At 28.2% G+C, this 72,089-nt stretch overlaps 4 protein-coding genes and 1 pseudogene across 9 annotated transcripts in view; 3 read left to right on the top strand and 2 right to left on the bottom strand.

The window, feature by feature from the left end:
- Positions 1-1,545, bottom strand: part of LOC132934825 (disks large homolog 5-like) — a 13,815-nt gene extending 12,270 nt beyond the window's left edge. For 3 of the 4 annotated variants that reach the window (XM_061001204.1, XM_061001206.1, XM_061001207.1), the window contains exons 1-4: positions 1,464-1,545; positions 621-775; positions 422-554; positions 217-352 (exon numbers count right to left, since the gene is read on the bottom strand). In XM_061001204.1, the coding sequence (XP_060857187.1) occupies positions 217-352; positions 422-554; positions 621-660 (309 nt within the window). In that variant the 5' untranslated portion in view covers positions 661-775; positions 1,464-1,545. Of the gene's footprint in view, positions 1-216; positions 353-421; positions 555-620; positions 776-1,262; positions 1,405-1,463 lie in introns of those variants that run through there. The other variant, XM_061001205.1, reaches the window with a different exon arrangement.
- Positions 1,546-17,403: 15,858 nt separating this feature from the next.
- On the top strand, positions 17,404-30,851 carry LOC132934851 (glutamine synthetase 2 cytoplasmic-like). Of its 3 annotated transcripts, XM_061001233.1 has the most exons (9): positions 17,404-17,533; positions 18,671-18,782; positions 21,908-22,101; positions 23,391-23,552; positions 26,213-26,358; positions 27,120-27,248; positions 28,364-28,563; positions 28,640-28,779; positions 29,804-30,851. In XM_061001233.1, exons 3-9 carry the CDS (start codon positions 21,915-21,917, stop codon positions 29,950-29,952), a joined length of 1,113 nt encoding a protein of 370 aa, XP_060857216.1. In that variant the 5' UTR covers positions 17,404-17,533; positions 18,671-18,782; positions 21,908-21,914; the 3' UTR covers positions 29,953-30,851. The 3 variants fall into 3 exon arrangements, with proteins under 3 accessions (XP_060857216.1, XP_060857218.1, XP_060857217.1); XM_061001235.1 differs by lacking the exon at positions 18,671-18,782 and having other exon boundaries at positions 17,406-17,533; XM_061001234.1 differs by lacking the exons at positions 17,404-17,533; positions 18,671-18,782 and adding an exon at positions 21,061-21,139.
- A 1,626-nt stretch (positions 30,852-32,477) lies between these two features.
- Positions 32,478-39,894, top strand: LOC132938747 (ankyrin repeat domain-containing protein 11-like; annotated as a pseudogene).
- Positions 39,895-44,788: 4,894 nt separating this feature from the next.
- Positions 44,789-48,526, top strand: LOC132935062 (ubiquitin-conjugating enzyme E2 W-like). The gene is made up of 6 exons (XM_061001512.1): positions 44,789-45,242; positions 45,333-45,424; positions 46,439-46,541; positions 46,604-46,759; positions 48,240-48,318; positions 48,401-48,526. Exons 1-6 carry the CDS (start codon positions 45,222-45,224, stop codon positions 48,412-48,414), a joined length of 465 nt encoding a protein of 154 aa, XP_060857495.1. The 5' UTR covers positions 44,789-45,221; the 3' UTR covers positions 48,415-48,526.
- A 7,441-nt stretch (positions 48,527-55,967) lies between these two features.
- Positions 55,968-66,196, bottom strand: LOC132935702 (uncharacterized). Its single transcript, XM_061002317.1, has 10 exons — positions 66,083-66,196; positions 58,615-58,780; positions 58,279-58,526; positions 58,071-58,182; positions 57,654-57,879; positions 57,379-57,588; positions 56,961-57,089; positions 56,460-56,792; positions 56,302-56,397; positions 55,968-56,194 (listed from the first exon to the last, which is right to left on the bottom strand). Exons 3-10 carry the CDS (start codon positions 58,461-58,463, stop codon positions 55,998-56,000), a joined length of 1,488 nt encoding a protein of 495 aa, XP_060858300.1. The 5' UTR covers positions 58,464-58,526; positions 58,615-58,780; positions 66,083-66,196; the 3' UTR covers positions 55,968-55,997.
- Between the last annotated feature and the right edge of the window lie 5,893 nt (positions 66,197-72,089).

The raw sequence follows: 72,089 nt of genomic DNA, 5'->3' as shown, positions 1-72,089 counted from the left end.
TGAAATTCATAACAAGATGCTGAACAAACAGTTTATAGGCAGTAATCTACTAAAATGTCATTAATACCATAAATAATGGTCCTACTATTATATAACTACTTTATTAATACCTATACAGATTACTAAGACATTTTGAAATTGGATAAAATAAAAATACTCTGTAAAATAAATTTTGTTCCGTATTCTAATGTTTAAAAATCAATAAGAAATATGTACCTGTTCAGATCTATTCCAAATTTGTTTCGTGGCAGCTAGTTTAGCACCGAATGAAAATGGTTCTTGATTTTGACTACAGTTATATTCTAATTCTTTTCTTGTCTGGTCGTATCTTTGCACTGTTTCTCCGTATTGTCTGTGTAATGAAACAAAATATGTGATACTTAAATTGTTACCAGTAATCAACATTAAAATAATTATATACCTTCTCAACATCATCAACTCCTGCATCGCTATATCACATTTTTGCTTTAATCGATCATAATCACGTTCACGGTTACTATTAGCAACTCGATTCCGATCATAACTTCGATCTGAATAACTTCGCGTAAGCATATCTATCATAGAACAAAAAATAAAATTATAATAGGTATACTCACATGCCCGTAATTATTTTTACAAACCAGTATTTTTAGAATTTTTAATAGTACTGGTTGAAGACATCTTAATAGTACAGAATCGTCAGCATCGTTTTTATGTTTTTAGCTTTGACAATTTCATGTTAATTGTGGTATGATTTGATAGTGTTTGTAACGGGTTGTGCTGAATTTATCCTTGACTAATAGATGAAGTAAAATAACATAATCAATTAATGTAAGAATTTTTTTATATTCAAAGATTTGAGCAATTATTAAAATGGAAAATAAATTTAAATGTGTAGAAACAATAAAACGGGTTGAAAAAAATATAATATACCTACTATATTATGTAGGTACCTAACAAAAAATAAAATATTGCAAACTGTAAAGGTAAATATTATAGATAGTAAATACTAATGAAAATTCGATGTCGAAATTGTATAATTTTATCAACAATGAAATTGATAATTATAAATCGTCGCATCTCCGATGTAACGATTTTAAGGCCTAGAAAAATTCGTAAGAACGACGGAGATATGACGTTTGCTAATTAGGGAATTAGGCTGACCAAATGTTTGAAACGTTATTTTCCTCTCCTGTAAAAATTACCATTTTGGACTTACAACGATTTAAGCCGATATATTATATAAAAATGATTTAGATTTATCTCGACCTATTTATTTCGACCTATTTGGTCGAACTATTTTAAATGAAATATTGAGACGGCCAATCAAACACACATAAATAACGAAAACGCGATCAGTACCACCTTAATCATTTAAACCTTCGGAATACAGACTTTCGGTGGCATTTAAAGTGTTACAAAAACTTTATAAACGAAGTACAAACATTATTAAACGCATACAAATATAATAAAACATAAAATACCTGATTGCCAGACGCTAGACGCCAGACGCCAAACAATATTACGGTGATAACAATAATATTACTATCATACCGCAACAGTATACACGACCACAATTATTATTGTAATTATTAATGTAATATTTGAACAAGATAACATTGTATCAAACGTTTTTGTAATATATATCCTTTTGAACGCATACCATTGGAATAAATGTTTATTTGATCTTAACAAAATATATCGGAACAGACATGGTTTGGCAAATCGTTAATTGGAACAAATGTTGGAACCTAACCTAACCTACAATTAACAATTTTAGAATAAACCATTTGTTCCAAAAATAATATGTTCCAGTAAATATTTTGCCCCTATATTGTTCCCATTTCCCGAGCACTGGCCTTAGATCATATACTATGAATGGAGCCACAGCGTATTAAATCAATACAAAAAACGTTGCCGGTTTAGCGACGAGTCACCGAATTAGGGGGTCAATATGCGCATGCGCAACGTGACTTCTCGCATATTTATCCACAGATACCCATTGTACCTATGGATAATTATGCGAGGAGTCGCATTGCCCTTGCGAACATTGATCGCCTAATTCGGTGATTCGTCGCTATATCGGAAACAAAATCATACGCTGCAGCACTATCCATAGTATATGATCAAAGGCATTGGCGCGCGTGTAATCTCGGGTCCGCAAGGTTTGCGTTTGCTACCCGCGCCGATTAAATTTGTAAGGGCCGATCAGAACAGATTTGGGTTTAGTCCTTTGACCTTTAGTCTTTTAAACTGCAGATTTTATTCCTCTATTACCTACTATAAAATATGAATAATTGTTATAAATATACTTACACATTTTTATAAAAATATACACTGCGACGTAGAATATTATAGGTACAGTCATAGCCAGTGCCGCAACTAGGATACTTGAAGGCCTGGACCCAATCAATTTATGCGGCCCTGAGCTGAAAGACCTAAGGTTTATGTACGTAATATTGTTTCATGGGCAAAAAAAAAAACAGCGACTATTTTATAACTTGATACACGCAAAAAAAAATTAGAATAATAATTATTACTATTAAATATTGTCAATATCAAACCAATTAAAAAGAGTACTTCTTGGAAATTTTTCGACAGTTTTATACTGATTATTTGTAAAAATAATGGCAGTAACACATTTGGCACATAAGATATTTTATATTGGAATTTGGGAGACTGAAATTTGTTTTTATATTGGACTAAATGAAATGTGGATATGATACTGGAGACATTAATTAATAATAAAATTATCGATTGTACAAAATTGAGACCATAAGTTGTTCAAGAATGATATGGATTTTAGAACTTAGGTATTTTGACTTCACTAATAATTTAGTTCCTCAGAATTATATGCCAGTCAAATTTCCTTTAAACAAAAAAATTAATTAAATTAAATTAATTACAATTTTTTATACATCAGAAAATACAAAATTCAAAATATATTTGAAATACATATTTAAAATTGATTTAATTGATATACTATACCCGTCCCTGGATAATATAATAATGGACTGTCATCTTCGATGTGATGGTGGTGGGCAGTGGTGCCCAAGATATATTTTTCATGTGTAGCAAGAAATAATTTTATCCACTCACAAACTCAAAATTATATTATTTTATACATTTTACCATATTATTTTAATTAATAATATTAGTAAATATTAAGGTATCAACCAATATAATTTGTGATGAATAATGAACATATTTTAAGTTAATTATTTTATGTTATTATACCCACCCATCCCTTATTTTCAGGGTGTAGCGACCGTTACACCCAGTAATAGGGTTGGGTGCTACTGGTGCTGGGAAGAGGTGATAGGATGTTTCGTAAACGTCTTATCGATCCTTCCATCAAATCGCTCAGCGTGTATTGACAACTACTTAATTGTTACCAGCGTGTATCTTGAATGTTGGTTTAAGTCGTTTAACTACGGAGTATGGCTTACCTAAAATAATTGTAAATTTCAAATACTTTTTTACTCTACCAAAAGCATATTATACAAAATGGAAAAAAGTAATTAGGAATGCTAATTATAATGAAACATTAGTAAAATTTGTATGTGTAGTAAATTTCTTATCTGAAGATATAATAACCAAATATTTGGGTCCACAGGATGTTGCTAATATATATCACTCCGATATATGAATTTAAATATTTTTAATGTACCTAATATGTTTAACTTATTCATATAGGATTGCAATAAATAATAATACAGCAGGCTTACTTTTTTTTTTAACCTATGTAGGTAGGTTATGTTTATACCGACAGTTTTAAAGTCGTTCGACTCAGACTTAATTTTACTTTTTAGGAAAGTCAAAACAATGTTTCCCTTGCCTATTTACGTTTTTTTTAATGTATAAAGAACCTATTTTATTTTTAAATCCTGTCCTTATATTTTTTTTCCTGAAAAACGATGTGAATAGAATAATAACAGCAGATACAACTATAGGGTCATAGGAAACTAATGCTACATATTAACATGTTTTAATATTTATTTTACCTTCAAAACCTAAAATATATCGAATGATAATGATGCGATAATAATAATTTTTAACTTAACTACTAACTTACTAAATTTATTTTTTAATTAACGTGAAATTAACGAATTCATTTTTCATTAATTTTTTATTTCTAAGTCAATTTATTTTGTTTTTAATTTTTTTACATTTCATTATTTGAGTCTATTTTGTTGCCATGTCAAATAGTCAATAATATGATATAGTTTACCTATATATGCTATAATATTGTTGTTATCGACGATCGACGATGCACGTCGTCGTCATTTCAGGAAAAAATTAATACCAACACTAAAATCTAAAAATAAAAACCAATTACCTATTGTTTTTTTTCCATTTTACGGTTTTGTGCGATGTCGATGTGGTACTGTAATTTTAACAGTATTCAGTTGTGAACTTTTGGTTTCACATTACAGTGTATTCACGCTGATAGTTTAAACATTAAAATTAAAAATACCTACTCATCGTATTATGATTTACACAAATAATATTTGTTTGAAAGACAACTAAATATAATACTAATTTATTATTTTTAGGTATTTATTATTATTTATTAGTTATTACTTATTAGATAGGTAACTTCTGTACTTAAAAACACAATATATACTATATGTGTATGCATATTAACTTAACAACTGAGTTAAAAAAAAAATAATAATTAACTCGCCCAGTCTTGTGTATTTATAATTCATTTTAATATTTTAAATGTTTAATGTTTTGTTTATAAACAATTTAAATATTTTAATTCTAACTAATCTTTCATCTAAATACTTACCTATGGTTTATGGAGTTCAATGAATAGTTTTTGACATAAACTTCTCCAGCGGCAGAATAGTACAGAATGAACGAAAATTTTATAATATTATTTAACGAAAATGTTTAACATGGTCATTTACGATAGTGCTCTAAAAATAGAATCCATTTCACCGTAATATTGTCGTTTACGCGAAATTCAACGATTATAACGTAATCGGTTTTTTCTCCGTTGTCCGATCGGTCGGTCGAGATAATGACAATATTAATATGTATTTATGTAATTATGTCCGCACGCAACTGACTGTGTACGGTCAAATGTCTATTTTGATTGATATACGGCACCCATAATTTCGTTATGAAATCTTTTTTCGTTGTTGGTAAAGTATAGTGTATACTCAATAGTCATATTATGACGTATGTTTGTGTATACACGGATGTTTGATAATAAAAAATGCATCAATAATATCACAATTTTTTTTTTTTTGGTCCTGGGGAGTGGATGGGGGTGAACATGAATCCCCCTGTATATACGCCACTGCATACATGTACATATTAACATATTAACTTTGTGTATTTTAATATTTTTAAACTGATATCGTCACAATGTGTGAGGGCCCTTTGTATTACATTTTCAAGCTTTTTGACCCAACGAATAACATTTTATTCAGTGGTGGATCTAAGATTTGTTTACTGTGGATGCTAAGGTTAAGGTCTCATATTGTGAGTCTCATATTATTCCCATCGTGATGGAAAGGTTTTTCTTTAGTCCTCAAAATAAATGTGCTTAATAATATTCTCCCAAAGGTAGCAGCTCGATTTTTTTTTGGTACCAATTTTGTTTAGAAATGTCCTACTGTAAAATACATGTTGTGTAGAGTATTTGCTTTCCAAGGAAATAATATGCTAGTAGCACCCCCTCTGGGTCTTCGCCTAAATTTATTGATATTTAGAAAAAAACAACAAAAAATGCGGGTCAGTTGATCACGGTAATGAATGGTATTAAATTTGAATTAATTGATATAATATTTTTATGTATATCATTGTGTACGAAAAAAAATTCTGAGCGGAGACGTTTTGTCAGCCAAGTATATTTTATATCATATTTATAGTATTAACCTATGGTAGCCGGTAAATTAAACTAATATTATATTTGTATAACTTTGGAAGTTTTATGTACCCACGAATAATATTCATAAAAAATAACACAATACAAAAATCGTTCTTCTTCGTTTAAATAATTAATTTCATCCTAACTTGAACTTCAAATAACTATAAAAAAAACTACTACTTACGTGGAATCTTGTTTTAAATTTTAATACATAAAACAATAAAAAAAAAAATTTAACTTATAAGAATTGAAAATGTAAGGCATTTTTAACTGAAAAATATTTTGTAAAAATATGATAAATTTTGTCGAAGTTTTATCTTTAAATGCGTACCTATAAAAAAATATTGCGCATGTATTTTTAATATTTTAAAATAATATTGTAACAATGTGTGAGGAGCCTTGCACTACAATTTCAAGTCTTTTAAACCAACAAGGCAAATAACATTTTATTGATATTTATAGAAAAAAAACAATACAAATTTAAATTTTAAATTGTCCTTAATCAGCTCAAAAGAAGTCAAAATATTTTTTATATTTTGTCAAGTAGAGGAATTGAGAAAATAAATATATGATTTAAATCTCAAGTGTCTGCAGTTACTCGTTTTTGAATTACAACAAAATAAGAAAATCGCTACATGAAAAATCGAGTGAACAATATCCAATGTTGTAAAAAATGAAGTTAAAACACATAAAAATCTAATTCGACATTTTTGTTAACTAAAATGATTTTTTTTTTGATGAAGGTAGAGAAACTTATGTGAAATCATGTAAAATAATTTGGAAATGTTCGTGATTTTTTCGTATTTTGAACTTTAAATGCATATAAAAAAAAATTGTGACTGGATTTTTAATAATTTTCAAATATCATTGTAACAACATATTATATATTTGTTTTAGAGTTACACCAAAAACCAAAGTCGATTTTGTTAAAAACGGAATTAGCGTAAAACCTCTCGGTTTTCCTGAATTTTTTTTTTTGTTTTTCTTGGCACTTTTGTACATTAATGGGGATCGATGAAAAATCGAATTTTATATCCAATGTTGTAAAAATATGAACGTCAAACCGTCACAAAAATGTAACTTCCAATTCCCGTAGAATTTTTTTTTTTTGTTAAAAGTAGAAAAACGTATAAGGAATATTATATTAATATTTGAAATCTTAGATATAAAAATAAAATAATTAGCAAACTTTCATGATTTTTACGATTTTTTTCAACGCTCAAAGAAAAAATATTGTGAACTTATGCTCAATTTTTTTTTTTATTTTCTAGCAATACAAATTTACGATGGACTACGTTTTTGGTAACCAAGTTTTTTGTTCAAGGGAAATTTTTTTTAACCATATTAATTTGAATATTGTCAAACGGAAAGGATACTGGAGTCAAAAATCTAAGCTAGGTTGTTTTGTTGACAATTTAAGTTGGTACTATTTTTCATTAATTCAACGTTATAATTATGCGTACAAACAAAGATATTTTTCATCGTTTCTAAGTCGGTTAGATATAAAATATAATATTTTTTTTTCTTTATTTTAAAAAGGTAAACCGGTTGGACCACCCATGCGGGTCAAGCTGCGTACATCGATTCACAGGTGGCATATAATAATATGTAAATTCCACCGGTACATTTTTTGAGCATCGAAAATTAAATTCGAACAACCATAAAATACGGTTAGTTTATCCCTTACTGTGTGCCGTCAGACAATGAACGCATCTTCAATTCAAGCGCCACCAACTACCAGGATCTCATGAAGACATTACGATGGGCAGCTGCATGCATACGTAGCGGGCAAGACATAATTATTATTATGCTGTATAAAATATGTAATATCAAAATATATGTTATAATACCTATTATCATTATTTATTTATTACAATATGTCAATATATTATTATTATTGTAATACACTCATGAAAAACACGGATTTTTATATAAAAAAAAATACAAAAAAGGAAGATACCTATGTATTAAAAAATATGAAATCTACGGAATAGAAAAACAAATGAACGAACCAGAACGATCAGTCACTATAATAATATTGAGTATAGAGTAATAGATTATGTTAGTGTATAACAGATATAACGATAACCAAAATATAATTATAGTACAAATAAAAAATTAAAAAAAGTGGGTAAGTGGATGTCCCTCTGCTGTACAGTAGGTTACAAGTGGGTCACTGTATAAATGTATAACGGATTATATTAAATTTGAATTCAATGATATATTATCATTGTATAGGTACGAAAAGCGATTCTGAGGGGAGACGGTTTGTTAGTCTGAATTATTCTATATTGTAAAAAACACTAATTCGTCACAATTTTACATTCGTTTCTATGGTGATATAAAAAACGTTAGAATTCAAAAAGCCGTTTTTAGCAGTTTTTTCGTAATTTGTTGGTGGTTTTACCCATGGCTTTAAATAAATGTTGAGAAAATCGAAAAATGACCTTTTTAAAATACCATCTTGATCCAATTTGTTAAAAGATAAGATATACTATGTGTTGAAATCGAAGCACTCCTTCTGGTAGAAATTGTGTATACATTATAAAAAATTAAAATTAAAAAATAAAATAAACACCATTATAAGTAGTTTCCACGCCATTTAAACACCATTTAAGAATCTAAAAAATTTGCATTTACATATTTTCGTACTTACAACTTTGTTCATTCGGTGGAAGACTGAATTTGCGAAAACGGGAATCAAACAATTTATGATTTGGCGGAAAAGTGAACTGTGGGAAAAGGGAAAGATACTCTTTTAGTGGAAACGGGTAACTCCTCTTTAAAGTTAGAGGCCTCAAGTTAGGACTCCGAAAACTTTCGCATATTATATACAGCCTATGAAGGGGGGAGGTTTGATATACATTATATTCATATTCTTCTAGTAGAGACAAATTGTAGGTTGGGTTAGATTATTATTATTTCAAGTCTTCAGCTATATCATAGTTTCGGTCCCGCCGCTTTCCTGCGGGTGCCGCTCTCGATGCGGTTACCAACGAAAAGCATTACATTTTTATATTTTTAGTATCGGCAATCCGAATAATTTTTCTAAGACGTATTCTACATTAAAACTTTCCCCGAGACTAGGCCAATCCATGAGTGAAAACTAAACTAAAATTAGTTGATGACCTACTGGCTACTTTTTGAAATACATACGAAAAAGGATCTTCTATTTTATATTATAAAATATATAGATATAAATATATATAGTGGGTATATATACAATTATTACACAATACATGTAGTAAAAATGTAAAATAAATAATATTATTATTATTATTAAATGACAACTTGTATTTTGTTCAATTTCGCAACGTTGATTTTGAATCCTTTATCGGCGTTCACAACCCGAATGACGTTAAAACAAACCTGAATAAAATTTAAATTTAAAAAATAAAATAATTATAATTGGAGTTAAAATATTATGGTCTTTTATTTTCTACGCCTACAGTAGGCAAGGGACTAACCCCCTGTCATTCATTTTAGTTTATATTATTATTATACGGATAAATAATATTGTCTTGATGGTGCCGCCATTGTATTGGTAATTTACTAATTTGTATATTGTATCCGGCTACATTTTAGTATTTTACCGCTACCAATACCAAATACCAATATATGTAATCGCCTAAAATTACGCAGCCACTACCACCGGTCGAGTTATTATTTTAATTTTGACTATTAACGCTATCTGTTTTCAATAAATTAACTAAAATTTAGCGCAACGAATAATCACGACCAATGAGCAATTAAGTTTTTAATTAAATTAAATTAAATTAAGTCTTAACTACTACACACTCCATAGTTTATAACATTACAATATTGTAACATGTAATTGCCTATATTTACGTAGTAAGTATCAAGTATTCGCATAATCTATACCATGGTGAAAATTAATATTACAAAACAATATAATACGAATAAAGGAATTTAATGCATTTTATTTAATGATCAAAAGTTGAAATGTTTATAATTGTACCTATATAATAATATTTATGCCTACATAATATATTATTCGTCACACCTGCACCGAAAGTTTAGTTTTCGACGACGGTTGAAGCGTTGGAAAGCGACGTTTTTCCGTCCAGTGGGTGGTAAAGTGGGAATCCCTAATATTGCCGGGTGGTAAAGTGGAAATCCCCAAAAGTGCTGCATGCACATCTCACGCACGACGCGCGTATACCCTGCACAGTCACTGAAATCCGACTGAATCTATACCACGGTCGTCGGTTCCTTACAAATTATAAACTTTTGGTTACATCTCGTAATCATATTATAATCTCCATGGGTGACTCTTAAAATAAATAAAACCAAATCGTTTCTTTCATGAAATATATTGTTGTCGTATAATATTATAGTCTAGTTGTAGCATAGATGAAGGTTTCATTACCTTTGGCGTTATCGATGAATGCAGAGCCGTGACATAAAATAGTATGTGTGACTCATTAATGTCGTGCCTCACACGTCACCTGCGACTGAAATAGCTCACTTCCCGCCCTTGCCACACAACATACTATATATTGGCACAAATGATTTGTATTTTTCTTTGGTGCGTCAGTGCCAATTATATACAGCTGGCCGTTTACTTCGTTACTATACTCCGGAACCACGAGAGAATTATAACAGTCACCCGACGAAAACTCGTCCGATTCAGCGCTTTCCAATCGATTTCGGTTTGCATGCTCGAAACAGTAATGTTCTTTTGTGGGCCGGAATATAATTATACTTTAGTCCCGATAAATACCAGGATCCCCTGCTCGTCCGACTCTGCTCATTCCCCGGCATGCCGACTGCTGTTCGGTACCGGTCGAAATCGGTTTGCATGTTCGAAACAGTAATGTTCTTTTGTGGGCCGGAATATAATTATACTTTAGTCCCGTTACATACCAGGACCCCATGCTTCTCCGACTCCTCGTATTCCCCGGCATGCCAACTGTTGTTCGACACCGGTTTGCATGTTCGAACCTGTAATGTTGCTATATACCGGGGCCCTGTGTAGACGATATCGTGGTTCGTGAAAACCACATAGTCAGACGCGTCAGTCTCACGAAACGTAGTTAAAAATCGTAAATTAAAGATTATAAAAAAAACTAGTAGCAAATATCCACCAACATAATAATATTATCGACACACAAATACAATTTATATTATTGTTTATATTTAACATAAAATATTATAAAGTCTATACTACCGATAATGAGCTAAATTTAAATATATCTTAGAAAAAAATTAAGGATATACAACTATTAAAACTTTGAGGTTATGGCAAGAGATCAAAATGCTAATTTATATATAACGCCGATATTTTAAAATTATTTTAAATAATATTCACTATCGCACCGATAACAATAGTGTATAGACGCCGAAGAACTTTTGCATTATATAAACAAATATATTTTAATTATTAAATCATTTTTATAATAATTTTTTTTATACTATTTTATAGTTCTATAATTTGTTAATAGCCGTCGTGTTATTTAAACAAGTAAGTAAATATTATATATTTTATTATTTTATTATGTATCTTAAATGTAAATTTAATTGCAATTTTAACATATTTATAATGCAATTTTGACATATTTTTAACTCAGTAGTTAAATCCAGTCTTTAGTAAAAACTAATAACCCAGGAGTCTCTCCTATGTGGAATGTAAGTTACTTGGATATTTTAAATTGTAAAATTTTTAATATAATTGGTTATGACTTCAGACTTATTTATTATAATATATACTTTAATTATACATACCTATAATAGTACAATGTATTTTTCAGAATTATTACCAGAAATCGCCATGTGGGTGAGCTAGTATTATTACTAATCTTGTGTTCTGATTTCTGAATATCATTGTAAGTAGTATATAAAAGAATAGTAAGCTTAACATTTGGTTCATGGTTCAGAAAACTGAAAAAAAACTTTATTTTGCATAATATGTTGAGCTTTTTTAGATTTCAGTGCTATGTCTGGACTTATTGAGATATTTTCGAAATTTAACCCAATTTTTAATTAAAATTGGTCATATTTAATAAAATAAGGTTTTAATAATAATCGTGTTTTTGATTATTGTCTAACTGTAAAAGTAAATATAGTAAATATAGATTAAGTAAAATAGACCGAATACATAGACGCGCTGACGCATCATTTCTTATTATGTAGGTAGATATTTAGTTTTAATTTTAAAGTTTTCTTATATGCCGATTTTGGTAATTATCATCAAATGAATATTGAAAGCATTAGGTAAACTATATTAATACAATTGTATACTTGACTATACCTAGTGTACCTACTTGTACCTATTATACCTACTAGTTGTGTTTTCGGTTGAAAGTGTTGCGTTTATTCTTTGTCACGCCTTAAATTGTGTTTATCTTTATTTTTATATTCAAATTATTGCATATTTTTTTGTCTTTATTGTATATTTTTAGCACGTATTCAGCGGTATTAAAAATAATGTTATAGCACATATATTTGCAATTTTAATTGATATAAAATCCCAACCATGATAATCATTTATGACACCCCCTCCCCACCGCCATTGTGGTGGGAGGGAGTGTCAAATTTAAATAAGTTACTTTATTTTGTTTTAGTTACAATACATTTTAATAATGGTAATAACACATGAAAAAGTCTTGAAAAAGATACTTAAAAGTATTTACAGATACTTTTAAATACTTTTTTATTTGTATTTTACCTTTTTACCTTGGCCTAATGACCTCATAGATAAATTGAATAATTAGTAAACTGAATTAAATTTTTATTTGAGCACTATCTAGTTTTAAATATTAAAAAATATAATAAAATCAGCACGATACAAATGACGTCTGGTCGTATTGATACTTGATGCTTTGAAGATTTAACTAGTACACACTACGTAGTTTAAAATAGTCTAAATCATATACTAACACGGTTACAAAATATATACAATGTTATTCAACCATATTCTGCGATATTACAAGAACAGATTACCAGGAATAAACCGAATGGGGGTTGCGTATATCATGCTTAGATATAATTTATTAACTATCCACTATCGTTATGTTTTATATAATATACATAATTCGAGTAAAGGTATTTCCAATCTTATTAGAAAATCGACAGACTATATATTCAATTAAATGTATAACTTGTATAGGCCACTAAAAATATTACAATATACCAAACTACAACGATAAACGATCTACAATTTCAAATTTGTATTATTTTATTTAAATTTGGCGTCCCTGTAAATGAAGTAAGACAAAAAAAGTATTTGAAAATAGTATTTGATTTTAAATATAGATATTTTCAAAAAAGTACTCAAACACCTACTGTGCCCAAGTACATTTTCAAATATATATAGAATACGTATTTGAGTACTTAAAAAGTATTTTAATACTTTTACTCAAATACTTTACAGGGCTGGTGTGAGTACGCACTCCAGAAGTGAATACGGGAATGGTAGCGGTATAAATGGTTTAATTGATCTACAAAATACATACTTAACATAGGTATTATATTAGTATATATTTTGATGTGCGGTAGCAACGTTGTTATCGTATACCATACTTAGCCGATTTAACCGTACAAATACGGTAATAACCGTACAGGTGATTACACTTAGCAGTAACTGTTGAACTACCTGAGTCCAAATATCCTGTTGTCAAATCCTCGCTATACCCCTTTTCTATTACCTAGTCGAGCTAGTCTATACCGAACGCGCCGTGGTTCGTGGAGGTGCCTGGTGCAGCAATGTAGGCCATCGACTGCCATTCTGCCAGATGCATACTCAACAGTGTTGGCCACGGTACGATATTTGTAGGGAATTATGGAAATTTGATAATCCGTACGATTGGAGTTCGGACAACCTACAATAGATCAAACATTTTTTACGTAAATCCTGCATCTCTATTTGGTAGGACGAATATTATCATATTTATATAATATAGAGAAAGTTTTATAGCAAAAACGTTTTGCAGTACGAAAGACAACATTTGAAACGTTGAAAAGGTTGAAATTCGTAAGCACTTGGTGTGGTATTTAAGTTAGCCGTGGTATATATTTCAAAACATAATAGGTAACATACCTATCTAATCTATGCTATATTACCTATTATAAAGAGATAAAGTCTAATGTATAATATAAAATAATTTAATATTTTCGAATGTCTCACTACAGACTGATCAACGTAGAGCCTAAACGAGATGGCTTGAGGAGGCTTACAATTTTCATTGTACCTACCTCCGTATCATCATGTACGTGTGCACTAAGAAAGCGTCTTCCAAAATTCACATTTTATAAAGTGGTGCAGCTTCGCGAGTATTTTGATATTCAAGATTATCGATGAAAAGTTTTGAACACCATACAACGAATATTAAATAACGAATTTAATAAGGTTTGAGTCCTACAAAGTTGGTACATTTAACGGGCAACGAAGTGCACGAGATCAGCTAGCTTTAAATAAAATCAATACAGGTATTTTTGATTAATAAACTTAAGTCTAAATCATAGAATATCAATTAAATTTATGTATTGATTATAATAAAAACATAGAGGGCGGGTGAGACTTGCTTTAAAAAGCAAAAATCGGAAATAGCACAAAAAAACTCAACCATAGTTATTGAGACTGAACGGATAAAACGCTGGATCATGGAGTTTGAAAACATTTACTTTATTGTTTAGCAAACAGAAAGTCCTAATTTCTACGTTATCAAACGTTTCCAACGTTTACTGCTATAGAATTTCATCCAAGTATTCATTTCTGGCGTGCGTACTGACCCACACTTTTTTTTTGTCAATGTTTTTAATTTATTATTAAAAATAAAAACTAAAAATGTATTAATGTTTGTATTGTGGTTTCGCTTATCACGGTTTCTTATGTCACCACACTTTAATTATATGTAACTACTTTGGTAATTAGTAGGGCAGAGGAGTTGTAGTTCTAAAAAGTCACCAAATATGCATTTAAATATACAAAATATGCATTAAAAATATGCACTTAAGTATAAAAAATATGCATTTTAAAGTTAAATAAAAAATAAGAATTTTTCTGTTGGTACTTATTATTTTGATGAAAAAATGTTATCTACAACTTTATTTAACAACTTACAATTAATTATTTGATAATATAATTAATTAATAACCCGATAAATTGCGGCATTAGATCGGCAAATCTCGAGAAATATCGTCGATAATATCAACGTTATTTTGGACGTCGAAGAAAAAATATTGGTAAACCTATAAATTATTTGAAATATGCATCTTAAAGTATAAAATGGAAAAAATTTGCCCTAAAAACCAAAAAAAAGCAAAATATGCCCTAACAACCAAAAAAACGCAAAATATGCTTTTATATGCACAATAAAATTTCAAAACTAGCTTTGTGGTAGCATGAAACGCATTTGTTTCGCACTCTGCTATTTTTGTGACTGTGCAAAAAAAATATGCAAATGCTACAAGTCCTTTGCCCTAGTAATTAGTATGCCATTCGATTACACTTAAATACATGGTAAGTCCCATCCATGTACTTATATTTTACTATCAATGATGTAACTTATGTAATAACGTAAATGCCATTATTATAAATTCCTAACATTAGTAGTCGATATCGTCAATGTCTAGGCATTAACTGATAGCATAGGCAAGATTCTAAAATTTAAATATTTTGTTAACAAATTTACATCTATATGACTAGGAAATTACCTTAATGTCTAAAAGTGATATACAATATTGATGATTACGTTTAAAGAAATATTTAAATTGAGTCAGAAATAATACATATAAGATAAATTATACATCTTAATATAACAAAAAAAACCCGGTCAAGTGCTCGTGACTGGCGCACGAAGGGTTCCGTGCCATTATCTATAAACATGTTGGCAACGCTGTTTATATTATATATTCTGACGGATTTTTAGTATTTGTTGTTATGGCAGCAACAGAAGTACATCATCTGTGAAAATTTCAACTGTCTAACTTTCACGGTTCATGAGATACAGCCTGGTGACAGCGGGGCCTTAGTAATACGGTCCTGTTTTACTATGGTTTTACCCTACGGAACCCTAAAAAACAAATAAATTGGAATCATTAATTTTGACAATTTTATGTACCGTGACAATTTGAAGGTAGGTATGAATGTACGATAGGTACGGTGGGTAGATATTAGATATATATGTTATGCAATGTGTTAGTAGGCATATGTGTGTACAAATATAATAATTTAATAAATATAATTATTAATTAATTATTATAACAAATAAGACATCGCGATTTATATTGTATACTTACTATATAGATGACATAATATGTATCCGATAGACCTATATTTTACTTAAAATGTACCTAATGTACGACCATAGACGTATTAGATCCAGAAAGTACGTTATTGTAACTACCGTGATTATAAATAAATCGATAATTTGACTTTACAACGCAAGGTTGTTTCTAATTAAAATCTACGATTTTTCTAAACTTTTTCATACATAACTGTTTGCAACTTATAATAAGTACCTAAAATTAGAGTTCACCCAATAACCAGTTTACAATAGATTTTTTATTTTTTATTTTTTATTAGAATTGGTTTTTATCAGTTATGTCAGAAAAAGCCCGGAGTTATCGTCATTACCTATAAGAAATATTTCTAAATGCATCATTGCTTGAAAATAATGGACATTAGCGTATACCTATACTGTCTAATTTGATCGGAAATTTCGTTATTGACTAGTCATTAACATTAATTCCTTAATAATTAACGTCTTCTTATCTATGAGCATGGCAGTCGACAGCCTATATTATATAAAAATAATATGGCCACTGGCTAAACATTTACGTCAGCAATGGTTGGCAACGCGCGTCAAAAACGCGAGGATTTGACACAGCGTAAATGTCCACTGTCACCTATGAAGTATTCAATTCGATATTAAAAATAATAATAAAAAAAACTGGATAAGTGGATGTCACTCTGCTGAACAATAGACTACAAGTGGGTCAATGTATAATGGATTGTTAAAAACTTGAATGCATTGATATAATATCATTGTATAAGAAAAACGATTCTGGGTGGAAATGGTTTGTCAGACTGGATTTTTTATATTGCTATTATTTATTATAGCCTGTTAGTTGAATTAATATTAAAATATTATTATTTTTATTTGTTGCTATGGTGATAAACAATGCGTTAGAGATTAAATGTGGTTTTTCGTAATTTGTCGGTAGTTTTTCCCTTGGCATTAAATAACCATTGAGAAAATTGAAAAATTACCTGTTTAAAGTTTCATCTTAATCCAATTTGCTAAAAGATAAGGTACTGTATGTTAAAATAGAAGTATTCCTTCTGGTAGAAATTTTGTATACAGGATAAAAAAAAAAAAAAAAACATTATTGTAAAACCACTAATTTCCTCGCTTCGCTTAGAATCTAAAATATTGCTTTGTGTGGTGGCGATCACGAAAAATCAATTCTAACGTGACGCAACAAATACTAAGTGGGGATAAGACAATCAGTCATCTTTATAAACACAATGCACAGACAACAACTGCGCAGTGTTTTACCACAGTTATTGTGAATTAATCACAACGTTCACGTCCTCGCAATCAACATTTTATCAAGTCACGTTTACCTTCTTTTTCATTTATTTTCGTTTAAACTTAATCTCTATTCAGAAAGTAAACTTTATTATTGCGTTATTTTCAACACCAGGTATGATCTTATATTAGTATAATATGTAGTTTTCATCTTGTTTTGTAGAGACGGAAAATCTTAATGTTTCTTATTTCACAGCCTGACTATCCTTAAATAACACTATTGATCTTCATAAATACCAACAATTATATTATACGACATCGTATCCAGGTGTCAAAATATATTATAATTTATAATAATTAAATCTATCTAAAAAACCAAACTTAAAACACATTTAAAATATAATTTAATTACTAATTCATAATTTTAATGCGTCTTCTCAATTAGAGTTCACAATAAAAAAGTTTAGATATTTAGGATAAGCCAATTTTATATAAAAATAAATATTTATTGTAGCTTATTGAATGGGAAAAAGGTAGTTTAAAATTGATTTTTTTTCGAATATAAACAACTATTTATTAGTTACAGTTATACTGTATTATACATTTATTAATAGTCTGCATTCTTAAAATTGTTAGTTTTTATTTTATTTTGTTCATTGATAGTTCTATATTATACTATTAATTTAAATTTAAATTAATCAAAGGTATGGAAAACATAATCAGTCTATATTGTTATATTATTTGAATTTACACATAATGTTCTTTGAACTATCAATACAACTTATAATTGTAATGTAAATATGTAATTTTATTTGATTAGTCATTTTTTCTTTTGTTTCTGTATAATAAACTATACGAATGTTAGCTCACTACTCCATCACAAGGTTAGGCTTAAATGAGTAGATACCTATATTAGTATATTCTTTATCTATACATAATGCATTTATAAGAAAATTTATTAATATAAAAAAATAGCTAAGTATACATTGGGCTATATAAATAATCAAATAGAAACAATTAACATAATTAAAAATCAATTATACTATCGTAAACATATAAAAAGCGTTATCTCAGGGCTAATTATTGTTTCTTTCAAACTTTGACCTCTCAGTTGTTCAAATATAGATATAGCTAATTAAAACTTAGGACAGTTATCAATAAACAATAAACGTAGTTGATTAACTGATAAATACATTTGAGGTTACCTTTCCACACTACTAAATCCGTACTGATCCCATAACATACCAAATGTCGATTGAACGTTTAAAACAATAGTTATTCGTGTACAACGTAAAAGCATATTTAATCATAGTAGGGCATTGTAAATTAACATCGTAAGTCATACGCAAATCGACCCAATGAACCAAAAGATGTCTTCATTCCAGTGAGGTCTTCGTATATATTATTTCCATCTAAACCTGCATGTAAGTGAATATATATTATTTACTTTCAATTATTAACCAAAAATAAGCCTATGTTTTTATATCAATGTAATAATATTTAATAGTAGAATAACAATTACACTCATAGATAATATTTGTCACACCACCCACACTAAATGAACCCCATAAAACGGCCTCTTTCCACTTACATAATTTTTATTTTTCTATAACAAATAATAGCTAAGGCTTATGGAATCGAAAAATATTCGAACGATTTTTAAAAATCGATGATGATTTAGATATTAGGTGAACCAGTTGTTTGAAGTTGGCGTACGGCGCTTACTGGTATTAATAATATCAAAATCATAACCGCATGTAAGCATATTCGTTTATGATGGACACAACTAAGAAAAAATGTTATTTTTTTAGTAGTTACGTAGGTATTACGCTATGTCGCAATCCTCCGCAAGTAGATATTGCAGTCTAGGTTTTTGCATCTAGGTTTTATTTACCTTTGGTAAACACCGGGTAATTCAGCATTAGAGCCACAATATAATATATTATATTTGAAAGGTGTTGCGATTTATTCGGACCGCTTTACCTAAAGTTCTACGAAACTAATTTGCTTATTGTTTTTTTATTTTTATACTCATTTGTTTGGTATGAAGATTAGTAATCTAATGAGAAAAAATCAAAATAGTATATTCAGATGTGGCAACGCCCAAGACTGAAATTACCTTCCCGCACGAGCCACATATACTATTTTTCTGTTACGCCTCTGCGTTCATCGATCAGTGTCTGCAGGTTCTGCAGGGGATACGCCCAGCACTTTTGGGGATTTCCGGTTAACCACCCGGCACTTTTGAGGATTCCCACTTTACCCCCCCCCCTCCTGTACGGAAATGGTCGCTTTCCAAGATTAACTAAATTTTCTGTGCCCTGGCGTGATAAAAAATTAATTATTATAATAATATGTAATTTAAAAATAATAGTTCCATGCATCCTCGGCGTGAGTAATATTTTTTTTTTGTATGGAGTAAATAATATTACGAATGTATGTTCCTATTCAAAACCTCTATATAAAAAAATTAAAAAATTGTTATATAAAGTTTGATTGGACTAAAAATAAAGTATAAATGAAACGACCACCGACCACTCATTTATGCGCGAAGTAATCATATATTTCTCTCGGACGAAGGAAACGCAATAATAATAATGCGGTCCCAAAATACTAATCTTAAATGAGCAATATAGTAGATATTTATTCTATACAAATATCATTAAAATATGTAATTTTATGCTGTTGATAAAAATTATTTTATTTAGCTCATTTCATAAAAAATCAATACTATGCCAAAACGAATATGGCCATCTAAACATAACATACTATGTGCATATTTTGTAACCGGTGGCATTTCCTGATTTTTTTGGTAAGGGGTAGATGAAAATTAATTACGATTTAGATCATTCTTATTAAAATAACACTAATTGTATTTTGCATATATCAACGTTTTTGTTGGTTTTACATATCTAATTCATATTTGTTGTTTTATAGTGCATATTTTTGCTGCATCTTATATTTTCACGTTCATGGCCACGTAAATTTATCGTTTATCAAATTACCTACTTATGAAAGTGGGTAATTATTTACGTAATAAAATATTAAATTAAATAATAATATAGACTATGGGTCTACAATGCTTATAACGATAAAATTACGACCGGTCGTCAAAGATAAGATTTTAAAATTATACAACTTTTGATCATCTTGTCTAATAATGTAAAATATGAATTTATTTTTTCCAACGTGGATAAAGAATGTTTTTTGTGAAAAACGAAGTGTTAGACGACAATATATCCTTTTAACCATTACTTAATTTTTACGTAGTATCTTAAATACAATGTTTTCGACTAAATTTCAAGTACATATTTTATTGAATATTATAAAGTATTTTTAGAAGCATATTTTGAGTATTTTTTGTTTGTATAAATCCGTCCTCTAGTTATAATGTTAAGACATGCCTGGGTCGGTATGTTTGCTTCGTTCGGCCGCCCCACACCGCCCCTAGGTATATGCATTGAACTATATGATATCATATAGTTCAATGGGTATATGTCTCTCAGCTGCTCAGTGCTCAGATCCCTGTTCGAGACGACAAAAAAATACTTTTGTGGTGTATAAAATATTGTATAGAAGGTACACACTGTGGCCGTTGAACTGGTTATTATGATGGATGGGAAGTAGTGGTACGGTGCAGGTGCGGTGGTGGCGTCAGTGGCGCCAGGTGCGTTGAATATTTCTGATGAAATATTACAGTTTATATACAACGGTGGTGTAGGTACTCGTGGCGTACACAACAAAAACACATTTTAAATAACCACTTGTTGACGTAATTAAGGTGAGTAAACATAAGCGTAATTTTTGTAATATTGTCTTAAATAGGTATAAAAAAATCTTAGTTAATCGGATTATTGCTTTTGCAGGTTTCAAACTTTTTTTTCTTATTATAAAAACACATATCTAGGTCATCCGTAGTTTGTTTATATAATATGTTTAGGCATGTAGTTGTGTAATCGTCTTGTACCACCTAACCATTGCACCTGCAACTTGTATCAATAATATTAATATATAACAGTTATACGCAATAGCATTTCCATGTACGTCACGTAATCGAACGAATAATATAGGTACTATGTATAGGTAAATACACAGCAGTAAAAATCATACAATTATGATATAGTTTTTCTGGTAATTGATATTTTATATTTAACGTATTTACAGCAAATTTCACATCATAACTCTATTAGAACAATCCTCGATAATAGCCGATATGCTTATTTATTCAGTTCAATTAATAGATATAAACAACAACTAGATAGTCGTCTTCATACCTAATACAGTTGTGACCGATGGTGAAGTCGGCCGCCATTTATAAAGCAGGCAATGTTTACATTTATTTTACATTTATTGATATACATAAATATTATACTTAAATATACATATAATATTATACTTTGATAATATTGTTTTGTAAACATTGTCTGCTTTGCAAATGGCGGCTGATTTCAATGATAAAAAGAGACGGCCATCTATAGTTGTTGTATATATCTATGGTCCAATTACCGGTAGACAATATTATAATATTAACAATAAATACATTTTACAGTTCAGCCATGCCGGGAAGCGGATTATTGGAAACTTCTCCCAACTATGTTATCAACAAAGCTGTTGCAGCTAGATTTCAACAGCTGCCCCAACCCAAGGATAAGGTACAAGTCATGTACGTATGGATCGACGGAACCGGACAAGACCTTAGAGCAAAGTCCAGAACACTAGACTTTATGCCTACAAAACCCGAAGGTATGTCGTCGATTTTTCGTGTATCTAATTCGAAATATTAGATAAATATCTGTAATAAATATACATTATAAATTATAATCTTGTAAAAAATTAACTTAAATAAATATAAATTACATTTGAGTCAATCCTGTCGAGAGCACTAACCATCTGACTAAGTAGTTAATCTAATTCATTAATTATTTTTTTTTATCATAAATGTATATGTTTATAGGTCAATATTTATAATGGTTGACCGGGTGGGTCAGTTTAATTAGGATATCATGTTAAAACATACTATACAATTTTTTGTTCGATGTTCTCGTACTATTATAATCATTGCAGTAAATGTACGTCGTCGTTTATATTCTGTTATATGAGTAATTCATAGTCAACAACTAAATATTTTGATCTAACATTTATTGTAATTTGCAAACAAAAACAGACAAATGAAAAATAGCCATCTGCAGTGTGAAATATTAAAATATAATAATAAACGTATATTTTATCCATTGGTCGCATAATTATTACTTTGGAACTAAAAAAATTGAATTTGAATCGTGTTTTTAACATGGAATCGGATAATAATATAAAATATAAATATTCTATCAATCAATTTATTTACAAAATGTATATTAACTATACTCTTTTAGTCCTTTGTAATAAATAGACTAAGTTGAATTAAATGTAGCCACTAGCCATACTACATAAAGTATAATTATTGGACAAATTAGATCCATATTCACAGACCGCAGTAAAAAAGCTAAAATCACTAAATTATCCAACCACTTTTTCAAAGCATGCCCCTAACAGAAAAATAATTAACTACTAAAAAAAAAAAACACCACTTTCTATGGCCTCATTAATTCAACAAAATATCAAAGGTTTCTTGAATCACATTTAATTCAAATTTATCATACACCCAATGGCCTATGGACTACGACATTATGGGTTAATTAATAAAAATAAATAAATAAATAGACAAAAGTAATATATATTATTTTCCTGTGATTAAAATAATATGTTTATTTTGCAATATTGAGAATATGGAAGATATCTAAAAAATTAACTCATTTTACTGTTAAAAAATTGTTATTGAATATATCCGTTCAATCAATATAGTACTGACGCACTGTTAATTAATTTAAATTTAAATTTCTTATACATCTCGGTGGTATAAAAATAATGTTTTATTAAAATATATTATTCAAAGAAAATAATGGTTCGCCTGCTTAATAATAGTGTAAGTGTAGGCTAGGTACTCTATGATCTCGATTCAAACTTAATATTTGCCTTTCGCCATTTTAATACAGAACTCCCAGTGTGGAATTATGACGGAAGCTCTACGTACCAATCTCAAGGAGAAAATTCAGATACATTTTTGTATCCTGTGGCCATTTTTAACGACCCATTCAGGTTGGCACCAAACAAACTTGTCATGTGCGAAGCGTACAAACACGATCACACTCCGGCTGGTAATATAAACATATTATGTACTGACGAATTATTCAAAATGATTGACACTTGCAATAACAATAATTAGGGTTCTGAATTTGGAATATTGTACTTGAAATTTTTCAATTGAAATAATTAAAAACTGAAAATTTTACTCTTCTTTAAATATTTTAATGAAATTATGAAAAATATTTTCTCTTCTTTTGAACGTGTTTGGCTATGATATATGATTAGAAATAATATATTGATTAGATACTTAGAAATAAAGAGAAACATATTATTTTTGTTGATTTATTATTTCATATTTGTATATTCTATATAAAGTATTGAAAAATATTCCTAGCAATATTTTGAGAGTAAAAACATTTTTTTATGAGCTTTAAAATATTGTTGTATGCGGTCCGTCAGTGATCCAAAAGATAATGGTTTAAAATAAAGTTGAAGTCAATGTCAACCAGTAAATGAAATAATAGTGTATATATTCAGTAATTATTAGGTATACAAAATGTGTGTGTATGTGACTGAGTGATGTGATTATGTGAAGGTGCCCTAGACTCTTTTATTTAATACTTAGATCATATTTTGTATATTGTAAAAGGTCACGACTCACGACTGTTATAAGAGTGGTTTATATCTATATACATTTTGAATATAATTATAATATAGTATAATATGCATTCGCAGAGCAACAACATTATGGCTCTCAACAATATGTTATGATGTTGAGTTGGTTTATGAGTTTGTAACTTAAGAGTTAAAAGGCAATGTTTAAATTCGTTATATTATAGATTTTCTAAACAACTTATAAACTATATGTAAATATGTTACATATTTTCTTTGTTTCAAACAACAAACAAACTTTTAAAAATGTTCACTTGGAATTTGACGACTATACACTTTTAGATATAATAAACATTTTATTTTTATTTTTCATGAAAATGAAATATTTCAAGAAAATAAATTTCATTTAATTTTAAAACCCTAACAATAATATGTTCAATTCCAACTTTCACCATTTAATTTAATTTTTTTTTTGTGGGTACGAATAAAACTAATATATAAATTTCGTTAATGATTGTGGAAAACTAGATATTTTGATGACACTCATATTTTTTTCTACCTGCAATACTCAATATTCGGTACTTATTTTGCACTCGAAAAACAGTAGCAAGAAAAGGTACCTATTAGATTACAAGTACTTTTTAAGGAGTGGAATTGTCGGTTCCTAATGTTTTCAAAAACTTAAAAAGGCTAAAAAAATTAATTTTTTTTAAGATGACTTTTTTTGATGTTAAGAACATTTAAACATCTGTGTTTGTATGTAGGTTTTTTACAATAATTCAATTTTTTAGAAAGTTATGCATATATAATATGGCATAAATTAAAAATGCTCATAAGTCAATTAAAACCTGAGTTGTCGTAAACAACTTACTAACAAACACAGACAATGTTCTTACCATCAGGTTTCATTATAGGTCAATTTACTCTAATTTTTAAATTAACGGAGTTAAACGTGATCTACTGAACGTACCTAAATTTGCTATATTACACATTTGTAAGATGGAAACAAAAATATTGTGATGAACATTTAGATGGAATATTTCTATTTTTTAGTAAATAACTATATTTTAAACTTTTGTAGGATATAGAAGTATAATTTCGTTAATGATTGTGGAAAACTAGATATTTTGATGACACTCATATTTTTTTCTACCTGCAATACTCAATATTCGGTACTTATTTTGTACTCGAAAAACAGTAGCAAGAAAAGGTACCTATTAGATTACAAGTACTTTTCAAGGAGTGGAATTGTCGGTTCCTTGTTCTTACGAGTGTGTCAATAAAAATTATACATAGTTCCGGCGCTACAAATATTTACGACCTGAGCGAAACCTTGTCTTTGTGGTAAACGGAAAATTTATTTCGTGTTTACCGTATTGGTACGGTATGAAACATAATAGTCACCTCAATTGTTTCCCTATTGTATTTAAAAAAATATCCATTATCATTTCTTTATTTAAGAAACTATTAGTAGTTTCATACTTCATCAATGTATTGAAGTGAAGCATATTTTTTATTATTTTTTCCTAAATATTAAATAATTAGATTCATTACGTATTCTTTCAATTCTTTCAATTCTAACGTCTTCTTTCACAACAATTTCTATTATAACAAAATAGTGGGAGCGTGTTAATAAGCTGAACGTTGAAGTTGCACTGAGTCGTATATGAAACCCATACATTATCTTTAATCATCGTTATAATAATTGGTCGTTGTAGATTAGATTAATACTTCCCTAAAATACCATGCTGTACTTATCTAACGTGTAGATATTTTATGATTGTTTTTTTTTTTATAGTTTAAGATACCCAGATTTTAAACAACCGTATCAATATTCCACATTCAAAATGACAGTACCAATTTTCCGACAATCCATTTTACCACCCTTTCACAATATTCAATTACAATTTTGTTGAAGAAAAATCCTCTGGCCACCCACCCATAACGCCAAGCCTGGCTATACAAATTGATCTTAACGTTATTATTCAACTGTATATGTATTATGTATATTGGTACCCCCAGGTGAACGCATATACAATTTAAATATCACGTCCGACATTCCTATAATGATATGAAATGTCATCACAATTTTTTTTCATATTATATTTTATATTTATAGACACAAATCACCGTAAAGCCGCTTTGGAGACCATGACTAAAGCTGCTGATCAAAAACCGTGGTTTGGTATCGAACAAGAATACACGTTACTTGACACTGACGGCCAACCGTTCGGATGGCCAAAGACTGGATACCCAGGTCCTCAGGTACGTTTCGTGTATAGATCGTGATGGTCAATAGATGTGATGTATCTAGGTACATGTCATATTACATTATAGATAGGGTTCAGATTTTAAAGCAATATATAATCAATAAAAAAAGCATTTAAAATGTCAAAAATAGCGAAAAAAAGAATTTAATTTATATAAAAAAGCAATTACAAAATGTACCAAAAAATTAAATAGATTTTAGTTGATTTAACTAGTTTGTATAAAAAAAATTCACTACCATGAACTTAGATCAACTGTCTTTAGTAAACCATTTATGGTTTGAGCTCAAAATATATTTGTTCATAGAAAATGATCTTTCTACCTCCACCGAAGTTATTGGAGCGTATTTCATACATAAATATAAATTATCTAAATTCAGATTACTACTTATTAAATTGGCATCGTTTGTTGCTTCTCCAATTAATCCTTGACTGTTATTTTTTTTTAATGTCTTCCCATTCTTTGTTCTTCGAAATTACTTTGATGAACTTATTTAATACTAGGTATCATATCAATTGAAAATTAAACACAAAAAAGCATTTATAAGTAAAAAGGCGAAAACAGACGAAAAAGTACATCCATCATCTTAGATATTAAATGAAACACATTTTTATGTAAAAATCATTTTTCTATTACTATTATTAAAAAAAATGCTTTTGCCTTCAAATGCGAAACTTAATAAATTATAAATTATAATATAGTCACTTGGCGACCGCTATTTACTGAAATTCAATTCACGGTGTTATGTGTGTATATAGGGTCCGTACTATTGCGGTGTTGGCGCTGATAAAGTGTACGGGCGTGACATAGTGGAGGCTCATTATCGTGCATGTCTGTACGCGGGAATCAACATATCTGGAGAGAATGCCGAAGTTATGCCAGCTCAGGTACCTACCTATATAATTTACACGCTCATTCATATTAAACATTGACGAACGTTATTCGCCAACGCAGATGTATATAATTTGCATAATATATTTTAATACATATTATACCTAAGTATAAACTATAACTTTGTATAAACTATATAATATGTAACGCCGTCTGAAGCAGTCAACGTATACTGTTCAATTTTTTTACTGGTCATTGTTTGAAGATAGATTAGATAGATTCACATACATTTTACTGTAAAAAACCCGTTTAATCTTCAATGGATTGAATAAAAGTTATCTCGAGTAGTTGTAAATTGTATCGCTCGAATTCGAATCGAATTTTAGACCGTTTTCTATAAAAAAACATTGAGCATTTTTTTGTAATAGAAATGTATTAAAATATATTCAATTTGAGCGAAGAAAAGGCGGTGTAAGACTGTAGATGACAGTTTGGCTCTTGATACAGACTATGCTGCTGAGATCCGACTCAGCCGATGGAAGCAGACTGATCGTAATATCAAAATGGGGGGGTTTACCCATAGTATTAAACTTTGATACCTTGTTTTTATATATGAAATTGTTATTGTTTATTTCGTATAGTTACATGGGTATAATCAAAATATGTTTTGAAAGATTAATTACATTATACATATATATATATATATGGCTATTAATAGTTTTGTACATATTTTTTATAATATTTAAGTGCATAGGTACATATATTTATTAGGTTTTAATAGTAATTTTTAGATATTGTTATGTCATTTGATTATAGAGTAAGTATGAATGCTGGTGTTATGTAGGTACATACTTAACATACTTAAGAGTAAACATTTTACACTTTTCACATTTTAGTTACCTTGTGGGGAGGTACTTTTAACAGTAAACACTCATTATTTCAATAAGTATTGTGTCCAAGACAATTTTAGTTTTACAATATGAAATTTTAGTACAATATTATAAAACACCATATTTGAAAATATTATGATATTTTCCTCATCTGAACTTTTAATATCTATTACTATGACTAACTATGCGATTTTTCCATTTTAAAGCGGCATTTTATACAAAACTATATTATAGTAATGTGTATTATGTATGATAATTAAAATATGAATCGTTTATTTCAGTGGGAATTTCAAGTTGGACCGTGTGAAGGTATTAGCATCGGCGATCATTTATGGATGGCTCGTTTCATATTACACCGTATTGCCGAAGAGTTTGGCATTGTGGTAACACTTGATCCAAAACCAGTTCCGGGAGATTGGAATGGTGCCGGTGCGCATTGTAATTTCTCAACTCAAGCTATGAGAGAAAACAATGGAATAATGTAAATTATAGTTTAAATTGAAAATATATTTTTAAAACTTTTAAAATTCTAATCTAAAGATTAATAATTGTTTCAGTGAAATCGAAAAGGCTATTGAAAAATTGTCCAAACAACATATGAGACATATTATGGTGTACGATCCCAACGAAGGCAAAGATAATGAACGTCGTTTGACTGGAAAACACGAAACTTCTTCCATTCAAAATTTCTCGGCTGGTTAGTACTCAGAAGTACTTACTATAATACTACCCCTATAGTACTATAGTACTACCACTAAAACATACTGTAGAAGTTGAAAAAGTTTTAGAATATTTTCAAAAAATTCCGTTTACATAGCTATAGTAAAATGTTTAAATCAATTATTTTTATAATGATACAGTAGAAACAACAAACATAAACAAATATACAGAGTGATTCGCCAAGCATGCTTACACCAATTTTTCAATTAATAATAAATTAATTCAAATTCTGATTTTTGATATTTTTAAATATACCTTCTTTAAGACCAAGTTTTAAAATATTTTAAATTTTTTGTACTATAATTTGTACTATAATCTCGTCACAGCGAATCCTGTGGCGATTAAAAAACTTATGTTTTTCAAATAAGAACCCAGTTTTACTGTAAATTATTTAGTAGATATTTTTTTTTAAATTTTCGATGTATCTAATTCAAAATTTGGAAGATTACAAATATTTCAATATATGAGAAACTACTCCCTTGAATTTAGAATTAGGTACCTACATTTACATTTTCTAAAAAAATTATCCACTTAATAATTTATAGTAAATAAGGGGTTTTTATTTCAAAAATGAAAATTCTTCCACCGCCATATGATACTCTTTAAGTTGTAGGAGCACATGAAATAACAAGAATTTGAAAATATTGTCTTAAAGTAGGTATATTTACAAATTCAAAAAATATTTTGAATAACTGCATGTTATTGAAGAAAAAAGAGAATGATTGGTGAACCATTCTGAATATGATTGATGGGAATTTTTGTTTTAAATCTTTGTATTTGTTTTTTAAATTTATAATTTGCAAAGACACTTGACAGTAATTTTTAATTTAACATACCTATCCTAAGATAAAATTAAACAAGATCAAATATTTTTTACTCTAAAACAAATAAAAAATGTCTGTTAAATTTGGACTCCGATACTGAGTTTTAAAATGTGATAATAAGTTCACATTATCATCTATTTAAAAAAAAATGTTAAAACTAGCTTATTATTGTTCTAGGCGTGGCCAACCGTGGGGCCAGTATTCGTATTCCTCGTGGTTGTGCTGACGAGAAGAAGGGTTACTTAGAAGATCGTAGACCAGCATCCAACTGCGACCCATACAAAGTGACTGAAGTCATTGTACGCACCGTGTGCCTAAATGAATAAAGAAAATATTAAGAAAATAACCTATATTCCTGCTCGATAAACATAAATATCACCCCGCTTTGGGAAACAAAATATTTTATCTAATATTTATAATAATATAGGTACAACTATAATAATTGTTAGGCACTGTATAATACTATTGTGTTACAGTTTTTTATTTTAAATTCAGTACTAAAAACCACATGGAATTTTAATGAATGTTGCTAAAAAGAAATGTTTATTTTAGATTTTTTATTATTTATAAATTGTCAGCGTTCGTGTTCAACGTAGGTACACTTAAAATTTTTTTATTCTTATGTCCAACAGTCACCGCATCGTGCGATCACCACTGAAGGACCCACATTTGTCATTTTCTATTACTTATTTTGAGTTATATATATTATTGCATGACCTAGTTTTTATATCTAAAGCCTACGGACGAAGTCTTAATACTAAATTTTATTGCACATTTCATACATTTTTACCTAACCCATAGTTAACAGTATACCTTCAATACATTATATTTAAACATAAAACGATAAATTATACTCACATTAATATTGCAACACATGTTACGAAAACAATTTTATAATACCTAGTGAAGTACCTAAGTGGTTATTTTATGCCAAGTCAACTAAAATTATTTAGTCTTATTTAATATGATACTATTATAAAAAACTGTAAACCACTGTAATAAAATAGAAAAACAATAGTTATATTATACATCACTTTGATTATGTGCCTTACATTAAATCATATTATATTGGATTAAAACTGGATACAGTTTTATATTTTACTAGTTTGAAAATTTTTTTTAGAATTTATACATAATAACTTTATATAACCAAAAAAAAATAATAATGTATTCTATTCATGTATCTTTATTTATATAAGATTTCACATTTATTTTACTTTTACTAACCAAGAATATATCTTTATTTATATTTGATTTCACATTTACTTTAATTTTACTAACCAAAAATATATCTAATCTTGCTTAGTTTATAAAGTGTATAATTGTTTTTTACATGTTAGACCCTAATTTTCCTTATAACATAAATTTATTATTTAAAATCATTTGGCGTTGATGACTGAGGCGCTCAATTCAGTTGATTCTTAAGAACCCCCTCCCTTTCTTCTGGTTTACGAATCAGCCGATATTCCTATCGTATTCAGTAGGCCTGATTCTATATTAGTTATAACAATTTCAAGAAAGCTATAATAGATGCGGTCAAACCGTGAGTAGCTCATTGACTATACTAATTATTAAAATACGTACATACAACCTTTCGATTTCGTTACCGAATGAACAAACAATAGACGTTCAGTAGAGAAATAATTAAGGCCCGGGCACGGATTATATTAAAAGTTTTATATAATCTGTGGCCCGAATTTGGATAAAAAATGCTTACATAATAGGTATTGGTATATTTATTGTATAATATAGAGTGAATTGCCAAGCATGTTTACCACACTTTTATACTTGAATTCATGAATTTATTAGAATTCCGATTTTAAGAAATTGTAAGTGTACATCAAAAGGTAATGTAGTACATCTCATTTGTCGCGGTTGCCAAATTGAATTACAAAACTTGAAAAACAAAATTCTACTTTAAATTATCAAATAGATGTACTTGAAACAGTAAGAGATGGATTTAATACAAGTGAGAACGAAAAGTAACAAATACTCTATGAAAAATTCAAATCATTTTATGATAAAAATCCCGGATACAATATTTTAAAATTATACAACATTCAATACATGGAAATGACATTGACTCAAAAGAAAATCCTGCAAATGTAAACTGCTACATACAATGCCCCATAACAAGTGTTGACGTAGAACATGTGTTTTCACAGTAAAAACCCCATATTAAGTGGCAGAAGATATAATTTTTCAGAGATAAATTTGAAAATGTACTTGATAATACATTTTAATCAAATATTAGAAACTTGTTTATTATTATTTTGTTTAAATTAAATTAAATACTTTTTTAAAATATTTTATTTCAATATAATACTTAATAGTTAATGCCAACTAATAAATAATAATATTATAAAAAATAAATAGGATTAAAAATACAATTTGAAGTGCGTATATTGAAAAATTTGTTTTTGCACGATTTTGCACATTTTAGCATTTTAATTGCACGTTTTATGTGTGTTAGCTGCACAAAAATTAGGTTTTTAATCATGATACATCGGTGATTGATCAGCCCTAATATGTATCTACTTTGGAAATTAACTCTGCTCATTAGTTCTCCTACATGATGTTAGTAAATTACCGTCAAAACTCAAAAAGCAGTAACTCCAAAAATGTAGATTTTAATGGGAAACAATAAAAACAGTTTTCTACATTAAATTCGTCCCTAAAATAATAATAATAATTTTTTTAACATTTAAAATATGGTACGTTAATTATCGGTCTAGGACATCTCGGCGTGGGTATTTCGGCGTAGGGCCATTTCAAGACATTTCCAGAAAGTTTATTTTTGAATAAAAAACTTTCTCCTTTGTCTATATATGATAATAATATTATATGTAATATGGGTATGTCACTATAAATATATAATTATTATATGTTGTACAAGGAAACTATTTAACACTAAACACAAGTTTTTCAAAATTTGTCATGTGTTTTAATGGACCTCCAGCTTATGTCTTATATAAATCGAAACATGAAAAGCAGTAAGTATACTTTTATTTGAAGTAGTCCCCAAAATTGTGTGTAGTACGACACACTCTGTGAGTGTAGTACGAAATTTGTGTTTTTCAAATTAAACCTTTATAATAATATTATGTATAATTTTATATCTTCAGATTTTTTTTTATATTTTAATGGTTTTTTGCCAAACCACATTTTAATTATTATCTACTACACAGGCACACAGTAAACAATATTTTGTGTTGTTACATCTTATACTCTTATTGTTACTATAGTTATTACTATTCATTGTTATTGAGAGTAGCTATTTTTATTATTATCAGCTTAGTTGTGAACAGTGGTATATAGTATATAGTGTTTATCTAGAAATAATTTAGATTTGACCGATTCGGGACTATGTGTGTAGTACAAAAATTTGGATATTTTAGGGACTGATTTGAAGTTACTGTCAAATGGCAATGCCTTCTAGTATCACTGTCATATATGCTAATAACTTGTTTTAGACCTATGTGTTTTAAAGGGTTTTAGATATTTAAATAAGTTGTTTTAAATTTTTAGATTTATTAATTGAGTCTATGAAGCTTAAAATAAAGTGAAAAATGAGAAAGACTCTTCCATTACAGAATTCATAAAAACAATGATTTTCGTATTTGAGCATGATAAGTATTTAAATATTATAAACGTATAGGCCGTATAGGGTGTCTAGAAAAGTTACTGTAATGGGTTTGTTAAATTTGAATATCATTGTATACGAAAAACGATTCTGAGCGAAAACGGTCTGTCAGCCTTTAATTTTACTAAATACATATACATTTTATGATAATATTGTGATTAAAGTAATTTTTTAATATCAGGTATTTAGGTATAAGTTCTGAAGTAGATTATATTAACTTTTGCTGAAAATAATGCATTTTAAAATGTCATTGTGTGTATTCAAATATAATAATATACTTTAAAAGTATCAAGAGCACACGAGTAATATTTTAAAATGACAACAAAATAACCATAAGCATTATGTTTTGTTTAAAAAATTAAAAAATTGAAAATGTCTAAAAATACTTCAAGTCATAAAAAATTGCAAATTTTCGTGATTTTCGTGTTTTGGCGAATTTTGTTAAGACTCCAACTCTAGTCGCTAATTATTGTGAATTTACATTCAATTTTTTAATTTTCACTATATTTAAACTTATAAGGAACCTATTCAAGTTTTGTGACGGACAAAAAAATTTTTTATTAATTATATAAAAATAAATAAAACTGCAATTTCTTATGCATAAGTATAGAAAGATAAAAATAAATCTAAATCATTCGTAAGTTGTATAGAAAATGTTATTATAAAGATTCAGTAAAAATTTCGTATATCTAAAACATTTTTTAGTGTTACACCAATAAATAAAATTGAATTTGTCGAAAACTGGTTTTGAGTAAATATCTCCTATTCTTCCGGTTTTTTTTTCTATACTTTTCGTTTTTGAAAAATAGGTATTGGAAATTTTCAAATTTGACTTCTCAAATGCAACAATTAGATTCACTTTCCCAACATAAAAGATACTGAAGATAAAATCGAAGAATAATAATTATAAAACAAAAAAGGTGGGCTAAGGGTTGTCACTATACTGCACAGTATTTCACAAGTGGGTCACTGTAATGGATGGTGTTAAATTTGAATTCAATGATAATATTATAATAATACCAGCCTATGATATAATTGTGAATAAAGTAATTTTTTTAGCTATTTATATTGTGGAACCTTGTTTAAATATTCAATCCTTAGCTATAAAAGTTGAGCATTTTATATAATATGTTTAACTAAAAAACTGTCAAAATTCAAACATTAAATGCTTATCAAAAAAATGTTCAAATAAGTATTTTTAATATTTTTCAACTCTATTATAAGTTTATATCAGGAGCCTTGTATTAAATGTTCACGCTTTTTGACCCAACAAATTACATTTTATTGACAATTATAGAAAAAAAAACTAAAAAATTTGAAATTGAAAATGTCCGTAAACAACTTGAAACGAGTCAAGGTATTTTGAACATTTTATCAAATACAGAAAATGATAAAACAACATATGGTGTATATTTCAAGTATCTACAGTTATTCGATTTAATTACAGCCAAATATAAAAATCGCTACATGAGAAATCAAGTAAGTATTCAATCTAATAACAATTTGAACTTCAAACGTTCATAAACAATTTGACTTTCAGGTAAACATTTTTCTTTTGTAAAGATAGACAAACTTATGAGGAATCTTGAATTAAATTTTTAAAACTTAGATTAAAAAAGAAAAATTTTATTTTTATGAATTTCTAATTCACAATAGTTAAAAACTAGAAAACTGATTCTGAAAAAACTAAACAAATTGAAAACTGAAAACGTCCGTAAACGGCTCAAATTAATTAAAAATTAAATATTTTAAATGTATGGTCTATAGAAAATGTTAATATAAAGATTCAGTAAAAATTTCATGTTTATACGGTCGTTTGTTTTCGAGTTACACCATAAACTAAAATCGATTTGGTCAAAAACCGTTTTTCGTAAAAATTACCAGGTTTCCTTAATTTTTGTTTTATTTTTCTTTGCGTTTTTAAAAACTATTGAGAATTTCAAACTTAAAATTCCTGAATGCAATAATTAGATTTACTTTCCCATCGAACAAGATACTGTTGAAGAAAATCGAAGCAGTGTTCCTGCCCTAAACGGTAATGATAGTCACAAAAATAATAAAATTAAAAAATAACAATCATTTTAAATGAATACTAATACCTAATGATATGAAAAAAATTGTAAAAAAAAGCTTTATACTGTTTTACTGATTTTCAAGATATTATAATATTATTAAGTTTGAGATTAAAATATTGAAAAACTGAGTTCTATGTGGCATGTAGAATTTGTCATTTTATTGATAAAAAAAAGCATATTTGGTTGATCCTATAGGATAAGTTCGTTGATCCTGTAGAATGTATTTTTGCTTTAATATTATAATTAGGATTTTTACATTTCCTGAATTATTTCATGAAATATCCCGATAATAATATAATACCATTAATAGGAAGGTACCTAATTTATAACCATTAACATAGTAATTCGTAAACCTTGGTTGATAAGTCATTCATTATCAGTATTTTTAATAGCTATAACCAAATACGTTTAAATGAAAAAACAATATTTTTCAAAATTTCAAGTGAAATATTTTTAATTAAGAATCTTAAAATTAATAATATTACGTCTTATATCCGTAAGCCGGCGCGTTGTGTAGGCAATTTCGGTACATGGTCAATAAATTCGGCATTAACCTCCTTGTTGTTATTGGTAAACGAATTCAGCATAGGCGAGCCTTTCATTACGACATCAACTACGAGCAATATTTAATATTAACATTTCAATTTATTAGTCAATTCAAAAGCCTAAAAAATATTCATTCAAATTCAAAATATTGACTTTTGGCCAACTATTTTCATTTTTGAACCACTAGAACTGTGTGGCTGTTGTAAACGTGTTGTAACTTATAATCGATATTATCGTTTCCAAACATTGTCAATGACGTACAATAATCATAATATTATGGTGTTATACGATTTCGAACGTTTTTCAATTTTTGTGAAAAGAATGTGGAAAGAACCTAACGATTGACGACAGATCGAAGAAATTATATTTTATAATCAACCGATTGCAAACGATTTTCGGAGCGACGTTTTCGTTGATTTAAATTTTTGATTATCTTTGTACACAAGCGATCAAAATTACATTAAGGGGGCTGTAGCCGATGAAAAAAAAAGTGACTTTTAGACTAATAAGCTAGGCAAAACTGGAAGAATTTGATTTGACATATTTTAATTTTGAAAACCGATTATGATTGATTAACAAGTTTACTATGGAATGATAGAGGCGATTTCGAATATTTTTTTTCAAAACACTAAATGGCTGAGACAATATTCTACTGTAAATAATTATTAATATTGTATATAGTATTCATTTTTTGAATTTTTGATTATCCTGCTAATTAGACGCGTCTTTAGTTGTTTGGTGGATAATGGTAACAGTGAAATTATAGTATTTAGTTGTATATTATTGTTTATAACGGACAATTTTAAAGTCTTATCTTCTGAACGCAAAAATATAAATAATTTATAAATTGGCTATCTTAAAAAAAAAGTTTAATTTAATTTATTTATTTTTACTTTTAGTGCCTAAAAAAATAATAAAAATAAATATTATACTGAATTTTTTTTAAGTGTATAAATTATATATATAAAAAAGTTTAAATATTGATTAGAATTAACGTTATTTCATTTGTCAGGTCATTATTTTACATCCTGTATATTATTATAATAAATATATAATATGGATATTGGATATGGAACGTGGAAAGCTAATGACGTGTTTTTACCAGTGTTTGGGGGATGGAGATTACACGAAAATATAAACGAAAATTTACAATTAAATTACATGAATATACGAATACAATATAATATTATTATACTTATGCTGAAATAATTAAATAATAAAAATAATAATAATATAATATTATATTGTATAGTAGCCAGTAGGTTAGATTTAGGAGAGCTAGGTCCCCTTCCCCCCCCCCTTAAAACCACCATTTACACCCTCCACTGCACCTCATAAGTAATTTAGGACAAGAAAGTCATGGTCTTATTTTTGTGGGTTATTATAGATTTATTTCCAAGTTGGCTAGTCCGTCATTGCTCCCATGTGGATTTGACCTCACATAACTTTTAAGATGAAACCCACTGGCTTGCTCGCAGTTGTATTTTCCCCAAATTTATAGTACCGTATAGCTTATAAGGAAATAAATAGCTAAAAATAGTATTATTCCAATAACAATTAGTCATGTTGTATGAGCGAATCCCTATACGCGCGCGAGTCTTTAGATTATATACGCGTATGACGACGGACTATAAAATGATTTCAAGACATCACGAAAAAAATATTATAAGTTTATAGTGCATAATATTGTATATATTTTGTTTTAAGGGATATAACCTTAAAAAATAAATTGAAATATAATTTACCAAATAATAATTTGATTTGACTTTTTAATTATTAAAAATCGTTTCGCCAACATAGTAATAATTGATCATGTTTAATATTGTATTAAACAATTATTTATATTCAATCGAAATAATATATTCATTAGTCATCACTGTGTGATCTGTGTAAAAAAACTGCGATTGAGTATTTGTCGGACCGAGGAGATGGAATATAGAAAGCCGATGCGTTGCTATCGAAAATATGAACAACTATTAAATAAATATTTAGTCATTGTTTGTGCAGTATATTCGTTGTTATTATTAATAAGATAAATTCCTATTTTATTAGGTAAAAAGTAAAAAAATATATTAAATATTTGAATTTTGTTCAGGTAAAAATTAGGGATCTCGTCCTAAACCTGATATTGACGAGGAAAAGTCTGGTGGTTCGAAGTCTTCTATTGCTGACCGTTCTAGAGGTGACCTTAAAGGATCTCTATTCAAAGTTGTGAAACCAGTTACTACTGATGCCGAAACAGGTACAAGAACATATATTGCAAGAATGGTAATCGATCACATCACTATACAGCATTACCATACGTAGTGCGATCTGAAGAGTCAACACCGGCATCTAATCAGCCTAACTTGCCAAAGTCACCGCAGAGAGAGACTTCTGATAAAAGAACTGAAGAAGAGCAAAAGTCTCCTCAAACCAGAGTATTACAGTCATCTAACACAAGTGATGCATCATGTCATATGGTTCCCAATGAACAGTTGGCTCAAACTACTACACAAGTTGCTGTGACTGTGGATACATGATCAGGTAATCCGTCACTGTGTGCTACTTGTTCAGAACATACTGAACATGTATCAAGAATTGTTTCTGGATATGAAAGACATATAATTACTATTACTGCAGCTCCTGTGACTATAACTCTTAAATCTACTACAACTGCTGAACTGTCAGTTATAGAAATAAAACTGCAACCTAAAAAATGCAATTTAAAATCTAAACTATACTCAAAGCGATATAAGTGACAGTTCATCTGCCACCAATGTTATTGGAAATGATACACAGGAAACTACTTCGACTATAATGCCTGAATCTACTGCAACTGCTGAACTGTCAGGCACAGAACAAAATCCGAAACGACACAAAGTGATAAGTTCTTTGCCATCAATGTTATTGGAAATGATACACAGGAAACTAATTCGAGTATAATGTCTAAATCTGCTTAAACTGTTGAACTGTCAGGAATTGAACTACATCGGAAACAACGTAAATTAAAAGCTAGCCATACTAAATTCAAGACTAGTGATAATTCATCTGCCACCAATGTTACTGCTGTAGAAACTAAACCGTCCAGCTCAACCAGTGAAACTGTTCCATTCACAAATGACTATCAAATATTTTTAAACATTAGAAAACAAGTAAATTGGTTAAATAATAATATACTTAATACAGTTTTAGTTTTTATCTACGATATTATTGTTATTTATTTTTTTATGTTTTGTAGATTCATAAGAGACGTACTAAGCTGTTTCCTGTGCAACCAAAACCACCATTTGGCTTTGAAAACTATCTTATGAACAGACGCATGTACCTTTTGGATGGTAACTATAAAAGTCATGTTGTAAATACACAAACTCCCTCATCAGTCAATTTACACAAGCAGTTGAAAAAACTGTTTGTCGAACAAGATAAAGAGAGGCAAAAGCTTCGTATACAGTTTAGTTTTCAGTTAGGCTTTAAAATATAAATAAAAAGGAATATAATATTATAACTACTATAATTTCATAATATGTTTAGCACATAGTGGAAAAAGAAAAAATGGTGTTAAGCGTTGAACAAGAGATACTCAGTGTTCATGGACGCGTAGCTCGTACCTTAACTAATCAGGCTTTACTATTTTCTGTATGTATTATACTCAAAGATGATGAAGTATATAATATTGTGGCACCTGAGCAAGACGAAGATAAGAATGTTCCCATTACAATGGTCACATTTTTATGTCTTGGCTACAAGATATTGATGATAAATGGGAAAAGATTAAGGTAATAATTTCATACATTACAACTAGGTATCTATAAAAAAAATATTAAAATATTTTATGATTAAAAAAGATATCATTGTTAATGAGACAACACAGTGAGGCGGGGAGTTTACATGCTGTACAGAGAATGGATTGGGGGTGGAAGTTGATGGAGCTTCAGTTGTGTACCTATAGCAGCTTGAAACCCAATATCGATGAAGAATATGTACCAATAGTTCTAGTCAATGACGATTTTGATCATTTTTAACCTTAATATTTTTTTGTCATTTATTAACATATCGGTAAAGTGTCAGCTGTTGAGTGATTTTTGATTATTTGAAGAAGCTATAGTTGATATTTTTATTGTTATAGAAAGATTAATATTTTACTTGACCACTTTCTAATGTTTTTTGAATTTACCTTGTCGAGTGTTACTGCTGGGTAGCTACTCACCTCCCGCATTCAAAAGCCATGTAAATAAATTCAGCACATATGCTCATTGTAAATATTATATTACAGATTGTATATTATCTAATAAATGTTAAAAAAAAAAAAAACAATTTACCTTAGCTTTTTAGATAAACGATTCTTTTGGTACAATTAAACGTGTAAATCACTTTTCACGTAATGTTTAATCGGAAAGAACTAATATAATATGTTGGTATGAAATATATAATGTAATATATAACTATAGTAAGATTTGTTTTATTAACATATTATATACCTATGTTTTTAGGCTGGATACAACTTTTTATTTTCGGTCGGATTTTTGGTAAGGTTTTCGTTGTAATGGTAACTTATTAACAAAAACATATATATAATGATTCATATATTATTCTTTTAGTATCCTACGACCAGTGGTTTTTATGACAAACTTTTACACAGTTGCGTTTGTCATAGGTTCGCCATCTCTGTCAAATAAGAACATCAACCTAAAACAAAACCTCGTAATCAGTATGCTAATCTTATTAGTGACCCTGTAAGTTAATACAACTCTGTCTAAACTGGTAAACATATCATCCCCCCCCCCAAAAAAAAAAAAAAAAAACCCTGGCTACGCTACTAAATTTAGATTTCAATATTGTAGAGATTTATATTTACGGATATGTAAAATCTTACTAGTCACAAAAAAGTCGACAACATATTAAGGGACCTCGCTACTATCATAAATTTTAGCTCAAAAGTTTTGAACATTTTAGTTTTGACGAAATTTAAAAGTAGTTTACGTTGTCCGAAAAAAAGATTTGAATTATCGTGAGGACATTTCCTATACAGAAAAAATTATTTATGTTAGTTCCCAAAAATGAACATCCAGTCGTCAACGGATTTTTACTACATTTAATATATAAAATATAGTATATTTTTTTCATCATTATTTATTCATGAAATGAACATAATTATTATGATATTGAATATTATGATATGAATTATTTTTATGTTTAAGACATTAGCATCAGTTTATATACATTTTAATTTAATATATAGTATTATATAATATTTTATTATAACAATAAAAATTTAAATGATTAAATTATATTATTTATTTATTATATTTATTGTAAAAATAATAATTATAAAATAAGTACACTAAACACATAATACATTTATCCATACTGATACTATTATATTCCGATAATCACAGATAAACAATTAGTGCAGAAACTAACATGAGTAATTTTTTTTGCCAAGGTGGAACTAAAATACGTACATATTATTATGATGATTCAAATCTTTTTTTTTCAGAATTTTTATTCGGACAACGTAAACTACAAATCATTTTGTCAAAGCTAAAACTTTTGAACTAAAATCGACGACAGTTGCGAAGCCACTTAATGTGTCGTCCAATTTTTTGCGCCTAGTAGGATTTTACGTTATATGATTTGTCCACAATTATAGGAACTAACATAATATTTTGTAATTTTTGTACCGGCCAGGTAAGTCTCGTGTGTATGAACTTATATGCACTCGTCCCATTGAACTCTACTTACAAAAATAATCATAATAATATATTAATTATTAATCTACGACTAACACACTAACAACGAGATTAGAAATTATCTACCTACTACAATTGTTGCTTAAAATCTTAAAAAGATTAATACTTTTAACATTTTAAAATAAATAATTTATTTTCTTTTACCTACGCATAATTGTCGTTTGTAGGCGCTTGCGCGTCAAGAGTGATTCATTATTTATTTTACACACAACCACAACAATTATAATCGCAATAATTACTACGCAAAACATTGATCAACCTGAAAACACACTTTGAAAGATACAAATACTGAACTGTTTAAAAAAGGTCGTTATCGAATCTTTTCTTTATGATTCCAAATTTTGATGCTTAAAATACGTACTTAACGTTTTGTTCTAGAAAACAAAATTATTGTTTTAATTGGTATAAAACACTCAAACCTAATGTCGCGGACAATCAAGACCCTACTGAATATCAATTTTATTTTACGAGCCGACGGGCGGTGGTCGTGAGTAACTACGGTAATTACCGATGTGAGCCCCTAATATATAACTAAGTCCTTCCATACTTTAAAATTTACTTTAAATCTGAATATTGAGAATTTAAAAAAATAATAATATTGGAGTAAAAAAATGTAAGAAAGTCGAAATCAATTTTTTTTAGAAATTTTATCGAATAAATTAAAGTTGGTAAATACGTGAGCGCTTACTAAATGTTATGTCGTATTATGCATTTAGCATGTGACTAAGACCAAATATTAAAGGATTTAATAATGTTTAAGTGTAGGTAAAAATAAATAATCACACACGCGCACAGACGCTCATAGGAAATAATACGAATAGTGCATGAGCGACTCTCTGAGGTGAGAGTCTGACCGAAAATGATCGCTCTTAACATTTAAAGAACAAATTGATTTTATTCTGATTTATAATTTAATTTAACTGTTATATTTATTATTGGTAATTTGGTCTTCAGTATTTACTTGGTTTTTTGGTGATACTATTAAATATAAGAAATAGTGACTGTCTTCTGCCAGATTTTGAATAAAAACTAGTTTGAAAACTCACTCTGCGAGAGTGCCAGATATCCGGTTTCTGGGTGTGTTTTAATACATCCCATGAATAAATTATAGGTAGGTAGCCTAATTCCATATACAATTCAAAAATAATTTGGTTACCTTTATGTTTTGGTACCTATTTTTTAAAATAATATTGGATAATATAAATCTATACAAAATACTCATGTTTTGATATTTTTTTTATTACTGGGTAGAATGAGTTCTATGAATCTTAACAAACGTAAGTAGGTGTTTGCTACCTACCGTAACAACCGTTAAAACAATCGTAAAATCAACCTACCGTACCAACCTTACCGATAATTTGATTTCAATAGGCTCCGTGTCTACTTCACCTAGATCTCACTTAGATTGTGAAAAAATATTTTTATATTTATTTATTAATTGTATTAATTCACTTTTTTGCTGTGTGTTAAGTCTGGGTTAATATCAAAATGTCCACACGTTATGTTTGGAGATATGTTTTCAAGTTTTTTTGAATTCACAAATTCATCATATAACTCATCAAATGTTTCTAGGTGTTTATGCTGTTATACTTTATTGGATCACAAAACAAACTTTTCAAATTAAAATATCTAAAACAAATATATAAGCTAAATAATTTTAGCTAATTTCTTTTCCAACATAAGGCGAGTTATTTGTATATTAAAAGTTTTTAGGGAGTTATTTTTTGTATTGAGCTAGGTAGGTATGTTAAAAAATACCTACATACCCTGCGAAAAAAAAGTCTGCGCACGCCCATGGTTGTAGTATATTCATTAATTTTATAAATAGGTACTGTGTTTAAACATGCAATTATGTTTAAATTGTAAATTTTGTAAATTTAATATAAGATACTAAATAATATGTTTCATAGTTGTACTAGTCAACTATCAAGTATTAGCAAAAAAATACCATAAATTCTATAACACGATAATATGAAATTTCATATAAAAAAAATGTCATATAATTTAATATAAAATATAAATTCTAAAATTGACCAATAATTACTATGTAAGTTAGTCCACCTTACGAGGATGCCCCTGAGAATAACGATAAACATTAACATTGTATAACGTTTAATTAATATCCAAAAACGTAAAAACAATATATTTATTTTGAATTTAAGTCCTGTACATATTATACGGTGTATCAAATAGTATCAGACTTGCTATGAACACAGATATATACAGTGGTGGATTTAAGGGGGACAGATGGGACTGATCCCCCATTGGCCTAACATCTGGGTTAATAAATTGGGCCATTTTTTTTCTTTAGAGTCTAAAATTTGGAAAAAGACATTGGGCCCCCCCAAAAAAATCCGCCACTGGATCCCTATAAAATAACTAGATATAGCGTTAATGGATTGTATAATTTAAGTATTTACACAAAAATAAAAATAATATTTATGAAATATACACATATGCACATGTTTAACTGCGTAATCGTACAAGCTATACAATCGAAAGAGGGTCATGGTTCAAAATAATGCATATATTTTCGAAAAAAACATGAATAATTCCTATTGGTAAAACAAGCTAACGATACGTGCTCTGGTGCCTGGTGGAAACAATTTGTACCTTCGGATTAGGAATGTATTGCAGTAGCGGAATAAGGAATTTGGTTGGGGGGGGGGGGATAAACGTTTTATATTGGTTATTTTACTTTTTATAATAAATTTATTTTGCTATCGAAACTTTATACGCTTTTATAGCGAACTGTATAAGTTGGTAAGTACAATTTCTACGAATATTATCAAATACATTTAAATAAACATCACTTAAGAAAAAATGTATACGAAATGCAGGGAAAATAAATACAGTCTCCCGACTCGGGTCCCGACTCCACGTAGGGGGGAACCTGCGACCAACTTGTGGTGGTGTTGCACAACAAGTCGGGGGATATTTCCGTTTTTTTTTTGTCCGAGCGCAGCGTAGCGAGCGGCAACGCGGGCATCACTGTAAATAATTTTCGCATTGGTGTCACTAGTGTATGCTGGTATACTTTGTGGTATAATCTTCCTTATCATTTCTCGGACAACTACTTCCAACTCGGGGGAACCCGCCTAAACATCAGTACGATAGGCGTCGACAGCGCTCCCAGTATTAATTTGTTTTGCCAATATTACGCGTGTTAAAGAAGCAACCTTAGCGTACGCAGCTGTTTAACCGCGCTCATTTCGGGACTTTTTTCATGCGGCCCGTACGACTTTGGGCTCCTTATTCCGCAGACTTTGTAGACTACACAATTACTACACTATAGAAATCTTTGTCTTATTCTCACAGTTGTAGATATATCTAATAAACCGGGCTTATTCTAGTATTCAGGATAAGGTCTATGATATCACCACTGATTATATAATCTGTGATAGTACTATCTTGAATCGTGGTGGACAGTTGTGTTGTGATGACTGTCACTTCTACATTGTTCTAAGACGATATTACGACGTATTCTATAGGTATTAAATATTAATTTCTAAATTCTCGTTGATCAAACAACACGATAATATTAATACTATAAGATAAAATTGATTTACTATTTTACCGTGGAAAATCGTCGGGAGATCATGTCGAGATATCCATCTGAAGTATGTACCTACCTATCTCCATATTATACATTGTTAAAATTAAAACTTTATTGTATAAAATAATTATTATCATTTTTCGTTTTTACATAGAGACGACTTGTAAAAGAATTAAGATCCTTTGTTAATGAGCCGCCTGAAGGAATGTCCGTAGATGCCGAACAAACCGAACAAAATCTTAAAATGTTAGTAAAAATAGTAATCATTACTTGTGTGTTTAATCAATAACCATAATAACATAAATTCACAGATAGGTATGTACAATTTGTACATATCTGTGCATAAATGTTGAAATTGTATGTAATCTGTGTCCTGTGATGATATTGTGGTTAGTGCGCGTCAATAGTTTCGAATATTCTCAAACAATCTTGCCGTGCAAAACATACTGTGTTGCCACCTCCGCGTCTCCGGGAATGTTCTCGAACTGTTTCACTCTATTAGTATGCCCGAAAATATATTATTACGGTAAAACTTCGCTAAGACGGAATCAATATTAGGACCGTCCAATTTTTCCGACTTGACGGGTTTCACATTCATTATTGTGTATTTGAATTGGGACTAAATAAATTGTCCATATTACCAAGGTTTCCGTCTTACCGAAGTTTTACTGTGTTATATATTAAAATTTCAAGTTAGATACCTACTTAGATACTTATTTTAATTTTAAAATGAATTGGTGTTAATTATGTTTTTTGTTGTATTATAATATACAATTTTGTTTAGATCTTATGGCTATTATGTAGATCTAATATTGATATATAATATATTTAATGCTAGTTCTACAACCGAAATTCAGATATAAATACTCTAAAATTCTAACCATTTTGATTATATAAGTTATTTAATATAGTTAAGAATCTAATATTTTAGAAGCGAGTACCTATATTTTCTCAAAATATAGATCAGCATCAGACAAGTTAAAGACATATTCCAAAGAAAGTTATTTAATCAAATAAAAAGTTAAAAAAAACTTTTAAATGCAGTTATTTAAAAAATTTAAACTTGGATTTTCTAATAATAAAACTATCATTTGAATATGACCATTTTTATAAAGTATTACAACTTTAAGCGAGTATATTTTTATCAAATTAAATTGGTTCTACTAAAACAAGTGTTCATGTATATTAATTTAATAATATTTTATACCTAGAATATCAAAAATATTGTATTGCTATCTAATGTTTAATTATACATTTTAGTTGGATTGTATATATGAAAGGTGCGAAAGGTACTTTATTTGATGGCGAAAAGTTTCAACTACAATTCAAATTTGATGGAGTATATCCTTTTGAGGCACCTGAAGTAAACAATTTATAATATATTTTAATAGGTAGTTAATTTATTTATATATGTATTTTTTTAAGGTTATATTTGTAGGCGATAACATTCCAGTCCATCCACAAGTATATAGTAATGGCCATATATGTTTATCTATTCTTTCTGATGAATGGTCACCAGCATTAACTGTTCAGGCTGTCTGTGTTTCAATTATGTCTATGCTGAGCAGCTGCAAAAAAAAGGTGAATTCACAAAATAATACAAATAAAAATAACATTATAATATTCTGCAAAGCTTAAACTAATTTTAATGAGTGGCATAATATGGATAACATTACCCACAAGTCACGACACAAAAAAGTATACCCTCACTTAAACATAAATATAATTTGATATAATACTTGTTTCTCATTTTAATTAATTATGACGTATTACTAGATGTTTATTTTATGTTTATAAGTATATTTTTTTGTGTATGCAGCTATAAAGAGGTAAGAAATATGAATACATGAACATTAAAAAGCGTATTTTAGAGATAAGTAATATTTTTATAAGTAGTTGATTTGAAAATGTTATAGAAAAATAACAATATAATATTTTCTATGATAAAAACTAATTATTGAATGAAAACGTTTTTATGGTTTGATATAAAATCTAGCTGAGTGCTATGGAAGTGTATGTCATGTTTCAACATGTTAAATTATAAAATTTTAAAGTGTTTTTTTTTTTTTGTTTTTATCAACAATTTAAAAAAAAGCTTATTTTCCTTTTTTACTGGTTATTTTTGCATTTTTGCATATTTTTGCTTAATTATGATGTATGATGACACGTTCCACTAACAAAAACCTAAACATTTTACTAAATTTCTGTTTATTTTTTTGCTTTTGTTCACGGTAAAGCTTGAATTTCAAATAATTGTTCTCATTATTGTATCATATTTCCTAGTAATAAACACCGGGACTCGTATTTGCTCTCTTATATACTAACCATCCAAATTAATCAATTTCTTTTTCGGTTATTCAATTTCAAATTTATTCTTCTGAAGAGCTATAAAAAGCTAAGAATTATATAAAAGAAGTTTAAATGTTTTCAAAAACTTAAAAAGGCTAAAAAAAATTAATTTTTTTTAAGATGACTTTTTTTGATGTTAAGAACATTTAAACATCTGTGTTTGTATGTAGGTTTTTTACAATAATTCAATTTTTTAGAAAGTTATGCATATATAATATGGCATAAATTAAAAATGCTCATAAGTCAATTAAAACCTGAGTTGTCGTAAACAACTTACTAACAAACACAAACAATGTTCTTACCATCAGGTTTCATTATAGGTCAATTCACTCTAATTTTTAAATTTACTAACGTGATCTGCTGAACGTAAATTTGCTATATTACACATTTGTAAGATGGAAACAAAAATATTGTGATGAACATTTAGATGGAATATTTCTATTTTTTAGTAAATAACTATATTTTAAACTTTTGTAGGATATAGAAGTATGAACTCATAAGTCATAAGTTATTGCACATTTCTACCTAATGTTTTAATTTATTCATCTATTAATGTGTACTTATATAAATTAAAAATAATTGTGAGCACTTAATTATTTATATAATATTATTATAAAGTGTTTACATTATAATGTAGCATCATAAATATAAATGTATGTATAAACATAATATAATATGGTATACCAAAAATAATTTATATTATATTTGACAGGAAAGGCCTGAAGATGATCGTAAGTACGTACTTACTTTGGGTAACAAAAGTCCAAAATCCACAAAATTGGATTTTAGTAGTAAGTAAATACATTAAGATATGATACTTTATGAAGATTTTGTATTTAATTATGGTTTAATTTGTTTTCTTTTTCTTTTTAGGAAAGGAGTTATAAAGTACTGACTATCTATTATATTATATTTTTACTATATGTATTTTTATTACTATTATTATTCAAGAAGATGTCTCGCTGAACATGTTCGTAATATATTCTAATTTAGTGACAATTGTGTTCATATTTTTATTACAATTAAATGTACTCACTTTAACAAATTTATTAAGTGTACCCAGATTATTTTAAAAGTTAAGAGAATAGTGTCTGAATTTAAGCTTAAGTCATCATTAAAACTATTATATTGCTCCCTAGTTCGGTATATTGTTGAATATAGATCAGTGCTGTGGGACCCTCACACAACCTCAAACTCCCTCATATTAGAGCGCGCCCAAAGATGTTTCCTATCTTTTGCTTCATACATACTAAAGATAGACCATGCCCCACACGACTATTTCACTGTTCTTACCGAGCTTAAGCTTTCATCACTGACTGATAGAAGAGCAGCTGCAAATTTATCTTTTCTGAACAAACTCTTGGACGGTTCTATAGATACCCCCACTATCCTTTCCCCCAATATCAACTTTAGAGTTCCACATCGTTCTCTCCGCCACCACACTCCTTTCTCGGTGCCGAATCGTACCACAAATTATGGGTGAAATAACCCTGTCCATCGCATCATGCGTTTGTCTAATGAAGAACCTACCTTTTTGTCATAACCATGTCTGCAATTTATCTGTTACTGTTATATATCTATATCTTTATATTAATACAATATTTTGTAATGAATTTGGCTCTGTTCGTTATGTATAATAATAATAAAAGTAGATTTTTTAATTATAAATACCTAAATATTATTACATTTCGGTCAATTATTATGCACGATAGTTAATATAACATAATGTACTATTATTTTAAGTTGAGTAGTATACAACAGTGTTTCTCAACGGGACAGTCACCAACTAAAGTTATGATAATTAATTTAACAAATTCTATTAACCCAAATATAGACAGTATCGTTTCAAATAATCAGCAACAACAAAACCATAAAGAATAGAAGTTTAAGAAAAATTATTAATATTTTAAGATTTATAATACATATATTTATTGTAAAACAATATATAAACATTTTTTTATAATTAAAAATTGCAATATCTGTTCTTTATATTTTATAAGTATTGTATTACTAGTATTTATTTTTAATGGTAATCTATACTTGTATACAATGTCATATTGGCAAGGTATCACCCCACCGAGTAATAGAATTATTAACAATTACAGCGGTTTTTTTTTTCAACATTTTTTATTACTATGCCTCCTTACTGATTTTCAAAAACCATGGAATCGAATTCCGTCATCGCTAATCTTTGGCTTCGCCTGGCTTTTGTTGTACCAAAACCTAGCTGTTAATTATTTTGAGTTTGATAAAAAGATTCATAAACATTTTTCTTTTTATATCTTAAATTTAAAAATGTAATACATGGTTCTTCCCCTAGGGGTACGCGTACTCCAGGTTGAGAACCGCTGCTCTAGTATTTGGTTGACGGTTACATCTTATTGGAAATACATCCTTTCGGTCAAGGAGTATCTGGGAATAGTATAATATTTATTGCTTTATAATTTGTAAGTTTTACCCACAGATATATAATAATAATACAGTTTTTAATTAACTAGATTAAAAAAATTAAAATAAAAAATGTTCTAGAATGCTGTTGCTATACATATAAAAACTACTAAGAAATATAAGATACAGTCAAAATAATAATAGGTAACTAAATGACGGCATTCATAGGTTCTATAGAATGATAATCAACTTGGGGCTAGGTATTGCCATAAACAACAACGAATGGTCACAATCTCAAGAATACGCGAATCCAGTTTATTCGTAGGTTTCGTAAAAGTCACAGCTATATAGTTCTTCTTTAAGCTTAGCAATATTAATTAATATTCACTAATTGATATTAATAATCGCAACCTTCCACGACCAACAGCTGCAAGGACAAACTTTTTGGTCACAATTCCACGGACTTCAGTCTAAGACGATAGAACGAGAACACCACTTCTAAGTTATACATTTATAATGGAGCCCACAATACCACATATTCAGATGGTACCATAACCGTTAATAATAACTATAATTTCAAGTCTTATATTAAGTAGTCTTTTTAAATTATTATATCGATAAAAATTTTTCGCTGTCAAAAATTATGAAAATGTAATACATTGTCCTCATAAGTTGTTGTTACTGGAAATTAAAAAAAAAATTATTTGTAAATCCATAGTAATTTTTTATGTGGGTTTAAATTTTGACAAATTTCATCAAAATCACGAATATTTCAAAATCATTTTGAGTCAGAAATTATTAAAGATTTTTCTATGTATATCTAAGATTTTAAATATTCATACAAGATTACACTGAAGTTTTTTTACATTTAACAAAAAACATTTACCGGAAAGCCAAATTATTTTTTTACTAGCGTTTGAAGTTAGACATTATGCATATGCACCCGTAAATTAACCAACTCTCATACGATTTTCTTATTTTGTTGTTATTTAAAAACTATTTACCGCAGGTACTTGCAATTTTCATCAAACGTTTATTTTCTTAATTTCCATACATGTTAAAATTTTCAAAATATTTTGTATAGTTTTGAGTTGTTTATAAACATTTGAAAATTGAAATTTTTTAGTTTTTTATTCTATAAATTTCAATAAAATTGTATTTGTTGGGTCAAAAACCTTAAAAATATAATACAAGGTCCCTCATAAGTGGTTGTAATAGCAGCTGATAATTATCAATGATACATAGGCACAAATTTTTATATAAAGTACCTATTTAAAGTTTGAATTTTGACAAATTTAATTAAAATCTTAAAAATGTTCAAATCTGTTGTAGCTAAACAATTATAAAATATCCAATTTTTACAGCTAAGGATTGAACATTTAAAACAAGGATTCTCATAAATAGTTCACATTGTAATTAAAAAATCTAAAAAATATATATACACACTTATTTTTTACAGACATTTTGAGTTCAAATTTGGATAAAATTACATATTTAAACCATGAATAACTATTTTAGTTATTTTGTTGTAATTTAAAAATTTAATGGTGGGTAGGTATATGAAACTTTAAGGGTATATTATTATATTTTATACACATGAGATTATCAAATGTAATTTTTTTGGCTAAAATGATTTTAAACTACTGTACTACCTAATACCTAATAGTAAAATTAATTACTTCAATCACAATAATATCATCAAATATATTTATTAATATTTAAAGCTGACAGACAGTCTTCGCTCAGATTCGTTTTTCATATACCTACAATAATTTTATATCACCAAATTAAAATTTAATACCAGTTTATTACACTTAGCCACTTTTTTTTTATTTTATTTTTTTTGGTTGTCGTCCTCATCTTTTGGGGCAATGAAAATGCTTCAATTTTCTATTTCATCAACTGCATCTTTTATGGTAGGAATGTGAATTTAGTTTGTAGTTTGGTGAGTTAAAATTAAAAAATAATCATAGTACTTAGTTTTCAAAAGCATCCAGAAATACCAAACAATGAAAAATAGAAATTTTTAGTTTTTGACATAATTGATATAGTTTTTATTTGTTGTTAACTTGTAACTCACAAACTAATGACTGTAAATACTTTATATTTTCAAAAAAATAAAATTGTTTGTCTGAAAATTTTATTTTCTGTACATGACAAATATTTTGACTCTTTTGGAACTATTATGGGCAAAAGAAAATATCGATTTTTTTTTATTAGTTTAGGTTTTTTATGAGTTGTTAGTGCGAATTAAAAAATAATGTTTAGAGTAATTCCACAATAATTTTTTATGAGTGGAAATTTGATTTGCCAATCATTTAAAGACCTTTTTTTTGTATGCCTTACCTATGAACCTAACCTGTACATTATTTCTAATTTTTTGTTTTTTCATGTTATCAAGCATTTTAAATGTTACTGTTATAGATATACAGGGTGTAACAGAAAAAACTGACTTTTGGAATAACTTTTGTTCTAATCAAAATTTTTAAATTTCTTTGTTTATACATAATTAATAGTAACTTGCACTACATGTGTAATAAAAAAAATTATTTTTATTTTTTAATACTAAAAATTTAAATTTAAAGTTTTATTTGAATTTTTTTGAATAAATTCAAAATAGTCAATTTGTGAATCTGCCTATAAGAACGATTTGGATGGTAAAAACATTTATCTAAGTCAAGTAGTTTATTTTTTAGAATTTTTTAAAATATCAATATTTTTTTGATTAAATTAATTTGGAACACAATAACTTTTTAAAAAATATTATTTTTGGAAATTTGGTAACATGGGTATATTTCTTAAACTATTTACTAATCATATAATTTTATCAACTCTTGTCATACGTTTAAGTAGCGTAAATTTATTTATTTTTTTTTTTTGGTCAGTTCTTTTTGTTAAACCCTGTATACAAAGTGATTCATAAATCAGATCACCCCCTTTTATTATTTAATAATGAATTTATTTAAATTCTGATTTTTTTATTTTTTTAATATGCTTACGACCATATTTGAATATTTTGAGATTATCTGACTTTGTACTTCTAAGAAGTGTCATATCCCGATATAATTTATAAACTTTTGTTTTTTTAATAAGAACTCCCTCTTCTTTGCTGAGTATTATTTAGTAGATAATTTTATAAAAAATATTGATGTAAGTACCTAACTGGGTATTTCAAAATTCAAACAAGTAGTTCTCAGTTATTAACTTGTTTATACTAAGGATAAAAATACTTAAAATTTGTTTTACTAAAATAAAAAATATATTATGTAACATTACTAACATTGGATCTAGTGAGTAGATATTATACTTGGACAATATTTACAAATTATAAATGTTGATATATGAATATTAATAATTTAAATGTTCAATTTACTATAGTCTTCATATCTTCCAAAGCCATAATCATGGGCCTATTATCCTTAGTACCCAAAGTTAAATTCTATTTAGAATTTTAATTTTGATACAATAACACAATTAAATAAATAAAAAATATTTAAAAGTTATACATAATAAATTCCTTTTTTTCATTGATTGTTATTAGTTCTAGTTAGATGTGTACCAAATTTTAAAGAAACCAGTACAACTGAAATCAGTAATTAAAACCAAAACTGAAATAATTTAATACATGCACCATTTTGTTTGAAAATACCACAGCAAATTCATTATTCAATAGATCATTTTATCCTCTTCTAAGATGATTTTATACAATATTTATTATTTTACATATTAAATTTACATTATAATAAGTAGAAAATCGTATTTAAATGATAAGTAATTGTTTATAAGATAATTTATATGCCTTTAACTATCTCTTTAGTACCAGAGGCGTGCTAATGGGAATGGGTTGGAGGTCATGGAGTTTAATATCCTCTCCCGCCTAACACCTCTTGATCACATATTATCCTACAAATTAAAATAGGTGTTATTGAAAACTAAAATATGTAATAAAAAAATTTTCCACATACGACACGTCATTGACAACATTTTATTATGCACATATTTTTGTAGGTTTTGGGGAATGAAAATATAATTTAACCTAAACGAAGTACCTATATAGGTAGATAGTTAAAAATGTTATCTTTTAAAATGAACTGATACTTAAAAAAAATATCGGAATGAAAAAATATTTTTATTTTATTATCCAATATTGTGTTGGTGAACGGTCACATAGATCCCTCGACAGCTAGATCTCGGTGACTAACTGACGCAATAGGATGTAATTGACGGGGGATTAAAACAACCACAGCGAGTTAATAAATTAATTTTAATTTTAATTATTAATTAGGATTATTATTTTTATTTATAAATTAAGTCGTTTTACCAATTTTAAATTGTAATGGGTTTATGATTTGTACTTATTGTATCGCATAATGCATAGCAAGTAGTAACTAAACTATTTTGTTTTATAGAACAGTGTTGTTGTGACCTAAGTACTTTTTTTTACATTTTATTATGGAAATATAGACATTTTAACATTTATAGACGCAATCTGACGCATATTAGATAATAATATATTATAGGTATTAGGTACCTACCTACCTATCTACTTGGTACCTACTTAGTACTTATATATATGATACAAAAGAAAAACAATTATAAAAACTATTATATTAGTAAAGTAGGTATATTGATGTATGTACTAAGTAGGTAGGTACCTAAGTAGATATGTAATAACTAATAATACTATAATATTATTATTTATTACCTACCTATTAAGTCATTATGATACTATGATTATAATTTATAACTGTGTGGCCCTTATTACATATTTTTCACAGTACAAAATATGTACATTATCCACAGCTATTATTTTAATTTATAACTATTGTTTATAAATTATATCGTAAAATTGTCGCCATCAGCCGTCATCATTCATCAACATCTTAAGATCATACAATGTTTTTGTCGTTTATGACCGTAGACTGTAGACCGTATAGTGGCATAGTCTATGGAATACTATTATTCCTTATAGGTACTATGGTCTATACTGTAAGTACCTACTAAATTGTTTATCTCGGTGTTATATCTATATATGTTTACCATGTGTTATTGACTATTTAGTAGTTTAGCTAAGGTAGGCATTAACTAGTTAAAAAAATTTAAGTTAAGCCATGACTAAATAAACTATTTAGTCATGAGTTAAGCTAAATATTTAGTTTACCAATTTTTAACTTAACTAGTTAATTATTTTTTAATTAACTTTTTAACTTAATTAGTTTAATTAACAAGTTGAAATAACTTAGCTTTTTAAAGTAAAAATATTTTTAAATTGTTGGTTTTAATGATTTTATACATAAAATAATGTAATCTAATTCTATAATAATAATAATAATAGTAATAGTAATAGTAATAGTAATAAATGATATAATGCTATTATTTGAAATTTCTGTTTCTTAATAAAATAATATCATATTATATAGAAACAAACAAAATACTCTTTATGTGAGCCACCTGCCAATTAAAAAAGTGGATAGAATTTTTTTTAAACAGAGTTAAATTAATATTTTGTTCATATTACTTTTAGACTAGACTAGACTTGAATTTATTATTTGCTAACTAATAACTTCTTATTTAACGACTTTGTGTTCACTTAACTAACATGACTTGGGTTACATGGGTATTCATTTTATTTACACGCCCACCTTTAGCTTTAGATCCTAGGTAATGAGGTATTTACAATATTTACATTTTCACATTTTCAGTATAAATGTATTATCTACTATAGGTACCTATGTAGTTTAATAATATTACCTACTATTTATTTTAAATGTAACAACTAACTGCACCTAATTTTATAAGTTTAAATTTATTCAAACTACATATTAAGTAGTATGTTCATACTTTTATTGTTAAAATATCTAAAGCCGCTTTCTTACAGTAGTGGTGTACTTTAAACGTAAGATTCTTATTTTTAGTTTCTTTATCTTGTCTGCTATATTGAGTGTAGGTAACTCTAGTCTCTAAGATATGAATAATTTTATTGTACCTACATCAAATTGTATCATATAATAAATTATAAGTAAGGATATTGTAAAAGTGAAATAAGATGAAAAATTTGGCTATTAGAATATTATTATATTTGTCAAACAATTATAAAATATGTTGCAATTTCTCCTCTACATAAAGGGCATCTGTAGTATGGTATTGTTCTGTATGGTGGCATCCTTATGTATGTTTGATGGCAAGGAGCACACAATCCTTGATGTCTACATGGTAATGCTATGACAGTGGGCATTGAGTTATGGCATATACAACAGGTTTCAGATATGATTGGTTCAACTGAAAATTCAAAGTATGTTAATTAATTGAAGTATAAAAATTTTAACTAATGCGTATTATGCATGCATGATTAATGATTATATATTTTTAGTGTAATATTTATTTACTGGTCAAGTCTTCAAGACTAATATATGTATTATTCTGTAATATTGAACGTGGTATATTTTCTACTTCATCGTCCAGACCATGAATAAGATGCAATACTAAAAATAAAAGAATATTAGTACTATTATAGTTGTATCTTAGAGAGTATATTAAATTTTACTATTTATTTCCCCATCAACAATAGGCCATCTTTCTAAAATAAATTCCCTGGTATTAACTGGTTGCCGATTCTCAACGACCGGTTGTATTTCAGGAAGTGGAAGTGGTTGGGCAATATGCATGGGTCTGAATACTCCAAAATTTGGAGTAACATGTTTAGTACATGCCAAAAATTCAGTTACTGTGTAACGCCCTTCAGCTAACAGCCAAGAAGCCATATCGAGGTTTCGCTGGTGGTCTATCCAGATTTGCTGTTGTGGTTCCCTGACCTGGATACCATCAATTGTCAAATTGTAATTGGCCAATAGACCACTTGAGTATGTAATTAACCCTTCTGCAAAATTTAGATGTTTTATAAAACCTATCATGGTCGATAATATTTTTTTGTTAGATATTTGTGGTGCCTTATAGTGATAATTAGTTTAAATTTATGTAGACAAAAATGTTTTTATTGAAAACAGTATGTACAAGGTAAATTAGTAAAAATTATAAAATTAATTACTTAAAAACACCCATGGTTCTGGTTGACCCATATTACCCAAATGCAAGCGAAGGTGTTGATGGCTAACTTCCAACACATTGTTTGTCAGCCAAATAACACTGTTGATGGACAAGATGTCTGCATTTGGTCCTGTATAATGTATACATTATGTTTTTAAATACACTGTAATTATTATTCAATATTTCTCAATCAGTGTTAGTATTTTACTATTCATATTTAAATAATTAACAACTAAATAAATTAAAATAAAAAGTACATTTAATTTAAAAAAAATTTGTTTAATTACTTAAACAAAGTTCTTTGTTATTAAAATTGACATACAATTTTACAACTATGCTAAGTGAAATTAAAATGTTAAAATGTAATGTATCATATTCCTGATATCATCTTCTTCTAATATTTTTCAGGTTTAACAAACCTTGGAGCCATGTAGATTTGTAATACTGGAAATATCTTTGGAATATTCTACAGCTATCCACTGACAAACTATTTTCAACACTTTCTGTGTAAAATTGTCTTATAGAAAGAAAGCCTTCCATCACCTTATCCACAGGCAAAAGTGGTAATGCCATTAGCATATGTATGATGTCATATGGATTTCGATGCCTGGTACATATTTCTATCATTCCTGTAATACATTTAAGATTATTTAATATATTCTTATTGAACTATCAAAAATATTTATAAGCTTACCAAATTCTTCCACTTTTCTCCACAGAGCTTGAGAGCTATGGAACCAACAACCCTTTATCATAACATTATTGAAAATTGCTTTCAATGACACCACTGCAGCTCTCTCAAAATCTACAATAATTGTTTGTGGTGTCCACTGTGGCTCAATTTCTAATAGCCGTTTAAATAAAGCATTGTAAGCACTCGCTGTCTTTCTTGACATCAAAGCAAATGCTATTGGGAATCCCTAAAATACAAACATTTTATAATTTAAAAAGTATACACAGTTAGATACCTCAATATACTAGATATGAGATTTATGAATAAGTAATAAGAAAAAATCTTAGAAATGGTTTTATTGGTTTAAGGTAAGCTGCAATGATTATCGCATTATTATATTTGTATACATGAATATAATTATTGTTAGGTATAACTCACGGTGTTAAATGTTATACCCATTATAACATATAGCTGTTGACACTCCCGGTTAAATGATGGAGCAGCAGCAAATGTACCATCCATCAAAAACGTTGATCCAGTCCTCAGTATACTGAACAAGAAAACAAATAGGTTTTATACAATTATTATAATTTATTTACATAGATACCTATCAAGATAATTCGTTTTATAAGTACATAGTATTTACTTTTTAATTTCTGGTAATACAAACAGCATTGTTATCCCTTCTTCAGGGTCAATACCTATTTTTCCCATATAAATTGGTACATTATCCATCATTGAAAGATGAACATAGTCTCCAGTCAATTGGTAATGGAAATCGGTCATGGTTTGTGGTGATGTTGGTTGATTCGATTTGGTATGCCTTTGCATGGTTCCCCGATGAGATACAAATGAACCAATATTTATATTAATGAATTCAGGGATAGAACTTGTCTAAGATATAATAATATAATAATATAGTATAAGTTATTTAATATTTATTTGAAGACGATGTAGATATATTTTTAAATATTATAAATACCTCATTGTAAATTATACGAAGCAAAATCTGTTCATTTTTGGAACGTTCATTACAAATATTTCTGAATTTTGATACAATATTGTTTCTTCCATGATTGTTTTCATGACCAACAGTTAACCCAAGTTTTATTTTATAATTTTTTGATATTATACCATTTGCTTTGCACCTAAAACAAGAAAATGTAGCTATATGAAAAGGATTCTGTAAAATTAACAAACTTCAGAAATAAGGCTGTTTTGTTTTGTTTTTTTTCTAACAATTACTATAATTATTATTTGAAAGAATGGTCATAATTAGTAAAAACTATATATATTTTTTAAATTTATAATTTAATGAAATTGAAAATTAAGCATTGTAACTATTATGCATACATCATGCCCTTAATACTTTATATTAAAATGAAAAGCGTAGTTTCTTGCTCAAGACACCCTTTTATATGAAAAACTCTCACGCCTCGTAGAGTGGTCTAGTTTCATTAATTTTGTTAGAAAGAAGATGGTTAAGATGGTTTTCCACAGGGCACATTGTACTTTGAATTTTAATTTCATCGTTTAAACAATAGTAATAAAAAAAAAACAAAAATGTTGTAAAAATCGATCATATTGAAAATTGTAAAATAAGGTTTAGAAATAAGGTTTAGAAATAAAATTTTAAAAATTCAAGACCAATACACCCTAATAGAAGTGTTCTCTTTTCAAAAACAAATTATTAAGGCTCCTTTTAACAATGTATTATAGGTACTATTATACGTTAGTCATTAAGTAGGATGAATTATTTTTTCCGAAAAAGTTACATTTGAAAATGTCACTGTGTAATGTGTATAAAATATAATAATATACTTAAGAAGTTTCAAATACCCACTAATAATATTTTTAAATCACAACAAAATAACTAAAATCATTATTCTTTTTTTAAATATCTTAAAATATATATAAAACAAACTATGTTTATATTAGATTTTTTGGTTACAGTTCAACATTTTATAAACTTTTAACTACTAAACAATTTGAACTTATTACTAATAGTATAAAAAAAAATTGTGACTATGTGTTTTTAATATTTTTTAACAGCTATTATAACAACTTGAGAAACCTTGTATAGAATTACATTTTAGTATTTTACACCCATCAAAAAACATTTAATTAACATTTATTAAAATAAAAAATGTAAAAAACGAAAATGTCTTGACGATAAATATCTCAAAGAGTCAAAATATTTTGACTACCCATATCATAATGTTTACATTTTATAATGAATGCCATACTGTTATACAAATACAATAGTGATTCAAAATCAGAAATAATCAAGATTTAATTTCCTTAAGTTAAAACATAAGTATTTACCCATTGGCGCAAATAGTGGGTGAGACTTAGTCCTCTCAAATGTCAGTCAAGTCCCCCCAGTTAGAAATCTAGTAATTAGTAGTCATTTTTATATTCTGTGGCTTGAGTCCCCCCAAAAAATGTTTGTCAATTTGCGTCTATGTATTTACCCGGTCTTCCACAATGAACATCTGACAGTTGACAATTTAGAGTAATCAGAATTCAGATTGTACTTAGGTAAGTAATTAACATAAATAACTATAATATTCTTAAATATTATTTCTTAAAATCCTTGACAGTTTTGGAATATAATATGTTACTTGTTACTCATATTCAATTTAATTCAAATGAAAATTAAATTATAATCCCCTAATTATAATTAGCCTTTAGCCCCCTCCCCTCAAAATCCAAACGCTATTTATGCCTATGCCGGAGTCTGATTTACCTGTGTGGTATAATGCCTAGACTCTAGGCATTAGAGCTATGGTTTGGCTTAATCAAGCCCTGTGAGGGAAGATTTAATAATATTTTTTAGAGATCGTAACACTCATAACTTTTACATTCAAAATATAAAAAGCGGGTAAGTGGATGTCGATCTGCTGTACAGTAGGTTACAAGTGGGTCACTGTATAATGGATTGTATTAAATTTGAATTGTATACGAAAAACGATTCTGAGCGGTGACAGTTTATTAGTATGGACATTTTATATTGTTATTATTTATTATACTTATTATTAATACGGTAGCCGTTAAGTTAATATTATAAAATTAAAACAAAATAACAAAATAGGTATTCTTGGTTATTTAATATGTAATTTCCTTTGTATGCACCAACTAGTTTCACTTCCATCGAAAAAGATACTGAAGTTTAAAATGGTAGGTTCGACTACTATTATAATTTATCGTGTAAGTACGCAAGTCCAATACACTCGCAAAAAAAAAAAATTAATAAAAAACACATTGTACAATCAATACAATTATCGTTCAGTTCAGAATCTAAAAAAAAGGAGGTGTCGATAAATCGAGTGTATCTAGCCATTAACCCAGTGGCAGATTTTCAACATTTTTCTGGGGGAGTCCTGAACAATAATATGTATTTCAAAAGTATTTTTTTATTTAAAACAAGTATTGACGGTATGTCTGTATGTTTTAAAATAAATAACCTATTATGCCAACCATAAATACCACCCACAGGTAAAAATCGAAAGTCATCCCTGTACTATAGTCACAACTCACAAGTCACTTAGTCACTACACACATGTCATAGGTATAACACATTACAATAACAATTTCTAAAACCATTCCAAGTTTATAATATATTATTCCGTATCTATAGTTTCGCGTACCTAGTACCTACTCGCATTAACCGTTTACACGTACCTATCAGAATATCACAACTACGCACAGTCGCAAAAGAGTTCTGAATAATTCTGATTATTAAATCGATTTCGATTTACTTACTCTATTCCCAATAATTGTTGTTTGGGTTTTTAGTTTTTACATTCGTATATTAAACAATAGTCGACGACAATCCAAACACGTCATGGCACATGGGTATAAAGAAATTCACAAGACAGACACAAGTCACTAGGTATTCAGTATACCTACCTACTGACTTTAGTGACAAATGAAAATTTTGTCATTGATATCTGAAATCTGTGTCTGTGCTTGTGGTTTATATCTATATATTCCAAATACATTTTTAAGTAGATAGTTTTTTTAAAAACGATGTATTCAAAGCCAAATTTGAACGAGTGCCTAGTTTTTGAATTATATTATTATATACTAACTACTAAGGATAAGTCCATGATAATATAGGTTTGGAAGATTTAGGGGCTATGATTTTTTGTAAATTATAGTAATTACTATACTAATACTCATCTATCAATATTTATACTTTTTGAAAACTGTTTAATTAAATACCTAACCTATACTAGATTAAATATTATGTATTTAAGTATATTTTAAAGTTATGTTAAGAGGATTCGATACCGTGATTTTCTGTTTTTGTCTAACACGCGCACGGCATAGTATTCTAGACGTGTTTTTGCCAAACATTCCAATTGATCTATTGAAGCGATAAGAATTCTGAAAACAAATATGAATTCGTCGTCAAGTCTACTTGAAATCGATTTCCCCACATTTTTTTTATTATCCCCCAAATTCCAGAAAATGTCATATTAAAAAAGAGTATTAAAACATTTTTGTATTTCAATTTTTGGAGATGCTAAAATCAAAAAATCAAAATTAATTGTGGGGAAGTCGATTTCAAGTAGACTTGACAACGAATTCAAATCTGTTTTCAGAATTCTCATCACTTCATTAGATCAATTGATATGTTTGTCAAAGAATCCGTAAAAAATCCTATGTCGCGCATGTGTTAGACAAAAACAGAAAATCACGGTATGGAATCCCCTTAAACCATATTTCAGGACTAGAATCTTATTATATTATTAGTACATTTTAATAACTCAGAAACTACTCGTAGGTACAAAATACTATTTATTTACCTAGTTATATTAATATATTTTATTTAAAATAATCATTTGCTTAATAATTTGTAATAAAGAGGGTTGTTTCTCGTTTAAAAAAATAAATATGTTGATATCATTTCAGTTTTTAATAGAAGGGGCAAAAGTTATACCAGCACAAATGGGTAGGTAATTTAAAAAACAACCGCTTGTAAGGACATATTTATATATTATGTTCCTTTTTCCTCATATTTTATTATAATATGCCATACATGCCATATAAGGGCATAGTTATTAGTATTACCATAGTAGCAATAATATTATATAATTTATACGCAATATGCATCTAGATTCTAAATATTTTATTAACTAACGCAACTAAGAGTTTGCATTTTAATTAGGTACCTACCTACTTTAACATTTTCAAAAAAATTATCCACTTAATAATTTAAAAGAAAAGGGGTTCTCATTGGAAAAATAAAAGATTTTATTATCATAGGACACTCCTTAAAAGTATTGTAAATATGGCTTGTAAGTATAGATTCATTATTAAAGGAAAAAGTAGGGGTGAACATGCTTAGTGTATCATTTTGTATCTATATAGTATATATGTACATATATATTATATATAAACGAGAAAAGTCACACTCTGACTAAACACCAAATCTCGAAAACTACTTGACTTATGGAGTATGGAAGCTAATTTTGTATGTAATTAATGTTCCTATAAACTATATAAATAATTAATATTAAAATACATTACATATTATGTAAATTATTGATAAAATTATTAATAAAACATTAAAACTAAAATACACAAATAAAAATATATTAACCTTAAAATGTTTTTATATAATATGTTAAAATACTGAATATTATATGAGCATTTATATAAAATAACATTTCTTTGGTACGGGCCACGCCGGGAGAGACAGCCAGTATATCTGTATAGTGTATAGGTATATTAATAATATTAATATATTATATATTATATATTATATAAACAATAGCTTCTCTCTTAAGTACTCAATCAAATTATAGATATGACTATACGAGGTATACTCACACTAATAGATTAATGAAAAAATGTAAATATGTCAGCATTAAAATTGCAGAATTCAAACCAGTAGTCACTCATTTGAGAGAGTTCCACCCACCCACCCCAAAAATTGCCTTAAATTATACAATTAGAATATATGATAAATATATAATAAATATTACATTGTTACTGGAGATTAAATGTTGTGCTAAAACAAAATGTACCCTTGAAAACTGTTTTCCGAACCTATACCATTCAATACATAATCATCTAAGTAATACAATGTAATCGTCTTTCATTTTTTAAAAATAATTTTATAACAAACAAAACTAAAACAAAATTCTTAAAAATATACAATAATGTTTAAAATTGATAAAATTAGAAATTTTACAAGCATCACTTAGTTGTTACTATTACTTCTGTAGTTTATATTTTATAAATATTTTTAACTTATTAATGCTATTTTATAGTTGAAGAAATTGAAATATATTTATTAGTATTTACGTATTTTTATAAGTTTTTCAAATTACCACCAAAATCTGGGTATTTAAATGACGAAGGAGATTATAGTTAGTATGGGATCTAAATGTCTATAGGTTCTAAATGTCCAAAGGGATCCAGTTGACGTACGGGGATCTACTTGTCGCGGGATCTAGGTGGTACATAACCATTGTGTTTAGTGATAAATAGTGATAAAAAAAAAATCAAAACTATTTATGGTACTTGTGTAGTATACTACCAACCAAAAAGCTATACAAATGTAGTATGATACCTACTGGAATAAATAACATGCCTAGCCATAGGCGTGCGCACAGGAGGGGGCTGGCTTTTTTTTTAATAAATACATAGATATCTATGCTATACTAAATAGCGAACATTTTTACATTTTACATGAAAAAAGTATAGCCATTTTAATCTCATAGTATAGATGTCTATGAATAAATGTAATAAAGTTATTAATTAATCAGTTATCATCAACCAAATGATTTATTATTATCACAGAATATTATACTATCCGCTATGTTAGCTAGTGAACTATTTTTTTTATCACAGTGTATCTATCAACTAGGTACTTTATTTATATATTTACATTATTTCACGATTGTAACTAGTAGATAATATTATATACCAAATAGGTTAGTTAAAATAGAAACTACAAATAACCAATATTTAGACCTAAAAAAACAGAATATTCTTATTACCTACATTAAACTTTTACTTATTATACCTAACTATAGTAAATAAAATACTGTTATAATGAGTGAAAAGAAGATCATTTAGCAGAAAAATAATCATTAAGGTCATTTAAGTTCACACTTTTTTTAAAAGTTGAATTTTGTCCGGAGCGACGCGTAAAATGGGGTGACTTTAGACACGTACCTATTAGATTTCATTAAAAACCGATGTTATAATTATATGGTTGACTTCGGACAATATAGATATTTAAAAAAAAAAATGTAATAAATTGAAATAAAAAAACCCCACATTTAAAATAGAGGTACAAAGATACATAATTGTATTTTACATTAATACAACTTACATAAAAAAGATAACCTAAATTTACTTAAATTGTATCTAAATAAAATAAAATATTCCTACATACCTATGAAAAATTGTATTCTTTTTAATTGAACTTTCATTATAGAATCTACCGCAGAAAATATAGCTCATCATTTTTAATGTAATATATATAGGTAGTATATTATATTATGTAAATAATACGTATGTGTAATAGTATAATATACGTATAAATAATAGTAAATACTATTATTATAATAAGTTATAAACGTTATATTATAATTTCTGGTGAGGAAATTATCAGTACTATCAAGACCATCCAACTCATCAAATTTTCTTTGGCTTAAATTATAGTTCATACTATGACGAAAAAAATGATACCACTAAAATTTGTTCGTGACTGTCCATTTGCTAGTAATGGTAATTTTTAATTTTGCGCATGATGTCACAGATTTGTTGGTGAATTATTATATAAATAGAGAAAAATATTGATAAATAATGTCTCACAAAGGGACATTATGGTCCAAATATTAAAAAAATTAAAAAACACGAAGAATTTAAAAATAAATATTTAAATGTTAAAAAAAATATTATGTATTATATATCCATAAAAAAAAAATTTTAAACGCGCTTATGCACACTCCTAAAAATATATTTTCGGTATTATAAATAAATAAAAATACATTTTCTAAAGTGTATTTGTATTTAATTTTAAACAGTATGTATATTACTTTTTTGGTGCTTTTTTCAATATTTTATTTACCATAAACCGTAAAACTGGATTTGCCTTGATTATTTTTCACTCAACTTTGCAATAAAAAAACCCGTCAATAAAATACTTAAGGACGCAATCATTGTACTTTTATTTTGTTAAAACGTGTTAAAATAGTGAAAATCATACTCGAGAAGGTAACAATTTAAAATAATTTTCTATTAGCATAATAATATATAAGATTCAAAGGCATGAACAAATATTTAATATTTATAATTTTAGGATGCAGTATTATAATATATTGAAATCGAAGCATTTTAAGGAGTGAAACCAGTATAATATGGATAATATCATCCCACCTTCTAATCCAACAGATGGGTATGTGTCTAAAAACAAAACAACTTACCCTCTTGCTCTCGGCGAGCTGATAAAAAAACGTGGTAATTTCGTTTGCCGACACTTTTTTTTAATTCTCGACTGTGTCAGCAGGTAGTTTAGTATGATGTATTCCCTTTTATCATTTATCTACCTTTGAAACACACTTGCATGCATTTTCCAAAGTGGCTAGAGTTGTTGTTTTGGTTTTTGCGTTACCTGAAAAAAGTTTAAAAAATGAAAAGTGAAATTCATATACTTATTAGTTATTAGTTACCTATTAGATATAAATCTTATATTTTTGGTCGGTGAAACCACTGTTCACTTTAAATTTTTATATTGAAAACTTTAATATTAATTTATGCCAGTCTGGATTTTATTACTTGAATCATAGGTAAATTTATTTGTATTACTATGTTGAGTTTATATTTTATAGGCATTGAGTAAAATATTTCAAAGTTTTTTTTTTAGTATTTTAATGCATCAAATTGTAAGCTTTTTGCTGAGGTGAATCAAGTCACTAATCATAGTATAAATCTTTAAAATTAAAAAAATATTTATGTAGGTAGGTATCTTAACAAACTATGAAAATATGGTTGACAAGCAGTCAAAAGCTGTTTAAAATGGTGCAATTACATTTTGTGGGCATTTAGTAATAAAATATATGGTTTATTATAGTGATAACTCAAGGTTAATCCATCCGTAAATTATTTCACTATTTATAAGACTGAAATAGATCTATTATTTCACACATTGTAAGTTTTGAAGTTGTATGTGTAAAAGCTAAATTACTCTTTTTAGTCAAAATGTAATACATAATTAATAAGAAAATAAGCTAGTCATAGTTTTTTATAAAAATAAGTTTGTTTATTGTATTATTATAAGTTTACATATGACCACACGTCAAAATGTAGTTAGTAAGGAGGTATCTAAAATTATTAATTTTTGGATTACAGCAAAATATAAATACAAATTATAATTTTAAATTTAAATACTTACTTACACAAAAAATTAAAACATCTTTCTATTAATTACTTCCCCGCAGCATAATGAATGCAAGTCAGCGTCCAGAATTTCCCCGATGTGTCACCCTGCAATTACTTCTATCACAGAACAATATAGAAGTGGCACTCAATCAGCTAATCGAGTTCTTTTCTATCTGTAATCTGAAGTCTGAACCACTAAAAAACGTGAAAACAAACCCATGCATTAGCCATTATGCACTCTAATTTTTGTGACTTATTTCTGTATAATGAAAAAACAGTTTATTAGAAAACTGTATACATACAAGGAATAATAACAACACTCATAATTTGGTCAATAGGAATTAAATACTTTTAAAAAATATTCTAAATATAATAATGCAGAATACTGTTGGAATAAGTATTTTAAAAGTATTCCGAATACTGTATTTGGAATACTTTATCCAGAATACCACCCAAGACTAATCTTATAGATCATTTATTTTTATTTTCAATTAGAATCTAGTTAAAGATGGATTTTTTGACATCCTTCGCGAGACCCAAAAATACTCCCTGGGTGCCATTCTATAGGTTTTGTTGAGAAAATCTGTGGGTCGAGAGGTGCTAAAATTGCATTTTATAGGTTAACGTAATATTTCCAAACACCCGCCTCTTTAGAACTTTTCCTCCCAAACACTGCAAGGATATTGATTTCCACAAAAACTTGAAAAAAGCTAAGTTATTGCGTCTTTAATTCTTGAGATTTGCATCCTTAAATTGCAAAGTATTGAAAAACAAATGTCCCCCGTGTGCTGTGGTTGATGAAAAGTATCAAGATTGAAAAAAATATTTAATTATTATGTTTTGCTGGTAAATGGTAAATAGTACCGAAGTAAAGTTAGTACAGAAGTCTGTAGTATTACGTAATGTTTAATGAAGTTTGATAACGTACCTATAATGTATTAATAGAGATTGAGCATATAACATTGTAACATAGGTAGGTAGGTAATTTTTGGCATGTTAAATTCTTATAAAAAACTTTTGGTGTCAACTAATAAAATCATGTTGGCTAATGACCGATTAATGCCATAATCATCTACTGACATAATACTGTTTTGTAAATTATAAATTGTGAAATAGAAATCAGATATAAGTCCAATTATTTAGTCCTTATTGATTTTAAGTGTGAATTGTGAGTTGTGACTACTTTCAAACAACCTTATTACCCTTAAGTCTTAAGGATAAATGTATCTGCATAACTATGAGAAGTGATGGAAAAAAACTAGATACGTGAATTTTTACTCAGGACAAAAATAACAGGTTATATCGTTTCAAAATTAGAAAGTTAGGGCACAGCGGGGCCTCGAGTGCGTAAAAATCAGCTGACAGTTGTACCTTCATAATATTAGATTAGCCAGGTACCTACTAATGTACTATCAACACGGACTAAGATATACTTATATATTATATATCTTAGTCCGTGACTATCATATAGATACAACAAAACCACCTATGATAGTCACAGATGTCCATATCGTACATAGTATGATATAAACGTAAAATATTAAATATTACATTATTATGTGCAGTAGAGCTGCTGCAGTCGGGCTACTTACAATTTCTGGTGAGGTGAGACTAAGATCATGAGGCACAAACTACAAACCATGATAAAGTAAACTTTAAAATATAAAAAAGTTAACTAATGAAGTAAATAAAAAAACCTAAATAAACTTTATCATGCTACAAACTACGAAGACGAACTGAAGAAACAGTTGTTGTTCTCTATGGCGCATACCGAAAGCCATAGATAAGTATACCTAATATACACAGACACGGAATATATACTAGTATGCGTGCTGAGCATACGTGCCGAGGTCCGTGCCTAATAGATACCTATATCTGGGGATCTATTCAGTAGATTGGACATGATTACACGAGGAATCTATTTGACACCGGGGGATCTAAATAAATAAATTATTGTGATTTACTTGACACGGGGATCCAATAGACATTGGTGATCAAATAGATGATAGATGATCTACAGCGCAGGGGATCTAGGCGTCCGTGTTCTCTCAAATATTGTATACATAATAGGTATATTATTATTTTGGAAACGTAAAATATTATATTATATTATGCAGTAGAGCGTCAGTCGGGCACTCGGGTTACTTACGATTTCTTGTACGGTGGGAGCCTGTAAGACAAAATCGACGGATATGGATCACACGACACAAACTACGAACTACCAGCTCATAACAAACGTGACAAAATATATTTATTATCACGAGAAAACATTTTTTTATCATGACGACGTATACGAAACCACGAAACGACCGGTGTTATCGGCGCACACCGAGAGCGACCAATACAATTGATAATAGAACGACGACGGCGGACTGCCGAGCTATCGATATGCGCACGCGTTGGTCACTGCTGACGGGCCACTGGCCACCGCCAATACAACACATTCGGTGTGGTGGGGAACTGAGGTGGTGGAGGTGGCGGAACTGGCCCGAAGTGGGTAGGCCGGGTAAGTGACGGACGTGCCGCGTGCGGCGGCGGTAAGCAGCACGATTTAAGATGGTACCGCGGTAACTGGTAAGCAGCATAGACAAGACGACGTTACGTCGTGTTATTTTTCGGAACATTGATAACAGGGCTCCTAGTGTTTGGTGACAAGACTAATTTTTCGACGCATGCACATCAACGTATTAATAAAATATTATAAGTAATTACGTATGCAATTCGAAGTGTCTATTATATAATAATATAATATATATCAGGGCCGGAGCAAGGACAGTGCAACCGCCCTGCACAGGGCCCCGCGGAAGCTGAGCTCACTCCAGAAAAGCAAATCATCACTAATAAAATATTATAATTTCATAAAAGATAATATTTTTCAAGCTACATTTGAAATAATAATTCTGTGACATCCGTACGGTTATAATATGTGTAATCTAACTTTTATTTAAAATATCATTTTATACATCAACAAAAATTTAAAAAATCTCAAATATTTTTAACAATATTAAGTATTTACGATACATTGAAGAGGATAAACAATGTAAATCGTAATTAGGTACTGAAGTACTTAAACAATTAACGGTATAAAACTAAACTAATATGAAACCATAGGCGTGCGGCGTTAGATTAATTAAGTTTAGTCCATTTCAATATAATAAATTAATAACCTAATATAATATTCGCTTACCCTACACCTAATAGAGGTATTTAACAACGCCACTTGTAAATATTTTTGTTTATTTTTAGATTCCGATTTCGAGTGAAGCTAAATTTATTTTTTATCTATAGTCCATAGACACTATTTTCGGGTAGCAAACTTTGTCCAAAAGTTACGTTTGGTCACTCTATAGTTCATAAATTTACAAATTGTCACTTTGAAAATGCTTAGGTACAGCATTTAAAACATAACACATAATATATCTACATTCCACAGTGTAATTCTTTGTTATAAAACTTCATAAATGTATTATATTATAATTTATTTATGTAGGTATAATTCAACAAAGTATTATTTTATCTAAACAATTTTGCACAGGGCCCCACAATTTGTAGCGCCGGCCCTGTTGAGGACACTGCCTTTAATTAAGTATGACAAATATATTAATTGAAAATATTATATTATAGGTACTATAGCTGCAGCTGTTAACTTGAGGTAGATATTATAACTTATAAGTATAAGTTTATAACCAGTAAGTGATAACCACAAAAGCTTCTTACCTATCAATTGTATTATTATTACATAATGTTTTTAATAATATATAAAACTATGTAACTATCATCTGTTGTACTGATTATTCATAGTGTAACTTGTGGCTTACTACCTACCTACCTACTATAAGTTAGGTTAGGATACTTTATAATTATTTACATGTATCAGCACAAATCAGGACTGAATTTTATTTAGCAATGTGTAATGGCACCAATCATGTTGGCAGCCCTCTGATGTCATGGGAGGGGGCAAATAAAAAATGCCTACCCTTCAACCTTCCCCCTAATGACATAATGTCTATGCTCTTTTTTTAAGTAGTTACTCATATAGTACTCATCATCTCCGCATAATGCATTGTACATTGTAGAATATAAATATGATAAACAATTGGTTTATTGGTTTATTTTAGTATTTAAAGACTTTTTTTATGTTGAGGTACTATAGAATTATTATAATACCTACTATTTAAGTATTTAATAATATGATTTCATCTATCAAAGTGTAATAATTGTATTTATTTGTTAGAAAATTAAAAATACATTTTGTTAGTTTAACATTATTAACTGCTTCATGTACACAATTTATCTCATGCATTTGGCAACAAATTATAAAATGGGTTTCTAGCAACTTTCTTGAATAACATAAAACTAAGTCATATAGTTTAAAAGAATGTTTACAGTAATATTTAGGAATATTTACATGTAAATATGTATTTTATTTTTATAAATTTAAAATATGACAATTTGAGATAGACCATTTTAATAACTGAAATATCAATCAAGAAAGTATTAGATAGTTATTTATATTAAATATGTAAATGCTTACATCCATACAATTTTAAAACTTTTTTACGAGAAAATGTATATTATAATAACTTTTTTCAACAACTTTATTAACAACTAAAAAGTTATCCTTTAATATTAAATATTAATTATTTTCTTTAGATATATTTATAGTAAATCTGGAATAGTTAAAAATGATTTTTTCCATGAGCTTATCATTTAAAGAATAAAATAAAGAAGATATATTGTGCTAAGTTTAATTGAATGTGGTGTACATTTTATAAGTTACATGCAATACTTCCAAATTTATTTTTCTATTTCTTTAAGGGCAATTTTAAGTAAGTATTTGGTTGATTTTAAACAATTTGTAATTTTTTGTAAATAATCCTTATACTAAAAGCAAATAAAATAATCTAATAACCTACAAGTTCTTACAAATTTAGACATCAGTATTGTTATCATAGGCAGAAATTGGGGGGAGGGGAGGGAGCTTAGCAAAGATAAATTAAAGCCCCCCCTCCAAAATTCGATCAAATCTCCGCCTATGATTGTTATGGGCAT

The sequence above is a fragment of the Metopolophium dirhodum genome, chromosome 1, assembly GCF_019925205.1.
Source record: "Metopolophium dirhodum isolate CAU chromosome 1, ASM1992520v1, whole genome shotgun sequence".
Taxonomy (NCBI): Eukaryota; Metazoa; Arthropoda; class Insecta; order Hemiptera; family Aphididae; genus Metopolophium; species Metopolophium dirhodum.
This window is presented reverse-complemented; position numbering and strand designations above follow the sequence as displayed.

Bases quoted from the DNA above. Each gene is read 5' to 3' on its own strand.
- LOC132934851 (XM_061001233.1), top strand. From the start codon at position 21,915: ATGCCGGGAAGCGGATTATTGGAAACTTCTCCCAACTATGTTATCAAC. The intron at 22,102-23,390 runs GTATGTCGTCGA...ATTTTAATACAG, and splicing joins TATGCCTACAAAACCCGAAG to AACTCCCAGTGTGGAATTAT. The intron at 28,780-29,803 runs GTTAGTACTCAG...TTATTGTTCTAG, and splicing joins CATTCAAAATTTCTCGGCTG to GCGTGGCCAACCGTGGGGCC.
- LOC132935062 (XM_061001512.1), top strand. From the start codon at position 45,222: ATGTCGAGATATCCATCTGAA. The intron at 45,425-46,438 runs GTTAGTAAAAAT...TATACATTTTAG, and splicing joins ACCGAACAAAATCTTAAAAT to TTGGATTGTATATATGAAAG. The intron at 46,542-46,603 runs GTAAACAATTTA...TATTTTTTTAAG, and splicing joins ATCCTTTTGAGGCACCTGAA to GTTATATTTGTAGGCGATAA.
- LOC132935702 (XM_061002317.1), bottom strand. From the start codon at position 58,463: ATGCAAAGGCATACCAAATCGAATCAACCAACATCACCACAAACCATG. The intron at 58,183-58,278 runs GTAAATACTATG...TTTCTTGTTCAG, and splicing joins GTATTACCAGAAATTAAAAA to TATACTGAGGACTGGATCAA. The intron at 56,195-56,301 runs GTAAATAAATAT...TTGAATTTTCAG, and splicing joins TAGTCTTGAAGACTTGACCA to TTGAACCAATCATATCTGAA.